Here is a 69,572-nt window from a genome sequence, read left to right as displayed (position 1 = left end):
CTTAATAGATAAGTCTTTTTAGTATCCATAATGGATAAGACTTTTTAGTATGGATAAGTCTTGCTAATATCCATAATGGATAAGTGTTTTTATGGATAAGTATAGCTAGTAGATAAGTTTCCTTATTTCAATATGATAAGGATAAGGATAAGGATTGGCTGATAAGTTTCTTTACCCCTTAAGTTTTTGTTTGCCTATATAAGGCTTGTATGGTTTAGTTGTAAAATATATCAAGTGTGTCTTGTATTGAGTATAAGTTTGTCTTATATCTCTCTTTTCTTGTTTTCACTTAATAAGAAAACGCTCGTGTGTTTGAGCAAATATTGTTTGATCGTATATTGAGTCTTGGATTTGTTTACTGTTTCACTTGTTTAAAACTTAACATTTTTCACCCGAAATTTGTTTTACTTAGTGTAAATTAAGCCATTTTCGGCCGAAAATTTGAGCCCGGCCTCAGCGCTTTTAATTTTTTTTAAGTACATTTTGAGTCCGGCCCCCCGGTGTCTTAGTCCAAGCTTCGCCATTATTGATTGACGAGTCTTTACTTGCATGGACGGCGTCATCGTATTTATGCCTTTAAATACTTAAAATAAAATTTTACATGAAATTTTAAAAAGATATAATATGGGATTTGCTCCAAATTATATCTACAAGACCTACACGTTGTTTGAAAATAAGAACAGAAAAACAGAAGTGGTGGTGTGCTTGTACAGTAACAAGACTCGTACGGAAAACCATGAAAGACAAAACGTCTGTTGATTTAGTACTATGAACCTATTTTAAAATATGAACAAAAGTAATCTTTAACTATGTTGTACCATTCTTAAAATAATCTCATCGTCTCAAAAGTAATCCTTAACATGTGTAGAGACTAACGAATTAGGTATTCTATAGACTAACGTTATAGTTTGGTTAGTTGAAATTCACTACAACAAAATTAAAGAGTACTTAATTATAACCAATAAATTTTGTATATTAAATAATTTTTGGTAATTGTGATAGAGATATTTACAATAAACCAGTAGAGGTAGGGTCCAAAACCCACCTGTTAATCAAGTACATGATTAAACATGCGGAAATGATGAGCGCCGAGTAATAGGTGGGTTTAGGACCCTACCTCTACAAAACCCTAATTAACATATTTTATCAAATGCACCAATACTCTCCCACAATCAGTACATGAGATTCATATGCTTAAACGGGAGCGAAAAATAATAGACGCATAAGTCTGGAATAAAGGTAAGAGAAAATGCATTTTTTTTAAACTCAGGGTCATTGCTTGATATGTAGTTTGCTCCGTGGCGACAAATGGTTGCAACGGATCCAATGTCATAGCTACAGAGGCACGGTAATATAGCTACGCTGACACGACAACTATAAGGTAAAATGATAAAAAAATGAAAAGAAAAACTAACCAATATATGACGACAAAAATGGCAAAGGTGTGAACAGAGAGACAACAAGTTAAAAAAAATATATTATTTTAATTCTAGTTCTTTGAATTGGAATTTGTATATTTGAATATTGAATCGTCATTCGAATTTTGAAATTTAAAGCTAGATTCGACAAATTCAATTCGAATTCGAAACAAATTTGATTAGTTCAGTTTGAATTCTAAATCGGAATTAGCATGAAATTCGCTTTGAGTTTGAAATTATTTTCGAAATCGAATTGATTCTAATCGATTTGAGTTCAGTTAATAGAAAAAAAAAAGGTTGTTTTAATTCTAATTCCAAGCCCATTAATGATTAAAAAAATATTTTAACTTAGATTTTGGTTTTTAATAATTAAAAGCGTTCTATAATATTTTTATAAGCTTACATATAATAAAAATTAAATTCATAATGTGAATTTGATTCGAGTCGAATAAAATATCACAAATTCATAATTGAGTGTTTGAAAACCGAATAGATAAGTCAGAGTGTCAGACTAATAGGATTGGTAAATTGGGTTTTTGTTATGGAGTTTAGTTAGGCTCCAATTTAACAATGGGCCAGGGATCATGACTAAGGGCCCGGCTAGATTTAGAACTGCGCGGTGGATCATGGCAAACCAAGGGTTTTTTTAAAACCGGAACCAGATAGGAACTGGTTCCGGATAATTGAGTCCAGTAGAAACCAGTTTCTAGTATTGTCGGGTATTTTTACTAGGTTTTGACGGGTCTGGCCTGGTTAGTATCTGCTGGGCCGGGTGCGGGTTTTAATTGGGTTGAGGTGGAAGCGGTTTCTCTAAGGAACTAGAACCTGATTTATACCAGCATGTAAGCAAATATTATATGTTATATGGTAAAAGAAGTCTTTGATAAAAAATATAAAGAAATAAAATTTGACATTTGTTCCGACAAAACAATATTTTGGACGCCTTTCAGAAGGGAAATAAACATAAAAACTATGATTCAAACAAATGAAAACTCTTAAACTATCATCAACATCTTTAAGCGCTAAAAACATTCATAAAGATGTCTAGTCAGCTGCAACATCATTTACTGTTAATCCTTTAAAATAGTTTCTCCTCGCATGCAGTGACCACGTCAGTGACGGATGGAAAGAAAAACAAGCGTTGGAGAGAATCTAGCATGAATAGGAATGGATATAAAACTGTTAAATGTTATCATTCTCTTTTAATAATTTTAATATATAAATGTGTTAACTTTTAAGGGTGGTCTAGTGGTAACCGGAAAACAATTGATCAACTTAGAAGTCTAAGGTAAGGTTTGAATCTTGCTTTCACCGGTTTACTATGTTAATCTCTTGATGCCGATTGTCCACAGAAGCCATAATTTACATTATCTTGTTGGTTAGAAGGGTATTGATGTTAATCATGTCGGTTTTTCGAAAACACATTCTAATGATTCAAAAAGGTGTTTTGTTGTTACTTAGATATATTGATTTTTTCTTAGAGCACCGTAATGCACAATGGCGAAGTATACCCGGGGTGGCCCCGCCCCCCCTGTTTTTTGCGCGGTAGTGTAAATTTACCCGTTTTCGGTCGAAATTTTTTATACGTAGTGTAAATTTAGCCGTTTTCGTTCTAAAATTTGAGCCGGCCCCCTCTGTTTTTTTGCGCGATAGTGTAAATTTACCTGTTTTCGGCAGAAATTTTTTATACGTAGTGTAAATTTAGCCGTTTTCATTCTAAAATTCGAGCCCGGCCCACTCTTTTTTGAATTTTTTTAAATACATTTTGAGTCCGCCCCCCCCCCCCCCCCCCGATATCTTAGTCCAAGCTTCGCAACTGGTAATGCAAAAGTACACACCACACATTAGATGTTACTTTGAAGACAATAATGCACAAGTACTATGTTACGTAGTGTAAATTTAGCCGTTTTCGTTCTAAAATTTGAGCCGGCCCCCTCTGTTTTTTTGCGCGGTAGTGTAAATTTACCTGTTTTCGGCAGAAATTTTTTATACGTAGTGTAAATTTAGCCGTTTTCATTCTAAAATTCGAGCCCGGCCCACTCTTTTTTGAATTTTTTTAAATACATTTTGAGTCCGCCCCCCCCCCCCCGATATCTTAGCCCAAGCTTCGCAACTGGTAATGCAAAAGTACACACCACACATGAGATGTTACTTTGAAGACAATAATGCACAAGTACTATGTTGAATTTTCCTAGACCACAATTAATATAATTTTTAAAATCATTTTATATATATCAACAAACATATCAAATTAAAATTACAATAAATTTGAAGCCAACATAGGTCCAGTTAAATCAAGATAGTTTGAACAGAGTGGACAACGAGACTCTCAAAATTTGAAAAGTGTGATAGCCTTACGCATTGAAAGTTGTTGTTCCAAAAAAATAAATAAATAACGAAAATATAAAATCAAAATCAATTGTATAAAAGACTATTAGTTATCTAGAACTTTTATTAAACTCAAATATCTTGAAAATACTATTTAGATCTTGATTTTTCTATTGCGAATAAATTTCCACAGTACTACAATAGCCTCCTTTTATGTACCTATATAATAACATAACATCTCAAAACAAATAAATAAATAATCTAACATGTCTTTTGTTCTAAAATTCACCCTTGTTATAATTTCCGTTTCAATTATTCTTCATTCTCAAATATCCCTAGCTACACCACACCCTCGACCCTTCAACAAAGTCTACGTCTTCGGTGACTCGTATACCGACACTGGCAACCTCAACACCACCACCAGACCATCCATATTTCTTCACGTGGACCGTCTCCCTAACGGCCGAACATTCTTTGGTCGTCCCACTAACAGATACTAGGATGGCCGTCTAGTCATAGACTTCGTAGTTGAATCACTAAACTTACCCTTCATTCCACCCTACCTTAACAAAAACGCCGACACCACTCACGGTGTCAACTTCGCAGTCTCTGGTTGCACCGCCATCCCACTTTCGTTCTTCTCGGAAAACAATATCACATCCGTCATCGTCCCACAATCGCTTACGACACAACTATCGTGGTTCAAAGACTACATCAAGGTACAAAGTAATAACTAATAAAACCTCGTAAGCTACCATGTATTATTAATTAATAACTATAATACAATAAAAACCTAATTAAATTTTGAGCAAAGACTACATCAAGGTACAAAGTAATAACTAACAAAACCTCGTAAGCTATCATGTATTATTAATTAACTATAATACAATAAAAACCTAATTAAATTTTCGGGCAATCATACACACACATCTAATCCATACCTTTTCAAACGGTCGTCCGAATAGAAATCGGACGACCATTTTGACCAAAATTTTTCAAAGTTATCTGTCTATGGTCAAAACTGTTGTCTGGATATTGGATCGAAAACTGACCATTTTGACCAATACTTCTCAAACTTTGCCCCCGTAATGGTTGGAACGGCTGTCCCGATATCTTCAAACGACAATCTGAGTGTTTTGTGGACGATGGTTCGATAGTGTGAAATCAAATGGGTTTGGCGTAGTTAAAGCATGAACCTTAAATTATATTTATTTATGAATATCAAAAATACTAAAACAAACCCTAACTAATCTATTCACTTTATTACAGGCTTCCGGATGTAAAGATGTTGTTTCAACCCCGTCTGAATGCAAGGCCGTGTTCAACCATACGTTAATTTGGATTGGCCAAATATCCGCAAATGATTATAACTACATTTCAGGAACAAACATCACTAGCAAGACGGTTCGAAATCTAGCCATAAGGTACCAACCAAAGTTATAAAACAACTTTTGAATATGGGTGCAAAATACTTCGTTGTACAAGGTTTACTAACGACAGGATGTTTCCCCATTTCGTTCATAAGCAACCCCCCACCAATCGAACTGGACCAGATCGGTTGTGTGGCAACTAAGAACAAAGAAAGCTACAACCATAACACGGCACTACAAGCCACACTACACAGTCTCCGGAAACAATTTCCGGAGACTGTGATTTTGTACAGTGATGACTGGCATGCTTACCGTGAAGTTTATGGAAATGCTGCAAAATATAGTTTCGTTGAGCGGTTTAAAACATGTTGTGGGAGCGGTGGTGATGCTTACAACTTTATTCCGGATGCGAATAGCACGTGTTGTGCCCCAGGGACGACGTCGTGCAAGCATCCGTTGCAGTATATGAATTGGGATGGGTTGCACGTGACAGAAGGGTTGAATAGGGCGGTGTCAAGGTTGTTTCTCGATGGCGCGTTTGTTCAACCTCCATTTCCATATCTTTTGAAGAAAGCCGGTGAATCTGAAGTGTGATGAAAACTATAGTATTAAATCATTGAATTAATTTCCGTAATTTTAAATATACATGTTGTGCTTTGTATGTAAGTTTTTTGTTTTGCCTCGACCAAATAAAAGATAAAAATGTACTAAGGTCCAATTTGTTTTTAAGAGATAAAATGTCTGCCACATCTACATACCCCTGTAGAAGAGTCGGTAGACTAAAGGCCTGCAGTTTATAATAAGAATGACGTTTGTTTTTTTTAACTTATGCAAGCTACTAAAATAAACTGAAATTTGAATACATTGATTTTAATAATCCCTAAACCGAAATCAAAATAATAGAAAAAACCCCCAAGTTGAAATCAAAATATCATTCGAGTTAAGTTTTCCATTAGTCGATTCATATTATCATTCTGATCAAAAGCCCTAAACTATCAATCTGAAATTTGAAAAAAACTTAACGTCGTTAAATTTTTTTTAACGGAGGTCCAATGAAAACAAATAGTGTGAAAGTTGGGACCAGTGACAGCTATTTTTAAAGTTGGGATTATTATCGGCCAACTACACTAAGTTGGGATTATTAAAATCCAATTTTCCAAAAAAAAAACCCTAAACCGAAATCAAAATAATAAAAAAACCACATTGAAATAAAATTTAAAAAACCCATATTGAAATTAAAAAAAAAAACCTTAATTGAAATCAAAATAAAAACAAACCCTAATCCTAGGTAATGAATCCAATTGAATAATAATAATAATAATACCTTGCTGACGAGGATTTCACTGGTGTGAGGAGCCGTATACGTCGGAGGTGTCAAGTAAAGTGACGCCATAATGAATAGCCACGGCCAATGAAGGGGCAACCATAGTGGAGGAGCGAGGGGTGGTGGTTACGGTTGAGTGTTTATAAAGAAGAACAATGATTTATGAGACTAAAAAGAGGTTAGAAGATGTAAAAAGAGATTGGGCCAAATCTGCATTGAGAAGAGCCCGCATGAATATTTTTTAATGAAACGTCACCGAGAAAACAAATATTCTGCAGAAGACAGAAACTCATGTCCATACGTGATCTGCGTAGCACAGACAGAAGAGATCACAAAAAACTTTTTTAGAAAACAAATACCACTTAAATATCATTTATGTGTTGTGTTGTTGATAGAAGGGCGAGGACATTAGATTTGGATTGTGGACTATTCATCCTTAATATTATGTGTACACTACGAATGAACACATGAAGATGTCAACATACACAAAACATGGCATCAACTCGATCCGTAATGACGCATGGATACGTTTACTAGTTTACTTTAAAACTCCTAGAAGTAGATTAAATGTTTATTTGTTATAGGTGAATTTATAGATGATGGGTACAAAAATTGGTTTATTCTCACGTAATGCCTAAATTTCCGGTACGACATTTTACTTATTGCATTATTATGGTCTACTAACCAAGGCCTATTGGGCTAGGGGTTGTGGAGGTAACCCCTAACCAGGCCTAACCCAATAAAAGTTAGGGTTTCATGTTAGTGATCTGGAGTTCCTATATAAGGAACATTCATATTTCATTTGAAGGAGATCTCCTTTTGGACTCTTGGTCTCCAAAATATTTTTGTCTGTAAAAAGGAGAAAAACTCTTAGCAGTCATCTTCACTCCTTCACTTTTTCATGACAGATCTCGAGCTATCGAAGAAGAAGATGAAGGCGTGAGTTCATTCATCTCGAAGATTGGGGAACATCAACATGTATCCTACCCGGATTCATTCCTTGTTTCTTCGTTAACATAAAAAACTAGGTAAATAAAAAAAGTTAAAAATAAAACAAAAATGAAACATAAAGATCACTAGAGTGATTTCTCGACAATAGGGATACATCTTGAAAGTTACCAGTTTTATGTAATTCTTTTTAGGAAAATTGGTTTTTATTGGTCCAAACTACTTTTTTTTTTTTGCCGGCGGTGGTCCCAACTTTCATTTTGGCTGGCAACAGTCCCAACTTTCATTTTGGCTGGCAACAGTCCCAACTTTCACATACGTTGAAACCACCAGTCCGCAACTAACGGATTACAAACTTCGTTAATTAAAATCTGATGTGTCGTCCTAGTTGTCAAAAATAGCTGACTGTGCATCCTACGTATATTAAAACAGCTGACTGTGCATCCTATGTGTATTAAATCTTATGTAATAAATATAATATATATAAATATACACACACATAAAGTATTCTCTCTCTCTCTCTCTTTCTCCTTTCACCACCAAAACTACCATCACCCACCTCCAAACCAATCTCTGGCAACCACCGGAAACCACCGCGTGACCAATATCCGGAAACCACCACGTGACCACAACCATCGCAGCCTATCACCACCACCACATAGATACGGAGCTTCGCAGATCTGGTTTATGTGTGACGGGAACTTCGTAATCGGAACCACATAGATATGTGCAGAAAGGCTTGTTTTTTGTACGTTTTGGTTGCTGGAAATTGGCGATTAGGGTTTGTACGGTTCTGCTGCGACGGTGTTGACTCGAGGTCGTTGGACGGAAAAGCGGCTGCATCGGCGAGTAGGGCGGTGATGGTTGTGGTGTTGTTCGAACAAGGACGGAGCGCGCGATTCCGGCTATTATAGTGTGGCGCGTCGATGGGTCGTTGCTACAGCAAAGACGCCGTCGCCGTAAAAAACGACACCCCCGTCGGATCCTTCGTCGCAAACCCACCTCGCAGCCCTAAGCCTAAGCCACGTACGCCGTATCCGGCCGTCGGAAACGGCAGCTCCACCCCGAACCACTCCTTCACCGACAGCCCATGGCAGAGCGCCTACCTTGCCGGCGTGCCTCCGACGCCGTCGCCGGCGAGGACTCCGAAGCGGATGTTCAAGTGGCCGTTCCCGCTAACGTTGGGGATTTGGGGAGTATGTATAATACACAGCCGGTCCACGTAGGATGCACAGTCAGCTGTTTTTGATGACTAGAACGACACATCAGATTTTAATTAACGGATTTTGTAATCCGTTAGTCGCGGACTAGTGGTTTCAACGTATGTGAAAGTTGGGATCGTTGCCAGCCAAAATGAAAGTTGGGACCACCGCCGGCAAAAAAAAAATAGTTGGGACAAATAAAAACCATTTTTCTTTCTTTTTAATCTTTGTTCTATAGAATAAATTTAGAAAGCGAAAAGTGAATCCTAAATTTACATGAAATCTTATTTGTTAAATTTTACTAAAAAATAAAAAAATAATCATTGCTATATAACTTTGTAATGAATGACTAAGATTAAAACAAAAGGGTGCTAGAGGTATATTATGATGCATATTGTTTTTCGGTGATGAGCTCAACCCCGATAATATCTCACGTTTGAAGATGTAAGGGAGGTCGGATCTTGGTCGGCAGATCCGACAAGTGGGTGATGAAGGCTGTAGTGGCGAAGACGGGTGGCATATGTTCTATTTACATTATATCGTCAACATGTAATCCATCTATAGCAAATAAAGTATAAGAACTTGCCACTCTAGACTAATTCACAAATCAACATATCTAGTCAAAAGTGATTGCAAACAAAATCAAAATCAATACAATCCATGAAGTCCCATTTGCATTGCCAACGTTACTTGATCACCACCAAGCACCCTCTTCATCATCAAAACAAAACCCTTGCTTACCCAACCGACAACTGTAATAAACCATGTCAATTGATAACAAACTTGGACACGCGATTGACGCTTGTATCCCTTCCTTTCCACAAACCGATGGGACTCATCCTCCGCAATATCCTTTGTATTGATGCCAGTGCCTTTGAAATCAAGTGCTTCACGTACTACAGAAACGACAAACGAAGGCTCGAACTCATTGCATTTTAGAAATTCAAGAAGATCTTTATGTGTCAAGTAAGGGTAACGAATAAACTTTGCTTGTCGGGTCATGATGATTTTACGACGATCTTCTGGTTTAGGGTACTGGTACCGCGCCCATTTGAGGACAAACAAGTAAACACAATATTCTGATGTCACTTGAAGATTATCACTAGCTATAATCGTCTCCACATCATCAAGTGACAAATTAAGAATCTCGTCTTCAAACCTGTCATTATTAGGTAGATTTTAGATTATCCATTAATAATAAATAGTTGTTGTGAGGAAGCATAATTACTTGGTTATATCTTTGTATTGGATAGCATACAACTGCTTCGCGATAACAGTTAGTGGCTGAAGTGCTTCGGCCATTATAATATGAGAAGGAAGATCAAGATAATCGAGTACAAATTCAGGAGTCATGATTGGTAGGTTTTTTAATAAACGGCTGCAATGTCTCATGCATGAAGCAACATCATATTTGTCAGCCGCCACGAGCACATCAAGAGCATCTGTAACTGTCAAATTGTTGCTATATATAAACTTTAATAGTTCCATAAGACCAGTTTCCTCTGTTCAAAACACAAATGTAAAATACTATAAATTATCCACAAATGTAAAAAACAAATAATAAGTTACTTGAAACCTGAGGCGTTAATCCACAAAGTTACATCATATTTGTAGGGGTATGGTACTAAACCCGGTTTTACGACCCTAAATTTATTATGTTTGGCTTATTTTATTATATGGACTAATACAATGTTATTGGGCTGAGGGGGTTTTGTGGAGGTAACCCTAACTGGGCTAGGCCCATTAGGGTACCATGATGGTGGCCATGAGGCTCTCTATATAAGGAGGTCTCCACCTCCTTATTAAGGGGTCATGCTCAATAAGAGCCACCACCACTTTTTTGTGTCTGTAAACAAGAGATCTCTGAGATTTCTTAGCAGTCACCTCCACGCCCCCGAAAAACCATTGCAGGTCTCAAGCAATCGAAGAAGAAGATCAAGGCGTGGTTCGTTCATCTCGAAAATCCGTGGAAACATCGTCATGGATCCGGTCAGATTCATTTCATGCTTCGACATTGGTGCCATCCGTGGGACGGCAACGAACTACCCTTCGATCTTCATCTCGGCTGTCAGATCTCTCCCAGGAAAAACCCAGATCTGGAAGTTTACAGAAAAAGGCTTTAAGGCTTGTTCTATTGAAGCTCAAAAAGATCCATAGATCTAAAAGAGGCTTCCAGATCTGTGCAAAAAGAAACTGCCTGATTCGAATGATCAAGTCTCCGGATCTGTGATGGTTTTAAATCCGCTCCGAGCTTCAGATCTATCTAGATCTGATTTACAGATCTAGATCTAGATTACAGACCTGGATTTTAGGTTTAAAATTGCAGATCTAACTCTTAAACTGCAGATCCAAAAATTACCAAACTTCCGCCGCCATGTACGCGCGCCCGCGGATTCTCACTCCATGTGGGTTTCGCGCAAAAGACCTCCACCATGTGGGTTTTGCGCAGAAGACTGCCACCACGCATGCTCGCCAGCGGGTCACCATTCCGCCGACATGCGTGAGCGCCCGTGGAAACCACCGCGAAAACCACCATGTGGGTTTTGCGCAAGAGACCTCCGCCACGCACGCGCGCTCGCGAGTCACCACCCCATCGCCGTGCATGCGCGCATCAGGCCACGCGCCAAACTTAAAGGATGGGAATCCTCATAATATCCCATATGGCTACGCGCCAAACTTAAAGGATGGGAATCCTCATAATATCCCATATGGCTACGCGCCAAACTTAAAGGTCGGGAATCCTCATAATATCCCATATGGCTACGCGCCATACTTAAAGGTCGGGAATCCTCATAATATCCCATATGGCTACGCGCCAAACTTAAAGGTCGGGAATCCTCATAATATCCCATATGGCCACGCGCCAAACTTAAAGGTCGGGAATCCTCATAATATCCCATATGGCCACGCGCCAAACTTAAAGGTCGGGAATCCTCATAATATCCCATATGGCCACGCGCCAAACTTAAAGGTTGGGAATCCTCATAATATCCCATATGGCTACGCGCCATACTTAAAGGTTGGGAATCCTCATAATATCCCATATGGCTACACGCCATACTTAAAGGTTGGGAATCCTCATAATATCCCATATGGCTACACGCCAAACTTAAAGGTAGGGAATCCTCATAAACCCATACGGCTTCGCGCCACATGCTCACACATCACATCAGTGCACGCAACATCTACGCATGGCGCATGACACAAAGTCTACGCGCACGTGCATGCCACATCTGCGCGTGGCGCGGGACATAAAGTCTACGCGCATGCGCATGCGACATCTGCGCGTGGCGCATGACAAAACCAAAGCCTATGCGCACGCGCATCCAACATCTGCGCGCGTCGCATGACGCACGGTCTACGCGCACGCGCATGCAACATCTGCACGTGGCGCATAGCACAAAGCCAGAGCCTATGCGCACGCGCATCCAACATCTGCGCGCGTCGCATGACGCACGGTGTACGCGCACGCGCATGCAACATCTGCACGTGGCGCATAGCACAAAGCCAGAGCCTATGCGCACGCGCGTCGCATGACGCACGGTCTACGCGCACGCGCATGCAACATCTGCACGTGGCGCATAGCACAAAGCCAGAGCCTATGCGCAAGCGACATAACAAATGAGTAGTCTAATCCCAAATCAGGATAAGGACAACCTCATTTAGCAGCAATGAATTAGGGGACTGTCGTGGTATACCACCACCACGTTATCGCAATAGAAGACATCCGAATCTTAGGGCGGGAGCCTAATAATATCCCACATGGCCACTCGCCAGCTTTATTATTATTATAGCTCGTAAGCCGCAACTCGCGCAAGCTTCATTATTATTATAGCTCGTAAGTCGCCTCACGCGCAAGCTTCATTATTATTATAGCTCGTAAGTCGCCTCACGCGCAAGCTTCATTATTATTATAGCTCGTAAGTCGCCTCACGCGCAAGCTTTATTATTCTTATAGCTCGTAAGTCGCCTCACGCGCAAGCTTTATTATTCTTATAGCTCATAAGTCGCCTCGCGCGCAAGCTTCATTATTCTTATAACTCGTAAGTCGCCTCGCGCGCAGTTTTTATTATTTTTATAGATCCGTAAGTCGCCTCGCGCGCAGGCTTTATTTTTCTCATAGATCCGTAAGTCGCCTCGCGCGCAGGCTTTATTATTCTCATAACTCGTAAGCTGCCTCGCGCGCAAGTTATGTTACATTATTATCGAGATGCGCGCTCTACCTTTTATCAGGCCTCGCGCCACTATTGTTATGATGCGTGCTATATCTTATTCATGCCAGGGCACCATCATTATCATAAGACCACAACATGTCACCATCATGAAGAAAACCTCCCAAAACTCAAAGACAATAAAGACAAGGCCGAAGAAAAGGGAAAAAACCGCCTCATGGCCTAACACACCTCATAAAGTCCAGCGCTCCACCTAGACGCTTGCGCGCCCAGGAGCAACGCTGGACTTGGGGGGCTTGTAGGGGTATGTTACTAAACCCGGTTTTACGACCCTAAATTTATTATGTTTGGCTTATTTTATTATATGGACTAATACAATGTTATTGGGCTGAGGGGGTTTTGTGGAGGTAACCCTAACTGGGCTAGGCCCATTAGGGTACCATGATGGTGGCCATGAGGCTCTCTATATAAGGAGGTCTCCACCTCCTTATTAAGGGGTCATGCTCAATAAGAGCCACCACCACTTTTTTGTGTCTGTAAACAAGAGATCTCTGAGATTTCTTAGCAGTCACCTCCACGCCCCCGAAAAACCATTGCAGGTCTCAAGCAATCGAAGAAGAAGATCAAGGCGTGGTTCGTTCATCTCGAAAATCCGTGGAAACATCGTCATGGATCAGGTCAGATTCATTTCATGCTTCGATAATCTCTAATGCAGTGTTTTCCATGAGAAAACTAGCCTAGCAACCTCGCCCTTTGGCTCATAATGTTCCACTTAAACTTTGGACGGATAGCGGCGTTTGTAAATTTATGAGTGGTATGGGTCAACCGTTATTAATAGAGAAGTCATTTTAGCAAAATGATTGGGTAAAGCGGGGAAAAGGCGGTTTGCTTGTGTTCTAGTTGATGTTAAAGTAGCATCAAACCTCCCAATTGAAATAGAAGTGGAATACCCGGAGGGTCTGAATAGAGCGGCCTAGGTGTGCCTGTTGAATATTTCTTTTCAATGGAAGCCTGCCGTTTGCAGCCATTGCAGTGTGTTTAGTCATTCCTTTAAGCTATGCAAAGCCCGTACGTCCTAAAACAGAAGAGGATCTAGAAGCTTTGAAGCCCAAAGTGCACCCAACTCAACCGCAAAGGGCCAAAAAATTAATTCATTAAACTTGTATGACAAAACTTAAATGAACTACAGTTAGCAAATTTTAATGCATATAGAGACTTGTACTATATGTAAAAGGTTAAGCACATTGGATGAATAATTTTAAATGTGAGAGAAATTCGAGATTTTAACACACACACACACACACACACATATATATATATGTGTGTGTGTGTGTGTGTGTGTGGGATGGTTCAAGAGAGAAATGATATTACTGCAAGAAACGCGAGAATTAATATGGGCCACTAGTTTTGTTTCAAGTTTAAATGTTTAAAGCTAAATAAAGAAAGTATTAATTATTCTCTTTCTTCAATTAATATAACTAATAAAGCATAATACTTATCTACTTAATTAATATAACTAATTAAATTATTATAATTGAAAAATATTAAGAACTCATTTATTTTTATAACTTATTTTTTGTGTCTTGAATTTTTATCCTACACAAGTATAATTTATTTATACATTAAAATTTCTTTCTATCCAAAACTAATTTCTTCAAACTCAATATATTAGTATCCAACAAAACATACTTACATTATATGAATAATACCAAAATACTATTTTACATGTGTTTGCATTAAAAATCAACAAAAAACATACAACCTACACAAAAACGTATAATCTACACTTGTTCTAAGAATAAGACAACATATAACCTACACACGAAAACATATAACATACACACGAAAATTTTATCTTACACAAATACAATTTATTCATACATTAATTTCTTTTTATTCAAAACCAATTTCTTCAAACTCAACATATCAATATCCATCAACACGTAGTTACATTGTGATAAATAATACAAAAAACTATCTTACACATGTTTGCATTAAATGTCAATAAAAAATATACAACCTACACAAAAACATATAATTTACACTTGTTCTAAGAATAAAAAAACATATAACCTACATAAGAAAAACATATAACTACGCATGTATAGGATATGTGTATCTTTGTATAGTTTATATAATTGTTGATGTCGAATTCCATATGTAAGTCGTATGATTTTTGTATGTTGTACGTTTTTATCACTCAAAACAAGTGTAGGTTATATAACTTTGTGTAGGTTGTATATTTATTGTTTACATTTAATGGGCACATTTGTATGATATTTTTTTATTATTATTTATGACAATAATTTTTATTGGCATACCAATTGAAAAAAAAATATTATGTTTTGATATTTAGTGTTAAAAAGCATGCTAATAAATTGAGTGGAAATTATTTTTTTAATATAAACAATAGTATTATATGAATAAATTGTATTTATGTTGAATAAAATGAAGAATGTGTAAATAAAAAATAAAAGTAAAGTAGGGTTTTATCTTTTTAATTATTATAGTTAAATTAGTTAAATATATATTAATTAGAGAGAGATTTATTATGCTTATATTAGTTGTATTAATTGAAGAGAGAGTGTGCATTTACATCTTTTTTATTTATTTTTAAATATTTAAAACATAAAATAAAAATTAGTTGCTCATATTCATTTCTCTTATTTCTTACAATAATTTGATTTATTTATTGAACATAAACATATAGATAGATGGATAGATAGATAGATTACGGCTTATTTCATTTAAAAGGGTAAAATGAATAAAATAAGTAATTTTTAGGTCACGTGTATACAAAACATGAGTGACACGTAAGCGTCATGTTGAAAACTCACGTTCATCACTTAAAGTAGCTTGCTTTGTTATATTTTTAAAAAAACTAACACACTATACAAATAATAATAGGGATAATCTTTAAAATGTCTATTTCTAAACTTATGTCAATAAAGTTCCAAAAATGCCTATAGCTCAATAAAGTTCCAAAAATGCCCATGCTTAATAAGTTTGGTCTCTAACTTATTTACTCTATCCATATTTTTTGTTAAAAGACAATTTGAGTGCTTAGTTGTCACTGTTTCATTTGTTTGTCACTCTCACAAAATAAACATCATGTGACTCAGTCTTTTCCCTCTTGATCTTGTACTTCTTTGTCTAGGAAGCAACTCCATCTTCTCTCTTCTCTACTACATTTTGATGAAACAAAGCCTTCACCCATTTCAATATGAAATAATTTAAAGATCAAGGTTTTGTGCCGACTATGTATAAGATCGACAGCGCTAGAGTTGTTAAAAGATGACAGAGAACAGTAAAAGAAGAGAGAGATGGTAAAAGAACAAACTTTGACCCTTACTTTTTTTGTAAGGGTATTTTGGGCAAACCCCCTAATATAATAACGGCCTACCGAACTATAACCGCTTCGTAACCGTTTGTTACCACCAACCGATTTGAAATCTCCACTACGCAAAAATGGCTACTAATCGTCCTCCAAGGTCATACGGCACCTTCGACTCGGATAATGAAGTGCACCGTCGTGATGAAAGTCCAGTTTCATACGGTGCCATTGTCTCGAATTATGAAGTGATTCGTCAGAGACATGAAGGTTCTATGTCCAAAATGAAGAGACTGATGAAGGAAGGTGGAAGTAAAGGTATGAATGAAGTTGCTAGACATGTGGCTAACGACACTGAGCACATCGTGCGTGATTTCGGTCAGTCTTCCAGGGAGGTGATAACCGGTGCAGCGTATGGTATAGGACGCCTTGTGAATAGCATGATACTGTTGGTGTTAGGTTTCATTATCTCGGGGATTTGCAAGTTCTTTAAGCTGCTGCCGATTGTCATCCGGGCGTCGGAAAGGTATACAAGAGAAGCAGAGCAATATGATATGGAGAGAAGATTGGAAGACGATGAGAATGCGATTGCAGGGCTGAAAGAAGTGATTGAGAGTATGGAGACAAAGATGACTAAGAATCATGCTAATGAAGTTGAGCTGGAGAGTAGAATTGTCGAAGCTAAGAAGGATCGCAAAGAAGATGCTAAAACTATTGCAGAGCTTAAAGAAGTGATGGAGATTCTGGAGACTGAGAAGAAAGAGATTCAGTATAATGAGGTTAAGTTGCAGAACAGAATTGTTGAAGTTGCAAAGGCTCGTGAAGAAGATGCCAAACAGATTGCAGAGCTGAGGCAGAAGGTTGAAAATCTCCATGAAGTTCAGATACAGAAGCAAAAGGATCTCGAGAATGTCCTAACGTCAGAGAACTTTTAAAGTAGAGAATCTTCACGTGAAAAGTAGAGAGCAACCAAAGAGCTTTTAAAGATTTCGTTTATATACATTTAAGATTAAGATATGTCCTGCTTTTTTTTCGTGCGCTTTTTTCTTTTTTTAATAATCATACATTCACTTTTAGTTGTGAAACATAATTTACACCGAAAGACAATCTACTATGAAAATATTTTGTCTTTTTTCATTCACGAACGAAGTGTATGAAAACCAAGACCCTTTCGGTATCATCATCTTCAGATTATGCAACTTTTTTCAATAGATAGGGGAACGGAGGTTGAGCAAACGCGCCGTCAAGAAACAATCTTGACACCACCTTATTCAACCCTTCTGTCACATGCAACCCATCCCAACTCATATACCGCGACGGATGTTTGCACGTGGTCGTCCCTGGTGCTCCACACGTGCTCCTCGGATCTAAAATAAAGTTGTATGCTCCACCTTTACTTCCACAGCACGTTTCAAATGGCTTAACAAAACCATAATTTAAGGCATTTCGATAGACCTCATGGTAAGCATGCCAATCATCACCATACACAATTACAGCATCTGGAAACATTTTTCGGAGATTATGTAGTTTGGTTTGTAGTACCATGTTATGGTGGTAGCTTTCTTTGTTCTTTATTGCCACACAACCGATCTGGTCGAGTTTGGTTGGAGGGGGATTGAGTATGAACGAAATTGGGAAACAACCGGTCGCGGGTAAACCTTGTACAACAATGTACTTTGCACCCATCTTCAAAAGTTGTTTTACAACTTCTGTTTCGTACTTTATGGCTAGCTTTCGAATAGTTTTGGTACTAATGTTAGATCCAGTAATGTAATTATAATCATTTGTTGACATCTCACCGATCCAAACTAATGCACGGTCAAACAAGATCTTGCATTCAGACGGGGTTGTAAAGGCGTCTTTACATCCATATCTCTGTATATTAGAGAAAATATATTAGTTAACGTTTATTACGATATTTACATCATAAGACATGGACCATGTATTAGAGAGAATATGCTAGTTCACGCTTATTGTAATATTTTAATCATAAGTAGGAGATATGATTTGATTAGATTTCTTTCATGTATTAGAGAGAATATGCTAGTTCACGTTTATAACTTGCTAGGTTTTATAATATTGTACCTTGATGTAGTCTTTGAACCAAGCAAGTTGTGTTGTAAGTGATTGAGGGACGGTGTCCAATGTGATGTTGTTTTTCACGAAGAACGAAAACGGGATGGCGGTGCAGCCAGCAACAGCAAAGTTGACGCCATGAGTGGTGTCAGCCTTTTTGTTAAGGTAAGGTGGGAAGTAGGGTAAGTTGAGTGATTCGGCTATGAAGTCAATAACTAGACGGCCGTCAGAGTATCGGTTGGTGGGGCGGTGGAAAAACGTGTGGCCGTAAGGGTGACTATCGACATGGGGGAAGATCGATGGTCTAGTGGTGGCGTTGAAGTTGCCAGTGTCGGTATACGAGTCTCCGAAGACGTAGACTTTGTTGAATGGACGAGACTGTGGAATAGCTAGGGAAATAGGGGAGTGAAGAATTATGAAAATGCAAACTGTAACAAGGCTAATATTTATAAAAGAAGACATGTTTAATTTGTTTGTTATTAGATGTTCAACTTTGGTTATACATAAGGAGTTTTTATACATGGTTGGTTGATTTTCATTAATTATCAATGTACTTACCAAGCTTTTGGAACATGCGTTGTTAGGAAAATAATCAGAATTGGACCTATAATGTAATCTAGAACATTTGGGCGTATAACGTCATGATACAATAGCAAAGTACCCTTAATTACATATTATTTAATTAAAGTATTGTGATGATTTGATTATGGACGTTCTCTTTGACATATTAAGGTGTATCAAGATTCCATTTTGACATATTATTTAATTACATTTTGATCTTTTGGATCAATATGTGAGAAACATGCGTGTGTAGCAAGGCTTGCACTCTTGTGAGCTAGAGTGGTGTATTTACAGTGGATCAAGTTACGTTAAAACTTGTTTCATGCAAAATGAACAAACATGAGAAAGTGTTTACTACCGCCTGAGAACGTAGAACTACTTCCTCATGTACAACATGTCATGAATAGTATTAATAATGTTACACATTTTTTTATAATAACTGTTTTTCTATTTAGGTAAGTACACAACATTTTCATTGTACATGTTGGTTGAGTTTTAAGACTGATTAAATAAAAATATTTTATAAGCATTAAAGATATGAAAGCTACATTTACAATCCGACAAATCTGCGGTTGATAGAATAACACATTTTTGCCATGTACATAGTCATGTGGATAGAGTGTGTTTATAACTTCCTTTTAGTATGTTTACATTATTTTAGTGATTATAAAATAATTAATAACAATTTAGGCGTAGAAATAATGTAAATTTTTTTGTTAACGGTCTAGTTAAAAACAATGGACGTTGACTGTTATTTTTGACAAATTGGTGGTTGACCAAATAACTTTGCCCTAAAGTGGAGCAATAATAATGTTACCTTTATCTTCTATTATCTTGATTGCTCGTGTCGGGTTTTTATTGGTTTCTTTACAATTTTCATATGCATATGATTTTCATACACCATCATAGATCTTTACACACCACTTTTCGCTTATACGGGCCGAATAGAACCTGAGTCCGGTTTGTTTGTGTCAGTCTCTATTCGAGCTATTGAAGTCATATACGGCTCGTATAAGGCTATACAGGACGTATAGGGTGCAAAAATCTGATTTTTTGTCCCACTCTGTACACTTGCAGTCATGTGTGGCTTATATGGCCCGCATAGCCCTATATGATTCATATAGACCTTTACAGTCACCATAAGAATGGTTTATGATGATCACATCCCTTTTCATTTCGAAACCCGGTTGTTGTTGGTTAGATATATGGGTATTGCATTGATTCCTCACATTGTATTTTGATGAACAAATTTGGCATACTTAGACCACCCGTAGTGGCAACGTTGCCAGTGCGTTATGTGACGAAAACGCGGGGGGTACACCGCCCCCCTGCGTTATGTGAAGCTTGTTTTTGGCTACGTTGTATACAAAATGCGGGGGTTGGCACATAAATAAAAAAAAATAGTCGTTGGGTGGGTGGGTTTGGAGCCGTTGGGAATTTAAAAAATAAATAAATTATATTAATTATATTTATACTATATAAACAAACCAAACTCATTTTTTTAACACACTCCTTCCACTTCTATACGAATTTATATCTTTTACACTAATATTTCTACCATCATGTTTCTAAACAACAACCAAAATATTCTCGGTTTCGGCCAATATGCCCGTCAAGGCAACCAAAATCCACAAACGAACCAATCTACCGCCTCGACGCCAACCGTACCCGTCCCGCAAATGTTTGACCCACAAATGGCCGCCTAATTTCAATATCTACAAAACTCTATGCCAAACGCGGTGCCCGGTTTCCAAAACCCGACGGCGAACATTTTTGCCGGTTAGGGTTCTCAACCCGCCCCGGAGACCCAACCCGAGGTCGAGTTCGTGCCGGAGACACAACCCGTCCCGGAGACCGTAGGCGGTTCGAGCCAACGCGGACGTTCGAAAAAACACGCAAAGAAGCCGCCGGCGAACATCGGGTTAAAAAAGCGGTGATAGCGTGGAGTATCGACGAGTGCGTACTATGTGCTCGTGCTTGGTGCCAGATATCGGAAGATGCCAAATGCGGTAGGTTTTTAAAATGCATGTATATTTTTTTAAATTTCTTATAACAAACATTAAACTTGTAATGTTTTTATTTTTTTAGCGAACTATCAAAAACGGGGGTATTTTGGCACAAAATTATAGAGAGGTTTCACAACCTTGGCGGGGACTCGCGTCGAGAAAAAGATTCGCTACTGTCGAAATAGGGCGACATAAACAACAAATGCTCGGATTTCCATACGGTTTTCTCTCGGATGAATCGAACTAGGAGTAGCGGTGTCTCGGACACGGAAGTCATGGAAAACGCGTTGGTTGAGTTTCAACATAAGGTCGGCGGGACCTTCAACGACTTTGGCATTTGGAAAGACCTATTGAGGTTTCACCCAAAATGGGGCTTGGTGTTGGATGCCGAAGCCGAAGCCGACGGTGGCCCGAGTAAAAAAAAGTCTAAAACATCGTCTTCGGTTGATCCAGACACGCCCCGTTCCGACGCTCGAAACTTCAACTTAAGCGATAATGACCCCGTGAATACTATCGACATGCCTCAGCCGGGGGGTAGAAGAACGAAAGGCAAAGGAAAGGGGAAAGGGGCCGGTTCGTCGTCAGCAACGGGTTCGAATCCCGAATTGGAAAGCCAATTCCAATTACTGAACTCTCGACTCCAAGATTTACACCAACTTGTAACCCAACGACTTCAAGTAAATTTGGATGTCGTTGACCTACTTCGAAGGAATGAGATGGACAAAGACATCGAGATTTTATCAAACGAGCTATCCGAAGACGACCCGATAGTCCAATCTCTAAAAGCCACTCGACGAGCGAAAATTTTAGAAAAATATAAATGAGTTTTAGTTTTATTAGTATTATTTATGTTTTTTTATTTTTAATTTGATGTATTTTTTTTTAATTTAGTTTAACGTATTTTTTATTTGAAAGTTTAATGTCATTTTTAATTTTATGTTAATTTATTTAAATGATTTAGTATTTAAAAAAACATAATAATGACTGGGCGCCACGTGGCGCATAATCCCTTTTTGGTTATTGGATTTACGTGTTAGACCTATTGTGGTGCACTTAATCATTGCTAATATTTTTTTTATAAAAAGCATTTAAAAACTGAAGTTAACGTATGCTAAATCTATGATTCGGGTAAATGAGCCTCATTCGTAAATCAAACATTTTATATTGAAACACTTTGAAATCTCAATCTGAAAATGGTAAGGGTCAAAACAAGTATGGCCAATATCAAGGTGTTGAAAGTCGCTGGACGGACTCCAGGCGACCGGCTGGGGAGTTGGGTGTACTCAAGTTACTCGGGGAGTACGCGGACGTAGGAAATATAATAAAAATTAATTTTTGGATGCTATGTATATGTCAAATATCATTAGTTTCCTAATCATTATAAAAAATATGTGAATATCAATATAAATAAGAGAAAAACTTTTGTTCTTTAATATTATATAAATGCGAATTATGTTTTGTTTTTAAGTCAAAATCGGCTCAATTTCATCGACTAGATATGATTTTGTCCAACATTGACCACCTTTGATCGATTATTAGTAACTAGACAGAGCTAAAGAAACTCTCCACGGCGACATACCTTGTAGCGAGTACTCAGGGAGTATTCGGCCTTATAAACCTACTTTTACAGAATTGGCGAAAATGACACTGCATAAAAATTTGTTAACGTTAGAATACATCTTTTGAAAATATGTTAATTTAGTTTGGATTAAAATGGTCCTGACCTAAATGAGCCTAGATTGATTTAGAAAAATAAAAAATAATACAAAAATCAATAAACCTGTGACATTCCCTAAATTATTTATTTGCATTTTGTATGCAAGGATAACGCGTTTATAAACATTAAAATTTGTTGATTATTTTATAGACTATAAAATAAGGGTGTGCATGGTTTGGTTTGGGGCGGTTTTAAGCCAAATCCATAACCATAACCGATATGTCGGTTAATGGATGACCATAACCATAACCATAACCAACCGTTATGGCGGTTTTGGCCAATCGGTTTTGTAGGTTATAGTGAGTCGGTTATGGGTCGGTTAACCGTAACAAAACAATGTAACTGAGCTTAAAAGTTTGATGCCAGTTATTACAAAAAGCGACATGACATAATCTAACAAATTGTATAATCCATAATATTAATACCAAATATCCAAAAAAGATGACATTATATAATCCAATAATGAAATTCGACTTAATTTGATAACAAATGTTGAACCAAAGACATCAAACTGATATAACCCAACAACTTATTAGGTGGAAGTTAATTCCAAACATATTACACATATTTTTGGTTACATAAATGGGTCGGTTCGGTTATAGCGGTTATGGAATTATCTTTAACCAAAACCGACCCATATTTGACGGTTTTTAAAAATTCATTAAACCGATCCACCGGTTATGTCGGTTATCGGTTAAAATTAGTTCGGTTATGGTTCAATTTAACACGGTTAAGTTGCCAAACCCTACTCTAAAACACAAACACTCCCATCTGATTCTACAAACAATGGATGAAGCCCAAATAAATGCATCAATGATCAATGTGTAAAGGCCCAACATTATGTAAATAAACCCAAATAAAACTGGCCCACCTTTGCAAAACCCAGCCCAGCCCTATACTAGTTTACCTCTAATTTTGTATTTATAGAAAATTCAAGTCAGCATTTTTAATCGAATATTATTGTCAGATAATTATCGACATAATATCAACTAAGATTAAGGCATAATTCTTAACAAAATATGACAAATTTAATTCAAATATAATGTGTATGACAAAAGTAAAAGGATATGACATTTATCTTACAAATTTAAACTTGTGACACAAGCATATTCTATAACGTATTTAAATCCAATTACCTTAAACTAAACAATAATATCACATAAACTTTCTAAAAGTCGTATCTAACTGCTAACACGCATAATATTATTTTTGTTATAGTTACCATTAACACAACGACATAGTCGTCTTTAAAAAGAATAACAAAAAGGTTTTATGTAGATCGATCGGTTTTACATAAGTCGATTGCATCACTTCTTGTGGTAATTTAAAAAAAAAAAAGAATAACCATAGATAATGATAATCAAAACTTTTAAAATTGTAATACTGTATTAAAATACTCTACTTTTATTATTATTATTATTATTATTATTATTATTATTATTATTATTATTATTATTATTATTATTATTATTATTATTATTATTATTATTATTATTAAACCTTCCCATATGTCCATTTGCTTGTCACATAAGCCTAGCATGTCAACTTTGTTAAGAAATTTAAATAAAAGAAGTTGCTAAACTAATGAATTAAAACAAATTCATATATCCTACATATAGCACAAGATATCAGTAACGTAAGTACTAACAAAAGAATTTAAAGAAATAATTATAAATAAATAATGAAAATATTAATAGTAAATATAAAGAATCTAAGTAAGTAAAGTTATGACCATAAGACATATTTCTATCCTTCTTCTAAAAGTCCTTAACATTAATCATACGTCTCCAAATAATCATGTCATCAAGTACTATATCCTCGGAGAGGTGTAGGTCTATCAAATCATGCATAATCATCTCATCGCAAGTCAATTTGGTCTACCTTTACCCCCATTCCCTTTATAGTCGAAATCTTTTCTACTGATATAACAGGATTCATCTTTTGTCTTCTCTTCACATACCACCTAGATCTCTTCTCTTTTATCCTATTTGATATACTAGTTACCCCTAATCTTTCCCAAAAACGTTGTTTCTTATATGACAAAGTAGATAGCTAAAACTAAAAACAACATTCTATTGGCCATTAATTAACACAATCTACGTGTTGAATGTTCTTTTTAGACTTCTTAAACGACACAATGCTTTAGTATAACTCTACATATTATATATATGGTACGTGTACATATACTGCATAGTGTACATGCAAGCATAACAATATCGTGAAACCTATTTTCTTTTATAAATCTTTCTACACACGCTATAGATTTTAACAAATACAAAGTATGTGAACAATGGCCAAATTCTTCAACGTGAAGTTCCATTGTGAAGGTTCACAAAAGCTGCATGTGGTAACAACATTTACACTAAAATTTATTACTTTTGAAAAGACATCTAGTATAGAAAATTATCATTAAAGAAATTACAATTTAAAAAAAATCATGGTTAGATAAGGTTCTATGAAAATGAGTTATTCTCTCATGACTTCATGTATGTTTGCATGCGTATTATTGTATAGATGTGTGGATGAATGACATGAAATGACGCTATGTATATAAGTATAACTTTATTTTCAAAAATTATTTATAATTATTATACTCTTATAATGTATATTTTAATATTTGACTTGTTGGAGTTATTTGTCTTGTAATGATATTTATTAACAACTTGTTTAATAAACATCATTTGACTTTAATTTTTGTTATAAATTGTTTTGTTAAGTTATGTTTGGTTACTAGATTTTTTCTTGTCCACAAAACGTCTATGTAATAGTAATTAATTAAGTTGATAAAATATAGATTATAATTAATCGTATGACCTAATTTCATTTGATGAAAATGACAAGAAGTTAATAACAAAATAAGTATTAACCCGAGGTAGTTTAATACTCGGCTTACAAATGACATAATTATCTAATAATATTCAGATTACGTGGTATAATTATCTCTTATGGTACTAAAAACATATGCTACAGAGTGAACTTATCCGCCTCTCATCCTAACCACCACCTCATCTCTCGCTTTCTCTTTCTCCCTTTCCCTCCCCTTCCTCTCCTCATAGCCTCGTCTGCTGCACGTTCGAATTGTCATGCCTACTTCACTCTCTTCTCTTGTACTAACTTATGTCCTTCACTTGGCAGTCATCTTTTCCAAACGACTCCTACAATCATCCTGTTGTGGATGCTCGAATATATTTTTATAGCTAATGGGATAGTAGAGCAAAACAATAAGACTCGTCTTTATGCACATGAATAATGACAATTCCTACAAAACAATATTCAGATCAAGTCATCTTTACATTACACTGTGTGTTACATTTGTTTATGTGTTTGAGCAAAGGAGTCAATTTCTAGAGTCCGAATACTATACATGAATTTTTAGTTCATGGGTTTGGTTATCAAATACTATTCATGAACTTTTAGATATTGGGTTTTCTTATATAACCTATTTATTTAATGAATCAAACTAACACAACTCATTTAATAAATGTGTTAACATGACCCATTAACCTGATTTTGTTTAAGGTTTTTAAAAGTACTCCCTTTAGAGAGTTTATTTTAAAAGTGTTCGTTTTATACGTTACTCTAAACTACTAATTATCGATTTTATGTTCTACAATCATTCACGTCAATTTCTCTAATCACTTCCTATTTAGACGAGCTGGCTCGACTTGCCTTTTCACTTTTTAGCTTAACGAGGTGAATTTTTGAGCTCAATCGCGGCTAGTAAAAAGCTAGAATCAACTTGTAAAACGCCAAAATTCTATATAACTACATGTTTCAAAATATATATTAGTATATATATAAGGTCGAAATCACGTACAAATTAGTAATAAACTGTGTGCAAATCATGTGGTGACAAATATACTCTGAATAGAGTAAATATGTTACAACAAAATACAAATATAACAACAATAATAATGATAATTGTGCTACCATTTACAACTAGCGTAATTAATGTTACTCTACTTGTATTTTTTTAGAACAAAGAATTTGACACCGCACGAACTTGTTCTTCACTTCGTACCCTTTGCATGTTAAAAATTATTTATATTTTATTTTAACACTATATATATATAATTTATAACATATACATAACATCATATTTATAGTTTATATATATTAAAGTCTGGTTTTTAATTTAAACGAGTTAAGCGAACAAACCAAGACGCTAGCTTACCTTGGTTTCGGATCGCCTCATTTACAAATATGCCAATTTCAAGTGTACTTTTTAAACAAGGCTAAACATGCCATAAATGTAATGTTTTTAAATAACGTGACATGTAGACGACATCTTAATGTGTGAGTTCGTTGACTGCAACAAGTAATGTTGTGACATGTATAAGACATCTTCATACATATTCACTACTATGTCTTCATAGATACCAACCATCGATTCACCACTTGTTTTATTTATAACTAGAAGTCATGACCCACTATAGTGTAAAATAGTATTTGAATTTATTAAGGTACCGTGATGTATATGGTAAAGCATACGTTACCACTTTTGAAGATCAAATGAAGTGAATGGTGAAAACTAAAAGTCCTCACAAACAGTTTTGAGAATTGTATATATATAAATGGTTTTATTCCTAGCAAAAATAAAGCCAAAGAGTGGTGTTAATGTTATCAGCTTATAACTATAATCACTTTTATCATTAAATGTCTAGTTTGGATATACAAAAGGTGGTATTTTCAATGGTATCGGTACCATTGAAAATACCAAATCAAATTGTACCAATATTGAAAAGACAAACGAATACTTGTACGGATTGTGTTCAGTCGTTACCAGTTCGATACAGTACCAATACTCGATACAAAATTGCTCATCACTAGAATATATAAACTGAATAATAAAAACAAAATTATTTTTTTTTTAAAAGCAAAAAATCGAAAGTACCATAAGAACATCCTAAATACTACTTTAAACTCAACAATTATGCATAACAGATTTTGGAGTCTAGGTTTGATGTCCAAATCAATAAATCATAACTATATTATATGAAAGAAATAAAGAAAAAGCTACATAATTCACATTTAGGTTTGCTAACTTGGTTCGGTTCATGATACCTAAATTCAAATTCAACATGAATATCTGATTATTCTATGCTTGAGCCTAACAGTTTTTTTTTTTTTTTTTTTTTTTTGGAATGACCAACGAATGATCGATTTTATTAAACAACACAAACAAACAGAGTACGCAACACGGTTAAGCTTAGCGGGAAACTAGCCACGGCACAAACCACCAAACCTCTAAAAATACAAAAAACATTAACATGTCAAACCCAACCCGGACAGTCACAAATTAAACCCACATCAATCTACCTAAGACAAATGCGCTCCTCTCGACCTAATTATAAAGACACACATTTTTTATTTTTAACAAATAAAATAATTAATAATTTGAGTAACAGTTCCATTGAATAGAGGAGAATTGTTAAGGAAGCAATATTGCGTGGGACCATATGATTGTGTGGGGACAGTGGGATGCATAGAACCCACTGCCACTGCCACTGCCACTGCCACTGCCAACTGCTCGGACCGGTGCTCCATATACACCAGCCAATTGTGATTCAGGTGGGTGGTGGTGCAACCACACCACCCTTGATGGGCACCACAATCGATTCACAACACTACAACAGCATGCTTTCAACTTAAATTTCTATATTATTATTTCTTAATTAATTCTTAATCATTGGTTTTGGAGAACCTAATTTAATGTTCAATATGTAATACTCGTTCATCATTTATATTTTCTAACATTACACTTATATTTATCTTTGAATACATATATAAAAAATAGAGTTAAGTCCGGTTTCCGTTCCTATGATTTAATCAAAATTAAAACTTTAATCTGAAAGTTTAATTATTGCTTGAAACACACGTTGGTTTGCATTTTTTTTTCTCGTTTCAGTTCATATAGCTAACTCCGTCAGATATTTCGTTTTAACTCAAAGAGTATTTTAGTCATTCCATCATTGATTCTTTCCGTCATCAATACATTCAACACACACAATCTATGCATATACGATTTTATTTCAAAATCAAAATTTATTAATTTACTTTATACCTTATTTAAAAATGTTAGTGTTGTGAACTTATATATATCTTTCTAAGACATCTGACAAATGAGACGAAGAATAAACTTGTCGTAATTTAAAGAACACTTGTTAAATAAACAGACCGTGTATGAATTAACATGTCAAATCCCTAATATTTGGGTTATATTATATTTAAATCTATAGAAGTGTATATTCCTTTAAGAGAATAATAAAAAAAACGATAAATAACTTTAAATTGCGAACTCATTTACTCGTATACTTGTTTTGTAAACAACTTTATTATACGTGACATGTGCGTTATGTTAAAATTCATTAATTTCAACACAAACATGTCAACCGTCTAACTCTTAATCCAGTAAACACAAACCGAACAACATCTAACCTCTCAATCTCGACGTTATTGTCACCTCTACTCAAAAGATTATAATTCATTGATTTTGTTTGGTATTAACTTTAAGAAACAATAGAATGCGTCCAAAGATACCCTTTTGGGCTGGAAATGGAAACAAACAAAAAGGTCAACTATGTTTCTTTAAATTTAAATTCCAAAATTTTTAATTTATCATCAAACTTTTAAAATTGTAGAAACCAAAAAGGTGGTTTACTTTTAAAATAGTATGGGTTGGATCATGCTACATTATAGGTGGGCAAAAAATCCGGTTAATTGAACCGGTCCAAAAATTGAACCGAAAACGAGTTTGAAACTGATTATGTAGAATCCGGTTTGTAATTTTCTCTACCAAAATCAGTTTCAAACGGTTAACCGAAACCGATCAAAACCCAAACTGAAAACAATCATAACCTAGTCAAGAAACCAATTTCAACCCGAAATGAAACTGATCATAAACCGGTTTTGACTTTTGTTGACCAACCCAAACCGGTTTTGAGTTTTAAACCGGTTCATCGAGCGGACCCGAAAATTAAATCGAACCCGAGTTTAAACCGATTATGTAGAAACCGGTTTGTAACTTTCTTCACCAAAACCGATTCCAAACGGTTAACCGAACCGAAACCAATCAAAACCCAAACCGAAACCAATTGTAACCAGTTTCAACCCGAAATGAAACCGATCATAAGCCGGTTTTGACTTTTGTTGACCAACCCAAACCGGTTTTGAGTTTTAAACCGGTTTGACGGTTTGTCCACCTCTACAAGAACCGAAACTGGTCAAACCCAAATCGAAACCGATCAAAACTTGGTCAAGAAACCAGTATCAACCCGAACCGAAACCGATCGTAAACCGTTTTGACTTTTGTTGACCAAACCGGTTTCACCCCAAACCAGGTTTGTGCACCTCTACACTACACTACCAGAGATGGTTTGTAAATAATATATTCGGCTGTTTAAAAATTAAAAAAAATATAAAAAATTGCTAAAAGTAAATTTTTACCAAAACACACAAAACCTAAATACTTCAAAACTGGTCTGAGTGTCACTCCCTCCCAAATTATGAAAAAAAAAAAACTTTTACATTGAGTAGAAAAATAAATCAAGATATTAAAAAAAACAATAAAAATTTGTAGGCTGGAAATAGCTGGAAAACCTACTCATCCAAGAAATGTTTCACGATGTTCATGCTTGGCTCCACAACATGTTTCTCCCATACTTCCGCCACCCTCGTACCACCACCACCACCACCGGAATCTGACGTCATCATCATCGCCGCCCTAAACGCCTCCGTTGCTTCCACCCTCTTCAAATCCCACCCCGCGTCCCTCAACCGTAGGATCTTACTCACCTGCTTCTTCGCCAGCTGACACGTGTTATCCTTAATCCTCCTCACCACTTCCTCGTACATCTCCCGACCACCACTAACAACCTCGGATTCCCCGAATTTTTCAAAATACGTCTCAAACTCCGGGACACCAATCGCCTGACCCAAACCCGACTTGTTGACCCGGGTATTTTCACCCGACCCGAAATACTCCACCAGCTCTTCAAACATACCCGAATCCAACATCTCATCAACCCGTTTATGTAAATACTGATTCAACACGGGTAAACAAACATCCACCCAAATAAAACAACAATCATACCGGAAATCCAAGCTCACCGGACTCTGGTCGGGTCCATTAAACACATCCAAATTCGGGTCATACCGTTTAGTCACAAGCGAATAAATCAAACTATTCGACCCGCCAACAACAAACGGCAACCCACGACGGGATTTAATTTCGTTAACATATTCCGAAGCTAACTTTCGAAAATCCGAGGTGGTAAAAACCGGTTTTGTCGGGTCAATGGCTCCGAGAAGGTGGTGTGGGACCCGCAATTGGTCTTCGGGTGTGATTTTGTTGGTGGTGATATTAAGACCTGAGTAAACTTGCATTTTATCGGAGTTTATTATCTCACCGTTTGTGAAGTATTTAGTAATAAGATCGACTGAGAGTCTTGATTTTCCGGCGCCTGTGGGACCCATTATTATTATTATTTTACGTTTACGGTGACGGCGGATGGTGGTGGTGGTGGAAATGGGTGGTGGGTCGGGTTTAGTTGAAGGTGTTGAAGGTGGTTCCATATGGGTAATAATAATATTATTATTATTATTATTATTATTATTGTTGTTGTTGTTGTTGTTAGTAATAATATTGTTGTAACACGTGGACAAAGAATAAGAAGGTTGGAAGAAGGTGAGGAATGATTTGAAATAATTAATATTATGATGGTGGTGATAATAAGATGATGTTGTTGAAAATGGTAGTCTCATTAGGGTTTGATGAAGGTAATGACGAGACCATTAGCAGCTAGCATACAAAAGACATGAATGAGAGAGAAAGAGAGAGTTTGTTTGTTTTGATTAATATTTTGGGGTTTACAAAATGTTAGTGTTGGTTACAAACACTATTTATAAATATTAATATCAACTCTAACCTTGTTTTGTTTTGTTTCTCTCTCTAGATATATATAATATATATGAATGTATGTATGTATGTGTGGGTGTGGGTGTGGGTGTGGGTGTGGGTGTATCTTAGAGGAGTACTGACTGGGTAAAGAGATTGTCGTTTTCGTGTTGGATACGTGCAAGGTGATGATGAAAATCAAAAGCTGCTATAAGCATATATATATATATATAGTAATATAACTATATATAAATTTGGTCATTTTATATAATTACCGATGTTTTTTGTAATGTGAAATCTGCTGCATGATGGTAGCTAGTGTTGTTGTAAGATGTAACTCAATGTTGTGAATAATGATGTGGAATGTGATGTTGTATTGTTGAGTTGGTTTGGTTGGAGATGATGAACGGAGAGAAGAAATATGAAGGATTATTATCGGAATGAATAATGTTGGGGGTGACTGGGTGAGGAGTTAGTGAGTGGGCTTTGTTTTTATAGTGCCAAATGATAAAAAGCCCAAAACAAACATGGGTAGTTAATTAATTATCCAGTGGAATTTAAATATTATTAGTTATTACAAGTCAATATGTTGTTAAAGGCTGAAATTGGTCTTTTGCTAGCTTATTATTATCATTATTATTATTATTGTTATTGAAATCCTAATTTTTTTTCCACCTATTTAACCCCATGTCTTAAATGAGACTAGAATTATTTGATTGTAAGTCAAATATATTTATCACTAAACCAAGCTAGGATTACGCTGAAATAATGTTAGATTGTATGTAAATGTAAATAGACTGAAATTAGGTTTTGTCTAATAATGGGTAGCAAAATTAGAATTAGGGAGTGATTTTGTAAGTGGAATATATGATTTATAAAACATTTATATATATCTAGTGATTGTTGTATGTTTCTTAAAGGACTCGAATGGTTTAAGGTACGATTAGAGTTGTATAAAATAAGAACAAGTTTGGAACCGGTTTACTACAGCCCAAATCGAACCAGTTTCAGCAAAACTACTTCCCAAACCGATCCAGCTCACCAGTTCTAGGACCGATTTCCCTTTTAGAACTACCAAACCGGTTTTAAACTAGACCGATTCGAAAAAAATGGTTTTAAATAGGTCTAAACCGGCTAACCAGATTCTAAACCAAACTGAATCGGTTCTGACCAGTTTGAACATTCATGTTCTTAAACCGGTTTCTAAACCACACCGGTTTGGGTCAAACTGGTTTCGACCAGGCGTTGACCAAACAGTTTCGTTTGGGAAAAAAACCGGTTTTGTACACCTCTAGGTACGATCATACGAAACACTAAAAGACTAGTCATAATCAACTTTAGTACATTACATACTCTTTCAACTATGTTAGATTGTTAGGACTTCGTTCATGAAATCTAGTTAAACATAAAATAATTTTTGATACAATTTATATTTATCCAATTCCCAAATAAGGACAAACCACCCCGGTGCTTTGACTATATTTTCACTGGATGGTCTGCTTCCTTCACAATTGTTTTATTTTACAAGCTAAAATGGAGTCTTCAACTTAGTTTAACATATCAAGAACGTTCAAAAAAATATATATATATATATTTTATCTAGTGGTGCATATGTGATATGTCACATAATGAACTAAGCATTTTGATTAAGTGGAGCATGTTGAATGTTTTATGAGTCCCACTCTTTCACACTTTCGGTAATTCTAAATGATAAACGAATTTTGTAAGTGATAAATGCGCAATACAAAATATAATTCTTTGATTAACATTCGTTTTTGTATTCGAAAACTCGTTTCAACCGCAACGTTTATTTATCAAAAGGTACAAGGATAAAATGCTTAATTAGTTAATTTATATAGTTTTTAGACAGTCTTTACGGAAAACTCGTCTTTTTGAGAAACTCAACCTCTGGTATGTTGTTCGTTAAACTTCGTGTTAACTAGCATATTTGGTCTAAGGTTGGAAAAAGTGGAGATCCAAAAGTAGAAGTTAACTTCAATCTAAGCTAGAGTTTGACTCTTGATCTCTAAGTTATTTTAGTTGTATTCTTAGCGTGGGAATTAGGGTTGAGCACGCTTCAGTTCGGTTTTTGGGTGAAACCGAAACCGAAACCGAAAATTCGGTTTTTTCATATATACAAACCGTTCGGTTTCGGTTTTTTCGGTTTTTTGGTTTTCGGTATTTCGGTTTCGGTTCGGTTATATTCGGTTTTTTTTTTGTTTTGTTTTTTTTTGTTCTATTAATTGTTTTATGCGACTAGTTTCTACGTACAAAAATACATATTAACATTTACTATTCCTTTCACAAACTCTAATTTTTCTTACAAATCTATTGAACCAACAAACTCCTAATTTGTTTCGGTTGTTGTCGCATATGGCTTAGTATAAATATATTAACAATCATTTAAATTATTTATTTTAATATTTAAAGTTAATCGGTTCGGTTCGGTTTTTTCGGTATTTTTGAAATGGGTAACCGAACCGAAACCGAAATTTCGGTTTTTCAGAAAAACCAAAAAAAAAACCGTCGGTTAATGCTTCGGTTCGGTTTTTTCGGTTAATTCGGTTTCGGTTCGGTATTTTCGGTTTTCTGCTCACCCCTAGTGGGAATCAACTTTGGGTTTCTAAGGAAGTCTTGTATCATTTTAAATTGTTTTTTAGATCCAAAGAAGACTATATCAAATATGTTTACTAAGAGGATTAAGAAGTGTACCTCGTAAACAATGTTAGGTGTTTTTCATATGTCGATGATTTAGGAGAAAATGAAATAAAGTGAATCATAAGTTTAAGGGATGACATCATGTCTCTCTCTACAAAGTTTCATATATTCATTAATCACATCGGTACTGTTATTCTAAAGAGTTGAAATGGTCTCCCCATCTCTCAAGCTCAAATAGTAATACCGAAAAACTGAAACTGAAAAAACATAATCAAGCGGTTTTCAAAAATTCATAAACCTAAGTTCGACTTTTTGGCTTGGTTTGGTCTGGTTTGGTTTTAGGCTTTTGGCCCCCAAACAAATTCAAATCGAACCATGCACACGTCCTTAGCCTTGGTGGCTCCCGTCTTGCTCCAAACCGAAGCCACGCTCTCCACCCTTAGCTTATTCATCCCTATAATTTTATTTTAATTAGAAAACTAACACTTATAATATTCGGGCGTGTGCGTGAATGTTCTATTTAAACTTAAGAAGAGAGATAATCCAAAGATATAATCAACAGATTTAATTAAAGCTCATATCAAGGTTAAAGCAAAGGCCTAAGCTTAAGATTATTATCAATCGAGACACCTTAATATAAAATTAAAAATCCTTCGTAAATTTTAGATTATATAAGGATATTCTACAGCACAAAACTTGATAAAGAAACATTTAAATTTATATTTCATATTATTTATAAACTTCCCCAGTCCTACCAAGAGATATTTGTTATTTATGGGATTTACTAGTTTTGGTGGTCTTGTATGTTATTAATAAAATTGTACCCATCGGAACTCATAATCTTTTGTTGGCAATTGGGCACATTTCTAATACACAATTAAACCTGTTAATTAAATATATATATATATATATATATATGAGGCGATTATTTTATTTTTTAAAATAATTGAAATTAATAGATATGAGATATAAAGTGGTTAAGCGAGTCGTACTCGTGCTTGATACTTGTGATAAGTGTGTTGTCTCTAACTTGTTTAACATGATAAGACCTGTTTTGTCAGCCTTACAGTTTCTTCAGTATTATTAATGTTTATATATATATGCTATTAAAAGTTTATATAACTATATGACTCGTTTACTTTACAGAGTCCGTGATGCTAGTACAAAAATGAGAGATGATGAGCAAGATATAATACAAAAACAAAATTAACTATTTAATTCAAGAGTAGTTTATGATGAATATAGTCAAAATACATTGAACTGTAACTTATATAATCTTATATGCTAACATTGGCGAATCTAGTGTTTTTTTATGAGGAACTAGGGGGACGATCGTGATTTTTGAATATAATACTTAAAATTATGGACGGCGGCTGCCCACATACTTTACATGTAGGTACGCTACTACTTATTGATTGTTCTATATTTTCATCGGCAACGTTTTATAATGCTATATTGCTATAACACAGAATGATACAGAGGTTGTACATTTGAATTTATTAGTCTTTATCGATCCATTCGTTAGAATGAGATGATCAGGAGGCAACGATACAGACATATAGGTTTGGATTAACTGATTCGGATAATTGCTAGGATGATTATCTCTTAAAGTATTGAATTGATGATGCGTCTAGAAGATAATCTTATATTACATATGTTTTACTTATATGATACTCGATCCTACCCGTCATGATCAATCTTGAAACTAGTATTAAAAGTTCTCAAATATAAAATACGATTCCATATCTAAAACAAAATACTAAAGTAATTATAATATAGACATCAAATCTAATCCCATGTAGTAGGATCCTTTGATACTTAGAATAGTGGCCATCCACATATTCCTTTTAGATATTGTGATCAAAGTCTTCATAAGTTTTTTTCCATTTCTTGAAAAGATTTAGAAGGGTATATACTCTTAAATATTAATCAAGTAGATTAACTCATATGATTCTGTCTAAACCATTGTTGATTGATTTATGGTGTTTGGTGAGGTATTATTGTTGTCCATGTGAACTTTGAGTTCATATTTTCGTATGGTCACATGATGAATAGTATATGATTATTTTATAATGTGTTAGGGTATAAAATAATGTGTATTCTAATATTTGTCATTGATGACATAAGTTGGTTGGTCTGGATTATACAAATAACCTTGGAAATTTTTTTTTCCAAATATTCTACTAAAGTGGATAATAAGATAATGAGTTCTTGACTTCTTGTTGGTCACCTAAGTTCGATCTTGGAATGCTACAATGACTAGCAAAAGTGCTCGCGCGTTGCTGTGGTTTCGAGTAACTTATCTCCTTGTATTGGTTTGTAGTGTTTGGCGTGGTGTGTAATGGGTTATCAGTGCGATCACATTTTTGCATTTGCATTTGTTTGTGTGTGTGCGCGCGCATGTGGATGGGGGGGGGGGGGGGTTGCGCACTAAAATATTAATGCATGCATATATATTGGATACACCATGTTTTGTGAAACATTTGTTAATATTCTTGCTTGTCAGTTTGTAAGGCACCAAGTAGAAACTTTTTGTTTATGCAAGTTAGTACCAGTTACTTTATAACATCATCGATTCAATATATATGCATACACCAGTAAGCATGTGCACAACCAACTCACGTATGCCCACCTCTTTACCCACTCTATCATTAACAGACAACTTAATTGACATTAGTTTGAGTATCTCTTTCATCTTTAACTACTCATCAATTAACATACATTCAATCTTTTATGTTAATTAAAATTTCAAAACCTACCATTAACAATGATTTTACCTGCTTAAATTAAGGACATTTATTTACAAATAAAAAGAATAATGATACAAACATTACAAGCCCTCAAAGTGGTAAGGTATAGTCGTCCTCGAAGATATGGCAATTCTTTTCATCTCTTCAACTTTACAACTTTCCTAGGGTTTGTGAGCAAAGTAGAAAAAGCACCATAAACAATACCATATGCAATCTCCATGAAGATATTAGTGGACTCAAAGGGTAGTTCACATAAATTGAGAATAAGGTTTTGGTTCATAAGAAAAATATTAAAAAAACCAGTAACAAACATAAGATAAAAGTGAAACAATCCAAATAGTTAGTAAGATAGCAAGACATTAATATAACCTCAACGAATGGTATTATTTTAAAATAATGTTACGCCTGACATGTCATCTTCAGATACGGTGAGTGTTGTCGTTGGTAGAAACATGTTTTTCCTTGGTGTTCCCCGATAGCTATCTCAGCGTCAATCACGTTACACTTGAACTTGAACGCTTTGCATATTAGCCTTGTTCCCTTAATTTTGATATTGGTCACTTGATAAAGTGTCATTTTAAGTTCTTATTTATATAATATGAATATAAACTAATGAGTTATTATTATAATTTGTATGTGTGTAAGAGTGGTTAATAGTCCACGAAGAGAACTTGGCATGCAACCGTGTTATAACACATTTACTTGGAATTAATGTTCATAACTCCATGCAGATTAGAAAGAATATATATTTGACCATTCCTAATCCAGTCCACCCAAATGGCCCATCCATGTTCACCCATGGACAATCACAATTCGAGTTTTATTCACACACATGCTACATCACCAAAAATTAAAATTTACTGTGTCACCATATTCATGATACTCTTATCATATTTAGTTAGAAAAATAGTCAAATTTTATTATTGATATTTCTAAGACAATTTAGTTAGTGTAAAATAGTTAGTGTAAAGTGATGTAATGATGTCATTTAGAAAATATATTGCTTTTTTTTATATTCGATTTAATCTACACAACATTAACAATAAGGTTTTGATTCATAAAGTAAATATTAAAAATATCAATAACATAAGATATAAGTGAAACAATCTAGGTAGTTAGTAAAATAGCAATAACAGAATAATTTTAAAATAACCTCAGCAAACGGTATTATTTCAAAAGCAACGTTACGCCTGACATGTCGTCTGCAAATACGGTGAGTGTGATACTTTAGTAGAAACACTCTTTTTCCTTGGTGTTCCCGATAGCTATCTTAGTGTAAATCGCGTTACGCTTGAATGCCTTGCAATAGCCTTGTTCCCTTGTCTATGATGTTTTATGGGTAATGTTTCTTAGCAACATGATAGGACATCCGATTTTTAACCATAGTTTAGTTGTGTTTGAAGTGGGCATGTGTTGCTAACAACCAACAATGTTATTTTTGTTAATAAAAACAAACTGTATTGTAGTTTAATCCTATGAGTAATGAAATATGTTATGAGTGTACCGAGGTCTGGTCCTTTTGGACATTTTGATAGTGAATCCTTTCTTGAAGCATAACTCGTGTTAGTGTTGCTTAGTGGTGTATGAGTTTTACTTTTGTCATGGGGCATTCTTGGTGCGGGTTTTCTCATTTCATTAGTATCTTATCAAATATGTGTATCAAAATGGTGTATGTACATATTTAAGATGTAAGGGGAGAATGGGCACTCATGGGTATTACTCATGCATCAGTCAATCATGTATTGTCACCTCATTTCTACTCTTAATTACCCATAAGCCACAAAATTACCGGCAACACCTACCCACAAGTACCCTAAAATTTTATTAATTCATTTTAATTTTTCAATGGCCAACAATGAATCAATTTTGTGTGACAAACATTTTCCATGAAATGAAGTCACGCACCTCACCCTCATTGGGTGAGGTGGTGTTGCCATGTGATTTGAAACCCATTCACTCTATCTATATGGGTGCCCCGTCCTCTCTAATAGCACATTTACTTGCAATTAATGTTCATGACTCCATGAAGATTAGAAATAATATATATTTGATCATTCCTACCCCAATCCTCCCAAACGACCCATCCATGTTCACCCATGGACCATCAAAATTCGAGTTCTATTCACACACATACTGGACAAATCGGTTAGTGTTATAGAATGATTATATCAAGGTGCAATTTCATATATACCCTTACAAATATTAAAAATATCATATATACCCATGCAAAACTAAAAATATCGTATACGCCCTTACATAGTTATTAATATATCAGTTCATTAAAAAATTTAAAAAATGACCATAGTACTCTTGTTTGATTAGAAGTGATAACATGTTTTATAGTGTAGACCATTTGATGCGATAAATCTTCGAATGGTTTGCAATTTTGAAGTAGTGACGAGAGACGATTTGGTTGTCGTTAAAGATGAGAAATGTCAATTAAAATTCAAATAATAACATACGGTATAAACACATTATCTAATAGAAAGGGGTATAATGGTATATTCGTTAAAATGGGCATCAATAAAAGTTAAATTTTTAAAAAAATAACGGTAAAAATGGTCATTTATTAAATTATTATTAACTAACAGGGGTATATATGATACTTTAATTATGTTTATAAGAGCATATATGATATTTTAGTTACTTTGTAAGTATGGTATATTAAGTTTTGCTTGGGCATATATGATATTTGTAATGTTTGTAAGGATATATACGAAATTAAACCTTATATTAACTACCGTTTAAACTTGTTGCGTAAAACTAAGATTTTACCCACCATACCCGGTATTCACATGTAATGCTAAAAATATTTAATAGGGTGGCCCGAATAGTGGTACTTGTGCCTGTTGTATTTGTGAAGTGCGCGAGAGGCAATGTTTCTTTCTAACATTCTGAAAGTGTTGATGGAATTAACAATGTGCATACTTGTTATGAGAAGAGTGGTAGATGGAATGTTGACTGCAAAGAGTGGCTAGGAATAATATGGGATTTAACTTGAAATAAGGCTAGTGATGGTGTTTGTGAAATCGAAAGTGTCATTGAATGGATGCATCAATGGGTATTAATTGGTGAGTTGATGGAAAGTGGGTTTCATTTTGTGAATATACTAATATAAGTTGATGAGTTATTAATTAATATTGGTTTAAATTGATGAGTTATTAGCTTGCATTTATAAATATCAAGTACTTGAAGTAAAATTTTACATAACGTAGTAGTTTTTTTTAGGAACATTACAAGTCTAAATGATCATGTCTTAATTTATTATAACGCTTGTTTGGTGGTTCTTGATTAACTTTTGTGATTATATGTTTTATATCTGGAAAAATTAAAACAATGACACATATACGGTTTAAGACAATTTAGCCATATGGTTTTATTAGACTATTTTTTATAGCACCTCCTAAAAATGATTTGACAACTAATAAAAAGTTAAAAACACACTAAATCTCATCATCAAGACAACAATAGATTCCAATTTTACAAATTTATCCAACCTCGTCTAGAAAACATAAACAGACAATGACATTCTTCAAGCCGTACACTCTCGGTATAATTTAATACAATAAATGTTCTATATTAAATTTAACTTTCTAGAATGCTGTAATACACAAAACATGCATCTAAGTAACCTTTACCGCTCCATCATTTCACAGTCACACCAAACCATCACCTGCACATTATATTAATGCTATTATCAGCATCTACATGTATTTCAGATAACACAACTTTTTTATTTTATCATACCCCGATAAACTCTTGCTCCTGCTACGACTCTTGCTTTTGTTAATTGAGAGGTATATATGAAGTTGCCCCATTCTTGAATAAACACTTTTTAGGTGGCGGTTTTAGGTAAATAAATCGTTCTTGTTATCCAAAACTAATGACTTGACACCTAAATAGTCATATAATTAACCAAAAACATAAAAGATTAATCATACCCAAAAGTGCATTAATCAGAAAAATTTGCTTAATTATGATAAAAAAAATGTAAAGAAAGAACAATACATACTTGAGTTAACACATGAATAATCATATAATTAACCAAAAGCATAAAAAAAACACTAATCATACTCATTTTAAATCGCATTAATCAAAATAATTTGTTTAAATTATGATAAAAAAATGTATAGAAAATAACAATACATGTAGTTTGTTTTTCTTCTTAAATAAAGGGAACATCAAACAACCTTCCGGAATCTAAATAACAACACGAAAAGCACCTCTACCGTGCAATGCATATAACATTGATAGGAATTCTTCAAAAGTACACACATATATAAAAAATGATGCTACATAAGTAATTAATCCTAACATCATGAGACTTTAAGATGATAGTATTGTAGATAATAACTTATAATAATTATCATAATTATAATTACTTGAATGGCAATTGAAATGTTCAAGTTCAATGCATACATAAATAGGTATTAATTTTTAACTTCATAGAGTGAGAGTTTCATTGCATGAATATAAAATGATAGGTTATTTAATTTAATTTAATTTAATTTAATTTAATAAGACTTTAAGGATGGGTGATCTTGATATGGCTAATATCTTTTATATGTTAATAATTAAAAAAGTTAGTAAAGCAAATGATAAAAGAGAACCATGTCTCAATCATAAGTACACCGAGTTAATACATGTAGCATAAGTAGGAACACGGCTGATAATAAGAGTGGTGCTGCGGTGGTCTTCATTTAATGTGAGCAGGTTGCCCGTGATGAGAATTTTCATTAACAAATAGGGGAAACTATATATTTTTCGACCTAGTGGATCATGATAACATACATAGTTTCCGTATCCAAAAGCATATATCTTTTGCTATTTTCAAGGTATTATCACTGACCAACTTTCTTATTTATAAATTATTTTATTTTTCATTTTCATATATTTTATTTTATCAAGCTCCATATGCTACTGTTCCAACAGGAAGTAGCCAAAGAATTGGGTATACCAGTACAACATCAACGTTTCTGGCTTTGGGCAAAACGCCAAAATCATACTTACCGTCCAAATCGTCCATTGACTCTTTTAGAAGAAGCTCAATCTGTATGTACCTTTAATATTTTTAATTGGTTGGTGATCCTTAATATTGTTGAATCTGTTTTTTTTATTTTAATTTATGTTTAGATTGGACATTTGAGAGAGGTATCAAATAAGGATAACAATGCTGAGGTTAAGTTGTTTTTGGAGGTAGAAGGACAAGTATCATTTATTGATATGGATTCATATGTAAATTATACACCTTCACCTCTTTATTATATGGTAATATTAAAAATAATATTTTATTAATTTCACTTATTATTTTATTGATGTAGGATTCACAGCCAGTTTCCTCACTTGCGAAAACTAAGAAGGAGATCCTAGTTTTCTTTAAGCTTTATGACCCTTAAAAAAAGGAGCTTTGGTAACTCTCTCTCTCTCTCTCTCTCTCTCTCTATAGTATACACACACATGTATATATGACACTTATAAGTAAAACTATTTGATTTCTAATTTTTGTTACATTACTCAGTTTAACATAAAACATTATTATCACTTTCATCAACCATATACATCAAGTACAAGTTTGATTTAAAGTAGCATAAACATTAAACATTCTAATTTCTACACAGCATTCCCCGAAATGAGAACCAACAACGATTAGTCCACCCTTCTAAATCCAAAGCCGGGCCTTGCTTTACGTTAGTTGTTGTTGTCGTTTTGAATTGTGTATAGAGAGCATAATAAGTAGAGAAAAGAGAGTTTGTTTTTCATTGGTATGTATGCATGTATACATAAGAACCCACTATATATAGGCTAACAAAGTTAATAGACACATAATATGCACATGAAAGTTAAGAATGTGAATTGTCACCATAATAACAATAATAACATATTTAAACCATAACCTTTTGTTTTCTAAAGGATTGAAAAGTAATGTCACAAAACGTGTAGCTTCATGATGTTGTACCAAAGCTTTAAGAATTGTGTATACGTTGACAAATTACTTTTCTTGCCCTATTATGAAATGTCGAGTTTACCATTGCCATGCAATTATGAAATTACTTCTGTGCCCATCATTCCTCCTTTATATATAATATAGATTATTAAGGATGAGAAAATTACATAAAGAATTCTTGTGATTTGGAAAATTATAAAGATTGACGTTATTTATGAAAATGTTAAACTGATGTGTTAAATTTTTCATAAATAAAAATTAATTTCTTTTATGACTCGATCTACATAGTAGAGATGGATACGGGTAGTCGATTTTAGAAGCAACATTCGAGCGAAGGTGGTTTACATAAATGGTAGTAGCGATCGTGATCATGAGAAGAATATGGGGGTCGGTTTGATGGTGGTGGTGGGCCCAAGTTTTTTTTTATTATAAACTAGTTTTTTAAATCCATGGATTATGGCGGATACACGACTGGAACTTGATAGGTATTGGTTCAGTAGACCACCCAATACTAATTGAAATAAATATTACATACCCAAAATTCCAAACTCTTACCTTGGGTCGCAAACACCGTGTCCGACCAACAAGACTATGCATCAATTCAAAATTAATTAGGAATAATTTCAATTTATATAAAAACCAAAATTGAAAATTATTTGAAAAAATATAATGCATATCCAAGGATTCGAACCAAGGTATCCTGGGTTGTATACATAACATCTAACCATTTAAGAATTAAGATAAACACGAGTTTAGTTTTAATACGAAACGAATTTGGTTAATCATAATAGTGTCACAGTAAAATTAAATATATACCTTTTGGCCCCTAGAGTTTTATATATAGTTTTCCCACCTAAGTTTTAAACAATTACCTATTAATCCCTCAACTTTTGTAATGAAACTTTTTTTCTTTTAAGTTATCCCACAATATTTTTAGTCTTACAACTTTAGCCACCAATTGTTGGCCCCAAAACATTTAGTCGAATACTTTGACCCAAAAAAATCATGTTCCCTAAACGTTACATGCAGATTTACCGACTGATATCACAAATCTCATAAAAGGTTAGAAAATAGAAGAAAATTCCACGAATATACGTTGTTATTATCCATCAAAATAACTATTACCTTTCCCACTTATCCGATAAAGCTTCTTTAAATATTTTCCTATGAAAGTCGTCTCTTTATGATGTAACTCTCTTAACATAAGTATAATATGTTATACACTTGTGTCTATTGATATAAATTTAAATACCAAGTGAAAGCTTTTGTAATTTTAAATAAATCACATGACTCATGAATACAATTTATTAGGATGGACACGATTGAGTCAATATATTATGAAACACATTTAAACAGTTGTCAATGTATGACAAGTGGTTGGCTCATTTAGTAACCAAGTAGTACATATATATATCAAAAAACTAGGCTTGGAGATCCGACACATTTGATTAAGAAACATTATTTTACACCCTATTCTATTTTCAATTTCTATTGGTTTTAACTTTCAAACCCCACAATTTCACTTTATTGATTGCTTGCTACCGTTTAGATTCTTACACCCTTTTTTTTCGGATTCAATGCAACCTTTATGTTATCAGAGACTAAAGCTACCTTTAGATGCATAGCTAGCTAGATCCTTGCAGGGTTTTAAGTGAGCCTATGGCCATTCTCATTAATTTGTGACCAATGAACACAATGTTGTTACAAATTTCATACAAAATCTCACTTTCATATTGGATATTAAGTATAGGATAGGTAATATCTTATAAGTCATAAGAGGGGCCGGACACTAGTATGGGTAAGGTTCATGGGTAGTTTACCACATGACAAACTCACCCCTAACTACATAGGTAGTTTGCCAAATTACAATTTATGGCAAAGGTTTACCGTGTGGTTATATAACTCTTGAAGAAATTAAAATACCCATTAATAATCAATTTATTACATATATTACAAAAAAAATTTTAGGGTACTTATAGGTAGGTGTTTCCAGTAATTTTCTGGTTTATGGGTACTTGAGGGTAGAAATGAAATAACAATGTATGATTGGTCGGTGAATGGGTAATACCGATGAGTGTCCATTCCTCTCTAAGATCATTGTTATGAGAATGTGAAAGGGGACGTCAGACGTGAGACAACCACGTTTAAGCATTTGGCAAGTGGCGACGACACCACAACTCACTTGGTGTGAAAGGGCGTTGCCCCTATTTTCGTGACCACCATAGTGATGTTGCCCCTCCTTTGACACCACCATTTGTTTTCAACTCAATTATACAATGCCATCTCGTTCCACTTCACTCACATCCACATTTCACATCACTATAACACACTCACCTTGGTTTAAATATGAAAAGGCTCTTTTACCAAGTAAGCTTCTATGTATCGCAAAATGCATGTCACTACTCGCATAACAGATAGTGTAAAACACAAACCTAACGCGAAATGAGCTAAATAGCTAATACAAAACGGAAAAGAAACCAAAAAACAAAATAGTACAACTTAAGAGGCCAGATCACTAAATCAAGCTAAAACACCAAAAATGGGGAACAACACCACCATGACTAACTTAAAGATTTAAACTTTACCTTGTGAACCACAAAACCGGTTAGAATTTTGAATTCGAGTCCTATAAATCGACAGATGTGTAATGTTAATATTCATTGAAGTATTTATAATAAATAAAATAGAAGTATTAATATTGATATATTCATATATTTACAAATATCATCTTATTTTTATCATTTCTTTTAATATAACACTAGTTAAGAGACTTTAGAGTAGTATCAAATATTCAAATAAGCTTTGCGTGTTGTTTTTTATGTTAATATCAAAATAATTGTCAAAAATATTTTATATTTTATAAATTCTGTTTTAACCATTATAATAGATAGAAACAACTAATTTACGAACTCTCCCCAACAATAATATTTTATGATGTTAAGCAAAATTAAGATAAAATGAGTATATATTTTTTGTGAGAAACACTATATAATAAGAAAATAAAATTTAATGTAGACGTTTTGATATATTATTCCACACAAGTTTATTTCAAGCTAGACTATGCTTTTAAAAATGTCATTGTCTCATTATGAACTCCAAAAAAAGAGAGAACTGCCGTTTTTCATACTTTTGTTGGGGTTGGAAACTTATGTGGGTAGCTTCCCTAGCATTTTGGAACATATATATCAAACTCTCTTTTCTATTTTGACCAACTATTATATTGTGGAAGTTATAAATGCCATTGTAATTAACAATGAAAAATGTTTTAACTTTTTTAGAAAGTACTTGAATGCCAATATTTTACAAAAAGAAAAAAACAATAACTTTATGTTAAAGTCACAGACTTTAGGTCATAATCGGTTTTTCCATCTAAAGGATCGTTTCTCTTTGAATACAAAAGGAAACAGCAGGAATATATGTTTTCTTAACATGATGAAAATTAGTATGGTACAACTAAAATAAAGTTTTAAAAACAAAAAAAAATAACATTTAGTTATAGAATCTTAATGATCTTGTTTTAAATTATTCTCCAACAAGACAAGAATGTCAGTTGGAAGGTAGGTAATTTAAACAAGTTGTCAACTGATATCATGAAACCTTAACTCAAAATAATTGTGGTTAGTTATTCCAAGATGCAATAAAACAAATATATTCAACTGTGCTAATAGTTTATACATATAACCATCATCAGTTGTGGATAATTTTCATAGGTTTGTTAAAATTACAGTAATATAAGCGATTAGGTTACATATTAAAACATACCTTCTAAGATAATGAATTGTGATCTAATAATAAATTTAGAAGTGCCCGTAAAATTGATAAGAACTATTTATAAATTATTAAAAAAAAAATTTAGATTAATCTTGAGTTACCAGTGTTGTAAAAATTCCGACATAAATCAATTAATCTTCAATTAATCTCTAGTCTCCACCCTACAGATTAATTTTGGGTTAATCGGTCAATTAATTAGTCAATTGGCAAATCGGTCAAAATCAGGATTAATCAGACTTAGTTGGGATTTTTTTTATGCGACATTCGGGCCAAAATCAACGGTTTCAGCGAGATTCATACCAACATGAATGGTTTCCAATGAAATTCCAGCCAATTTCCAACCAAAATGTATATGTGTATATATATAGTTGAAAATGTCATATAAAAATGTGTCACATATACATAAAACTAAAACTTATATATTAAAGTTAAAGTTTAATCCGACTAATCCCAATTATTCACTAGTCTTCATTCCACCGCCCGATTAGCGACACGATTTTACACCATTGCCCACTAAAAACCGGATTCATCCCTAACCACCAAATTCTTTCCTTTTTTTTAATATACATTTTGGGTTTTTGCAAAACTATCTAATAATTTACGAGAGATATAAGATCATTGAGGATCCAATAACCATATTTCATTGTTTTTTTGGATTTTGTTTGTCAATATGGTTAAGTTAGTTGGTTACTTTATATATATAATCACTTAAGGTTCTAAAGATCTTTAGATGTTGATGTTAATCAACACTTTCCAGCTTATTATAATGTCTTTAAAACTGTTTTTTTAGTTAGTAACTTTTCCCACAAGTATTGTGGATTTCAAATTAATTTAATTAAATTATAATAAGTTATTAAACTGAATAATGTGATTCATAAAATAATAAAAGGAAATCTGTTAACACTGAATTTACAAGTTGAGGATTCCCTCAACTACTGAAGGAAGTACCTATTCCTCGTTGGTCATTATAATGCCTTTTTATAAGAAAAATATTAAGTATGTTGTGGCAATTGTTACTAGTTTAATTCATAAACTAATTAATTAATGTAATCATTTTAGTTAAATAATATATTAGACATAGCCTATATGATTCATGTTTTATAAAATTTATAATTAATGTAATCTGTTTTTTAAATAATATATTAGATTGATATAGCCTATTTGATAATATACTTAAATCATCATATAGTTATTTAGTTATGTATGAAGACGATAATAATTATCATAGAACGATTTTTTAATATGGAATCAAAATTTGGATTAAAAAAAACATTATAGTTGTGTACTTGTGTTGATTTTATAAGGTTTTGTAAATGGATCTATAAAATGGGGTTTAAATATGTTTAAATTGTTAAGCTATTTTATTAAATATTACTCCATATAATAGTAACCAACTTTGAAAGTTGTTCCAATCAAGTTATTGATAAAAACTTTTGTTCCAATCAGGTCACTAAACTTTTATTTTTGTTTCAATCATAGATATTTTACCTGTATAGCAGGTAATCAATGTTCTTTTTAATTTTTCAATGTTTTACTTTGCATAATAACTTTTAAAGATTGCGAAAATTAGTAAAAATGTGAAATATAATTTTCAATTTCCGAAAATTTGCAAAAAAAGTTCGAAAAATTGAGGTTCGGGTTAGAACGGGTCAAGGTCGGAACGGGTCAAAACGGGTTTCGGGTCAGTTTTTTTTTTAACCAACGAATCAGCGCGTTTTCAACACGTTACAGCTCGTTTAAGCGATTTTTTCAGTTCGTTTCAGCACCTAACAAGTCGTTTATTTGATTTTTCAGTTCGTTTCAGCACCTAACAGCCCGTTTAAGCGACTTTTTAGTTCGTTTCAGCACGTAACAGCTCGTTTAAGCGATTTTTCAGTTCGTTTCCGCACCTAACAGCTCGTTTAAGCGGTTTTTCAGTTCGTTTAAGCACCTAATTTATTGGTCAAACATTCCATAATGTCTAAATGTACCATAATTAAAAATGCATTATTACTAAAAAGATATCCAATTTTAAAATTTAAAATTTACAATAACTTAAATATTTTTACAATCTGGTCAAACAATCCATAATTAACCTATTTATGTAATTATGATATTAATTATTCTAATTATTATTAAAATTCAAAAATATATTAAATCATCTCATTTACATTATATAAATATTAAGATTGAAAAACTTAACAATTATAATCTCTCTCTTTTTCTCTCTCTCGGTTTCGGATACTATCTCTATCATCGCCAATTATGGTAAGGGGGATTAATTATTTTCCGGTAAGGTTTAATTTGATACTCTAATAGTCGATTCTCATATTATTCATTATTTCATTAGCAATTTTTTTTCTTTTCCCTTTTTGTTTATAATGAATTTAATTATTATATAATTTTTTTTTGTAATCTCTTTAGGTTCCATATCAAAATAAAAAATTCAACGGAGATATTGAACTATTATGGTTTTTCGGTAAGGTATTATCGAAAATACTATAATACCAGATGGGTTATTAGCATCTTGAGTTGAAGCCATAACAAGTTCAAGTCAATATTAGAGTGTATACAAGTTATGGCTCTATGAATCGTTAAACAAGTCATATAAGCCAATTGATGTTTCCAAGTGTTTAGCTATTAGCTATTAAAAAAATCAATTTGTTCCTTTTTATATTAATCATTGACAACAATGAAATGCTACAAATTAAAGTATAAACCTTGTATAAAAGGAAGTATTTAGGGAGTTGTAAATATTAAATTTATGATACTTTTGTTAAATAAATAGTTAGATTGTATAGATTTTTGTTCGTGTTTATTTTAAATTATACTTCAATAAGTTATTTCTATATCTTGTCAAAGTGAAAGGTACTTGAATTATCAAAAAAAAACACGAGGCTCATAATTGGATGTCAATCCTTACATGTTGAAGAGATAAAATAATTTGTGAATTAATTATTGGATATAGGTGAATGGAATGTTGGGGGTGGGGGGCCAAATGACGACAAATGAATGTACAAATTCTCGATTATCTTCTAATTAACAATTCATTATATTCATTATATGATTTAATAGACTTTGTGTATCCTTCGATTTTAGACAAGTTCAATGAACTTACTTTCAAGAACGGGCGATATTGTTGGTTAAAATTATTTGTTTTTATAATTAGACGAATAATATAATATTCAAATATATAATCAAATTTCTTTACGTGACGAATTTCCTATTTTCCACCCGTGTACTACACGGGTTAGTAACCTAGTTTATGTCAAAATCCGTAAGTATTAAATAAATTATCAAATCCATAATTTATAATTAGTACATAGACGTCAGTTAGATAACCTTAAACCAGTATTATTAAAAACTAACCTTATGTAGGTAAAATAAACTATGATCACTATCATCAATTTTATAAAAACACAGATGCAGCCATAAATCGATAGCTATTTGGGATAAAATAGTTGCTGAAGGTTACGTATGACGTATGGGATGTTTTATATAATATGGTGTGTACATGTGATGTGTAAATATTTATATACGGTGTGGGCTGCACTAATATTAAAATAAATAAGAAAAGACACGTCAACATTTAAGAATATCGGTAACATAATTTAATAACTAATTGTATTTTTCATTTTTTTAGTACAATACATCCTTGAATATAAACAATTGCATACTTCTTAAAAAGTTAAAAGTTTATAAGATATACATTAAAAGGGAAAAATTAATGTACAAATAAAATTAATGTGTTAATTATAAAACTCAAGTACCGTAATTATATATATAATACTCTACTTGATTCTTACAATTAGCACGTTAATTTAATTTGTATTTGTTTAAAATCATACACTTAAAAACTACCATAGTTTCATTTACCCATTATCTTCTTCCATTTAAATCACATCTATTTGTTTATTTCACTTTACTTTTGTCATTTTCCTAACGACCACCCGTAGTGGTGCGTTATGCCCCACACTATTGGCCCATAACGCCGGGGAAGATCGCCCACCTCGACGTTTTGGCTTTAAAAACTCTCCCAACGTTAAGGAGAAAACGCTAGTTGAAAGAATTGGTGGGCCAATGAAAGAAACCATCCAATGGGACGAGAGGTGGTGGTGTGTCCCACTTTATGACTACGGTTGGTCTTATGGTAATCTATTTGAGGAAGATCGTATAATCATTAAATATTGGGTTACTTCATAGAATGGTAACAAACTTTGAAAATTGTTCCAATCAGGTCACTGATAAAAACTTTTGTTCCAATTAGGTCACTAAACTTTCATTTTTGTTCCAACCCTAGATATTTTACCTAAGATAGTAGGTAATCTAGGTTTTTTTTAATATAATTTTAAAATTCCGAAAATTTGCAAAAAAAAATTCGAAAAATTGAGGTTCGGGTTAGAACGGGCCAAGGTCGGAACGGGTCAAAACGAGTTTCGGGTCAGTTTTTTTAACCAACGAATCAGCGCGTTTTTAACACGTTACATCTCGTTTAAGCGATTTTTTTAGTTCGTTTAAGTACCTAACATCTCATTTATGCGATTTTTCAGTTCGTTTCAACACCTAACAGCTCGTTTAATGACTTTTTAGTTCGTTTAAGCACTTAACAGCTCATTTAAGCGATTTTTCAGTTCGTTTCAGCACCAAACAGCTCATTTAAGCGGTTTTTCAGTTCGTTTCTGCACTTAACAGCTCATTTAAGCGTTTAAGCGGTTTTTCAGTTCGTTTCAGCACCTAACAGCTCGTTTAAGCGGTTTTTTCAGTTCGTTTAAGCACCTAACAGCTCATTTAAGCGGGTTTTCAGTTCGTTTTAGCACATAACAGCTCGTTTAAGCGATTTTTCAGCTCGTTTCAGCACATAACAGCTCATTTAAGCGATTAGGTGTTGAAACAAACTGTTAGGTGCTGAAACGAACTGAAAAATCGCTTAAACGAGCTGTTATGTGCTGAAACAAACTGAAAAACTGCTTAAACGAGCTGAAACAAACTGAAAGTCGCTTAAATGAGCTGTTAGGTGCTGAAACGAACTGAAAAACCGCTTAAACGAGCTGTTAGGTGCTGAAACGAACTGAAAAACCGCTTAAACGAGCTGTTAGGTGCTTAAACGAACTGAAAAAACCGCTTAAACGAGCTGTTAGGTGCTGAAACGAACTGAAAAACCGCTTAAACGAGCTGTTAGGTGCTGAAACGAACTGAAAAAACCGCTTAAACGAGCTGTTAGGTGCTGAAACGAACTGAAAAACCGCTTAAATGAGCTGTTAGGTGCAGAAACGAACTGAAAAAACCGCTTAAATGAGCTGTTTGGTGCTGAAACGAACTGAAAAAATCGCTTAAATGAGCTGTTAAGTGCTTAAACGAACTAAAAAGTCATTAAACGAGCTGTTAGGTGTTGAAACGAACTGAAAAATCGCATAAATGAGATGTTAGGTACTGAAACGAACTAAAAAAATCGCTTAAACGAGATGTAACGTGTTAAAAACGCGCTGATTCGTTGGTTAAAAAAACTGACCCGAAACTCGTTTTGACCCGTTCCGACCTTGGCCCGTTCTAACCCGAACCTCAATTTTTCGAATTTTTTTTTGCAAATTTTCGGAATTTTAAAATTATATTAAAAAAAAACCTAGATTACCTACTATCTTAGGTAAAATATCTAGGGTTGGAACAAAAATGAAAGTTTAGTGACCTAATTGGAACAAAAGTTTTTATCAGTGACCTGATTGGAACAATTTTCAAAGTTTGTTACCATTCTATGAAGTAACCCAATATTTAATGATTATACGATCTTCCTCAAATAGATTACCATAAGACCAACCGTAGTCATAAAGTGGGACACACCACCACCTCTCGTCCCATTGGATGGTTTCTTTCATTGGCCCACCAATTCTTTCAACTAGCGTTTTCTCCTTAACGTTGGGAGAGTTTTTAAAGCCAAAACGTCGAGGTGGGCGATCTTCCCCGGCGTTATGGGCCAATAGTGTGGGGCATAACGCACCACTACGGGTGGTCGTTAGGAAAATGACAAAAGTAAAGTGAAATAAACAAATAGATGTGATTTAAATGGAAGAAGATAATGGGTAAATGAAACTATGGTAGTTTTTAAGTGTATGATTTTAAACAAATACAAATTAAATTAACGTGCTAATTGTAAGAATCAAATAGAGTATTATATATATAATTACGGTACTTGAGTTTTATAATTAACACATTAATTTTATTTGTACATTAATTTTTCCCTTTTAATGTATATCTTATAAACTTTTAACTTTTTAAGAAGTATGCAATTGTTTATATTCAAGGATGTATTGTACTAAAAAAATGAAAAATACAATTAGTTATTAAATTATGTTACCGATATTCTTAAATGTTGACGTGTCTTTTCTTATTTATTTTAATATTAGTGCAGCCCACACCGTATATAAATATTTACACATCACATGTACACACCATATTATATAAAACATCCCATACGTCATACGTAACCTTCAGCAACTATTTTATCCCAAATAGCTATCGATTTATGGCTGCATCTGTGTTTTTATAAAATTGATGATAGTGATCATAGTTTATTTTACCTACATAAGGTTAGTTTTTAATAATACTGGTTTAAGGTTATCTAACTGACGTCTATGTACTAATTATAAATTATGGATTTGATAATTTATTTAATACTTACGGATTTTGACATAAACTAGGTTACTAACCCGTGTAGTACACGGGTGGAAAATAGGAAATTCGTCACGTAAAGAAATTTGATTATATATTTGAATATTATATTATTCGTCTAATTATAAAAACAAATAATTTTAACCAACAATATCGCCCGTTCTTGAAAGTAAGTTCATTGAACTTGTCTAAAATCGAAGGATACACAAAGTCTATTAAATCATATAATGAAATATAATGAATTGTTAATTAGAAGATAATCGAGAATTTGTACATTCATTTGTCGTCATTTGGACCCCCACCCCCAACATTCCATTCACCTATATCCAATAATTAATTCACAAATTATTTTATCTCTTCAACATGTAAGGATTGACATCCAATTATGAGCCTCGTGTTTTTTTTTTTTGATAATTCAAGTACATTTCACTTTGACAAGATATAGAAAAAACTTATTGAAGTATAATTTAAAATAAACACGAACAAAAATCTATACAATCTAACTATTTATTTAACAAAAGTATCATAAATTTAATATTTACAACTCCCTAAATACTTCCTTTTATACAAGGTTTATACTTTAATTTGTAGCATTTCATTGTTGTCAATGATTAATATAAAAAGGAACAAATTGATTTTTTTAATAGCTAATAGCTAAACACTTGGAAACATCAATTGGCTTATATGACTTGTTTAACGATTCATAGAGCCATAACTTGTATACACTCTAATATTGACTTGAACTTGTTATGGCTTCAACTCAAGATGCTAATAACCCATCTGGTATTATAGTATTTTCGATAATACCTTACCGAAAAACCATAATAGTTCAATATCTCCATTGAATTTTTTATTTTGATATGGAACCTAAAGAGATTACAAAAAAAATTATATAATAATTAAATTCATTATAAACAAAAAGGGAAAAGAAAAAAAATTGCTAATGAAATAATGAATAATATGAGAATCGACTATTAGAGTATCAAATTAAACCTTACCGGAAAATAATTAATCCTCCTTACCAGAATTGGCGATGATAGAGATAGTATCCGAAACCGAGAGAGAGAAAGAGAAAGAGATTATAATTGTTAAGGTTTTCAATCTTAATATTTATATAATGTAAATGAGATGATTTAATATATTTTTGAATTTTAATAATAATTAGAATAATTAATATCATAATTACATAAATAGGTTAATTATGGATTGTTTGACCAGATTGTAAAAATATTTAAGTTATTGTAAATTTTAAATTTTAAAATTGGATATCTTTTTAGTAATAATGCATTTTTAATTATGGTACATTTAGACATTATGGAATGTTTGACCAATAAAATTCAAAAGTTTAAAATTTAAAATTGAAAATCCTTTTAAAAATAATAAGTTTCAATCGTATTAATGTTACATTATAAAATGTTTGACCATTGATTTACAAAATATACATTTGAGTTACACTTTAAAGTTTTAAAGTTTATAAAATATTAAAATGGCATAAAACTTTGAGAACTATGGTTATAAAATGGTGACACAAAATAAACATAACTAAATGTAATTATGATAATAAAACACACACACACACACACACACACACACACACACACAGATATATATATATATACACTTATGAATGATAAAAATAGCACTAATGAAAACAATACAAACCTTATTTCAATATACATCGTTGGATAAATTTACCTTACAATATTCCAAGGCATGCCAAAATGCAATTCGAGTTAGATTTAGATTTAGTGACGATATAAATCATTAAATTCATAACAATATGTAAGGGAAATTTAATATCACAAAACATACTTGTATACATTTAATTAAATGATGACCAAATTTTGATTTTTTTGGTTGAAATGTTGACGAAATTTGAATACCTGTATTAAAAAAAATCAACCTCTTCGGGAAATATGCAGTCATTTCGATGGTATAAATCCCTAAAAATTATACATGGACTTATATTATTGTTTGGGCTAATTATACACATAAATATCTCCGGGCTAATTTTTTAGGAATTTATATACATGTATTGATTATTGTTTGGGCTAATACCATTTCATCTTGAACAATCATTTCGATGGACCAATCTTCTTTGTGCTTTGAATTTTCCTTCAGACGTCAAAGTTTGAGAATACGCACATTGAGGATACAATCACTGTTAAGGGCATCAAATTGTTTCAACATAGTGATGTTTGTTGGCTCCATCTTCGTGGTGGTGGAAAAAAAAACATTAATTTCTGAAAAATAACACTTTTAACCAAAAAATGAAAAAAATTGAATGATATAAACAACAAAAATATATACTTTAGAAATCAAGAAAATCGTTTTAGCTCAATTTGGTGTGATAGTGTAAGAATTCTAGTGTGAAAGTGAAGTATTTATATATAGTTCATAGTAAAGGATTGAATTTTGGAGGACTGAATAAAGAATGAATGTATATACGGAATTAATTAAAAACATAAATTTAGGGAACTTCAATTACATTAAATCATGGACGAAAATTAGGGAATGAGGACTAAGGGATTTTCAAAATTTAAATTACTAAAATGTAATGTTGTTAAATACAAAATAATTCAATTCAAATCTTTAATTCTAGACTATATTTAAACATACGGAATTAACTTTTTAACATGGAAAAATAAGTTACTACTTTTTTTATTTACATGAATATAATTAATCATCAATTCAATCAATTAAATAATTACAGTATATCTTGAATGATTATCAATTACCGTATATCTAATATCTAAAATTATAATCAATTATGATATATTTAAATTGTGAATCATATGGTTGAAATTTATAAAAATAGTCAACATAATATAATTAATAAGCATTTGAATAATTAAGTAACTAATATAAGTTGTGTAAAAATAACTAAGTAATTTTTTTTTTATGTATTAACAATAACACAACTTTTATTATAATAAACAATTTAAAAATTGAGTCACTGATATAACATATGGTAAGTAGTAATAATAATTATAAATTAACATATATTTCAAATTAGAATCAGCCTCATATATTAAAATATTTGATTGACTAATTTTGAATTAGTCAATCGGTCAAAATCCGTATTTATAGTAACCCTTAAGAATGTTTAATCAAAACCTTAATCAAATGATCAAATGATATAATTAAAGAATTCCTTAATCAAATGGAAAATTTATCCCTAATTTACAGAAATTGATATTTCATAAATATCAAATTACACACAATTATAGTATAGTTAAATCCGTAATCTCTATATATTAGGTTGTTTTATATTGAATCCAATGGATGAAATATCAATTAATTATCTCAAATAAGTTAAACTTAGAAGGAAGTCTGATGATTAAACTGACTTGAGGTAATGTTGATGGTGGACCGTGAATTTGAAATATAAATGAATTGAAGAAAGTGATCGGTGGTGTGACATCTGCCCGATCCGACCCGACCCAGGTACCCGTTTCTCTGACCCGATCTCTTTCTTTTTATGATTTAATATTTATTTATACTTATATTTTACTTTTAATAATAATATATATATATTTTCCTTCCCGCCTCTCTCTCTCTTTCTTTCCGCCGTCCCATCCCTCTTCTCTCTTTCCGCCTTCTGTTCCCTCTTGTCGCTGTCCCGCCCTTAAGCCTTGTTTCCTCTTTTTCTTCTAACTCTTTGCTTGTCCTTTGGTTCCTCCCGCTTAAGGATGTCTGCAGCTCCACGCGCCAGACTCCTTACATGGAAGCCTGCGTGAAGACATCTTGTTCCTGCGATGCGTGGAGAGAACTCTTCTCGCAGCGCGCTAAGGATGTATGTTCTTCCCGCAAAGCGCTAAGAATGTATGTTCTTCCCGCGATGCGCTTAGAATTCTTGTTCTTCACGCAGCACGCGAAGGATTTGTGATTCTTCCCGCAGTGCGCTAAGGATTGTTGTGCCAGCCTTCGCGCTCGCGCACTCAGCCTTCCCGCGCTTAACCCTTGTATCTTCTGTTTATTCCAGCCTGTATGCTTTGTGTTGTCTTATCTTCTGTGCTGTTGACCTAACCTATCTAATGTCTGAATAGTTACTTTCGGCGCTGCATGCGTACCAACCCCATTGGTTGGTAGATAAAGTGACTGACATTATCTTTTGAGATCTGCTTTTGCCATGCTTGACCAGTACCTTTATCTGACCTGCCCATGCCTTTTTACTGTTCGCTGACAGCTTTATCTTGCCCCCCTGCAGCTGCCATATCTTTTGATATCTTTTGCTATCTTTTGTTTTGTCTTGTTCTGTTTGTCTTGGAACCTTTTCTGGATTTATGTCTCCTAAGGTTTTCCTATAAATAATAATAATATTTTCATAACACATCACACACAAACACTTAATCTCTCCTGTTCTCTTGCTCCTTGCCCTCTCTGCCGTCTTCCTCTCTGCCTCCGTCTTCCTCCCTGTTCTGCCCTGCTTTTCCGGTAATATATATATATTATATAATAATTTACTTATTAATTATGCTAACTTATTATCAAGACTTAAAACAGATCGTTAAAACAATAATCTTTAATTATAGGTTAACTTGTGCTTGTTTAAAGTTGATTCTTGCTTTATCTTACACCGCATCGTTTATCAAGTGAGTTATCTCGTATCTAATCCCTTTTTATTTTAAATGCTTTGGGATGTTCATGTGTTCATACAAAACTTGAGTCTTAAACTGTTTATGAACTTTAGTCGCGCAGTATCCCATGTGTTGAGGACGTAGACTTGGCTGTTTATTTGTATGTGTGGATCATTAACCGTATTGACGGTCTATTCCGCAGTTTTCATGGTACCATTAGATGAACACGGGAGAACTATCGTTTATGATTTTCTCTTTTGTTACACTTGCACAGTTAGTCTTGTTTGTGAGCTCAATTGTGAGCACTGGCAGTCTTGTCTCTTAGAGTTGGTCCCGATCAGATTACACCCTTGTTGAAAACCAGACATACACATGTTGCGCGCAGATTTATTGTTATCTATGTATTGTATTAAACTTGATTTCTCACCAACACGAAAGTGTTTGACGTTTATTTTAACACATGTTCAGGTTTGCAGTAGCCGTTTTGGGAGCTTAAGGACACGTAGGAAGTTCTTTATTTTGGACCTAGATTAAAATGTATCAAGACAAGTTTTTGCTGTTCAAATATTTTGATTTATAATATATTGATTTAAGTTGGTTTATTTATATCTTATGTATACGTTGCGCTTGCGTGAATGAATATATTTATTAAATATTGACACCAAATAGTGTCACGAGTAATGAAACAATATGTGGCGCCCCGATGTATAATCCGCCTTTGGTCGGGGTGTTACAGATTGGTATCAGAGCTCGTTGACTTTAGGATAGGTGGTTAGACGTAACGGCCTAGAATACCTAAGAGTCCCTTCTCGCGCATGAGAGAAATCTCATGTGTGCGCGCTTATTGTTAATTACTCGTTATTTGTGAATATGCTCGCGCTTGCGCAGTATATGATTTTATGTTTTATTTCGCGATATTTCGATTTTTGTTGAATTTCGATTTTTATTGATTTTACTTACATATTCGTTTGTTGAATTTGAAAATCCGAAAAGTCATGGTGATACATGAATAGTTGATTTTCAATTTCCATTTACGATTATGTTCTGAGGTTGGAGACTTGAAAAGTCATGGTAATACATGAATTGTCAACCTCCAATACTCATTTTCTTGTATATTTTATATTGAAGATTGGAAAGTCATGGTGATACATGAATCGTCAATCTCCAATACTCGTTTACTAGTCATTTTAAATTGAGAACTCGGAAAGTCACGGTGATACGTGAATTGTCGGTTCTTGATTCGAATTTGTTACCCTTATTAAGTCTGCATTTAAAGTCATTTATTTTACTTTAACTTTTGATAGTATCTAACTCCGTGAAACCAAGCTTTTCGAGGTTAAACTTTGTGCTAAAACTAAGATATTAACTAAAATTAAAATTTTTATAGAATGCCTCCGCTATCTCGCCGATTTCAGAGAAGAGAAGCCTCGCGCATGCGTAGACAGCAACGTTCCCAGGAAATGGCCGCCGCAATAGCCCAAGCCTTGAGCCAAAACAATACCAATACCTCCAGTTATAACATTAAATCCTTCAACGCGGGTAACCCTCCAAAGTTCACAGGTCTTGAAGGAGCCACCGTGATGCTCCAGTGGCTTGAGAAAATAGAAAACACTTTCCTCCACACCCAATGCCCCTCAGACAGACGAACCCTGTATGCTTCCAGTGTCCTGGAATCTAGAGCGCTTACATGGTGGAATGGAGTAGCTCATGCGCGTGGCGCAGAGGCTGCTTCTAGCATGACATGGGAGGAATTCAAGGAAATTCTTACGCGAGAATTCTGCCCTCCCAACGAAGTTAAGCGCCTGGAGGAGGAATTCTGGAACTTGAAGCAATACAGCGGTGAAGCGCGCGAGTACGCGACGCGCTTCCACGAACTAAGTTTGCTTGTCCCTCACCTCGTTACCCCTTCACGCCGAGCAATCGAGAAATTCCTTGGGGGTCTTCCCATGGAAATTCAAGATTCTGTATGGGCCAGAAACCCAGTAACCCTCTCTGACGCCATCGAGTTGGCCGCTGTGCTCAGCGACAACCATGTCAGAGCAGGAACCCTGTTCCTGCGGGGAACTGAGAAGACCAAAACCACCAAAACTGTCCCTGAACCCGCAGAAACCAAACCTGAACCCTCAAACCATAACCAGAAACGTAGGCGCAGACAAGCTTACGCGCTTACCAACCCGCCCATAGTCCAGCAACCCGCTTACCAGCCTCTAGCATACGCCCCTCAACCTCTGTCGGCCTACCCAACACCTCCTATAGGCCACAACTATGCCTTAACCAATCCCGCACTCCCTGCCCCGCCTCCTAAGAAACCTTACACAGGGAACCATCCCTTTTGCCCAACCTGTAGATTTCACCACCCAACCCAGACCCCGTGTCGACTTTGTACCCGATGTGGCCGCACTGGTCACCTTGTAGAAAACTGTAGAGTCCCTCTCGCCAACCCAATTGCGCCAACACCACCAGTCTACCCGCAGAACCCACAACCAACCTACCAAAACCCACGACCCAGGTCGTGCTATAACTGCGGTGATCCCAGTCATTTCCGGAACGCGTGCCCGAGACTACAAGTTCAGATTACACAAGCGAATCCGGTGAACCAGATTTCGAACCAAGTGACGCGTGGACGAGCTTTTAACATAACCGCGCACCAAGCGCAAGCGAATAATGACGTAGTTAATGGTACATTTTTGCTTAACGGATTTTATGCTTCTATACTTTTTGATACTGGCGCCGATCGAAGTTTTATCTCTCGCGCCTTCGAGCAGAAGCTTGCGCGACCGCGCAGCGATTTAAAAGAGAATTTTTCAGTTGAATTGGCTAATGGCGAAACTGTTTTAATTAACTCGGTAATTAAAGATTGCACGCTTAACCTTAACGAAAACGATTTTCTGATCGACCTCATCCCCATGCCTCTTGGAAGCTTTGATGTTATTATTGGTATGGACTGGCTTTCGAAGAATCGCGCCGAAGTTATTTGCGCCAAGAAGTTGATTCGCATACCTCGAGAGAATGATGATCTTCACATCTACGGCGAAAAACCCTCCAGTGGTCTTAAGCTTATGTCTTGCGCCGAAGCCCAAAGACTCATGCGGAAGAAGTGTGTTGCATTTCTAGCCCATGTGGTTAAACCTGCTGAAGAAAAGAAGCTTCGCGATATCCCTGTCGTGCGTGATTTCCCTGAAGTTTTTCCTGATGATCTTCCTGGTATCCCTCCCGCTCGTGAAGTCGAGTTCCGTATTGATCTTGTCCCTGGTGCTTCCCCCGTGGCTAAATCTCCTTATCGTCTTGCACCCGCTGAGATGCAAGAATTGGCCAGCCAACTTCAAGAGTTGACTGCTAAAGGATTTATTCGCCCTAGCTCTTCGCCCTGGGGTGCTCCGGTGTTGTTCGTTAAAAAGAAAGATGGATCGTTTCGCATGTGTATAGATTACCGCGAGTTGAACAAACTCACCATTAAAAACCGGTATCCCTTACCGCGTATTGACGACCTCTTTGATCAACTCCAAGGTGCCTCTTGTTTCTCGAAGATTGATCTCCGCTCTGGCTATCATCAGTTGCGTATCCGCGATGAAGATGTTCCGAAGACTGCTTTTCGTACTCGTTATGGCCATTTTGAATTCTTGGTCATGTCCTTCGGTCTAACCAACGCACCCGCCGTTTTCATGGATCTTATGAATCGGGTGTGTAGGCCTTTCTTGGATAAATTCGTGATCGTGTTTATCGATGATGTTCTGGTGTATTCTAAGACCAAGGCCGAACATGAGCAACATCTCCGGTTGGTGTTGCAAAAGCTTAAAGCTGAGCAACTCTATGCTAAGCTTTCCAAGTGTGAATTTTGGTCTGATGAAGTACAGTTTCTTGGTCATGTTGTAAACAAGATGGGTATTCATGTTGACCCATCCAAGATTGAAGCAATCAAGAACTGGATCACGCCATCCTCTCCTTCTGAGATCCGTTCCTTTCTGGGCTTAGCTGGTTATTACCGGCGCTTCATTTCGAACTTCTCGAAGATCGCTTTGCCTTTAACAGCTCTGACGCACAAAGGTAAGCCGTATATTTGGGGCTCGAAGCAAGAAGAAGCCTTTCTGACGCTCAAGCGTTTGTTGTGTGAAGCTCCTGTTCTTGCGCTACCTGAGGGTAATGATGATTTTGTCGTGTATTGCGATGCATCCAACCAAGGTCTCGGTTGTGTTCTTATGCAACGAGGCAAGGTTATCGCTTACGCATCAAGGCAACTCAAGATTCATGAAAAGAATTATACAACTCACGATCTCGAACTTGGTGCAGTTGTTTTTGCCTTGAAGATCTGGAGACACTACCTTTATGGTACTAAGTGTATCCTCTACACCGACCATAAAAGCCTTCAGCATATCTTTGATCAGAAGGAACTTAACATGAGGCAACGCCGATGGAACGAACTCATCAGCGATTACGATTGTGAGATCCGGTATCATCCTGGTAAGGCTAATGTGGTAGCCGATGCGCTCAGCCGTAAACCCTGCCAACTTAACTGTATCTTGCCGCGCACCCAGCTTCACTTCGCGCCGATTCAAAGCAACCTTGAATCGCGTATTCGTGACGCGCAGCGCGCATCCATCAGTAATGGTAACCTTCGCGCCGAGTTAGCGTGTGGCGCGGAAGCGCATTTTGTCCCTAATCTGAGTGGAATTCTCTGCTATCTCAATCGCATCTGGATTCCCTTTGATGAGAATCTTCGCGCTGATATCCTGTGTGAAGCGCATAAATCTCGGTATTCTATTCATCCTGGCGCTGATAAGATGTACAAGGATTTGCGCATTACTTATTGGTGGCCCGGTATGAAGAAGGATATTGCTGTGTTCGTAGCTAAATGCCTGACTTGTTCTAAAGTAAAAGCTGAACACCAACGCCCGTCTGGTTTGCTCGAACAACCAGAAATTCCTACGTGGAAATGGGAATGTGTAGCGATGGACTTTATTACCAAGTTACCTTTGACAGCAAGCAAACATGATAGCATTTGGGTAATAGTGGATCGATTGACTAAGTCTGCTCACTTCCTGCCCATTCGTGAAAACTACCGTGTTGAGCAACTCGCGCAGCTTTATGTCAAGGAAATTGTCTGCCGCCATGGTACTCCTTTGAGCATCATATCCGATCGCGATGGCCGTTTTATATCTCGCTTTTGGAAATCTCTCCAATCTGCGCTAGGAACTCGCTTGGACATGAGTACGGCATATCATCCTCAGACTGACGGTCAGTCTGAGCGAACTATTCAAACTCTTGAGGATATGCTTCGATCTTGTGTTCTTGATTTTGGAGGTAATTGGGATTCACACCTGCCTTTGATCGAGTTTTCTTATAATAACAGCTATCATTCCAGTATCGGTATGGCCCCATTTGAAGCACTTTACGGTCGTAAGTGCCGCTCCCCGATCTGTTGGAGCGAAGTGGGTGAAACTCAAATCACAGGACCCGAACTTGTTCAAGAGACAACCGATAAAATCGCCAAGATCCGTGATCATCTGCTGACTGCCCGAAGCCGACAGAAGAGTTACGCAGATCGTAGGCGAAAGCCTCTCGAATTTCAAGTTGGTGATCTTGTTCTCCTCAAAGTGTCGCCTTGGAAAGGTGTTGTCCGCTTTGGGAAGAAGGGTAAGCTTGCTCCTCGATATGTTGGTCCATTCAAGATTCTCGCGCGTGTGGGAAAAGTTGCCTACAGACTTGACCTGCCGCCCGCGCTCAGTAATGTGCATCCAACGTTCCATGTATCCAATCTCAAGAAGTGTTTAGCTGACGAGAACCTTCACATTCCACTTGATGAAGTCCAAGTTGATGAAACTATGCATTTCATTGAGAAGCCTGTTGAGATTATGGATCGCGAGGTAAAGCAAACCAAGCGCAGTCGTATCCCTATCGTGAAAATTCGTTGGGAGTCCAAGCGCGGAGCCGAGTTTACATGGGAAAGGGAAGATCAAATGAAGATCAGGTACCCGCACCTGTTCTCTGCGCAACCTACTTCGAGATAAATTTCGGGACGAAATTTCTTAAAGTAGGGGAGACTGTGACATCTGCCCGATCCGACCCGACCCAGGTACCCGTTTCTCTGACCCGATCTCTTTCTTTTTATGATTTAATATTTATTTATACTTATATTTTACTTTTAATAATAATATATATATATTTTCCTTCCCGCCTCTCTCTCTCTTTCTTTCCGCCGTCCCATCCCTCTTCTCTCTTTCCGCCTTCTGTTCCCTCTTGTCGCTGTCCCGCCCTTAAGCCTTGTTTCCTCTTTTTCTTCTAACTCTTTGCTTGTCCTTTGGTTCCTCCCGCTTAAGGATGTCTGCAGCTCCACGCGCCAGACTCCTTACATGGAAGCCTGCGTGAAGACATCTTGTTCCTGCGATGCGTGGAGAGAACTCTTCTCGCAGCGCGCTAAGGATGTATGTTCTTCCCGCAAAGCGCTAAGAATGTATGTTCTTCCCGCGATGCGCTTAGAATTCTTGTTCTTCACGCAGCACGCGAAGGATTTGTGATTCTTCCCGCAGTGCGCTAAGGATTGTTGTGCCAGCCTTCGCGCTCGCGCACTCAGCCTTCCCGCGCTTAACCCTTGTATCTTCTGTTTATTCCAGCCTGTATGCTTTGTGTTGTCTTATCTTCTGTGCTGTTGACCTAACCTATCTAATGTCTGAATAGTTACTTTCGGCGCTGCATGCGTACCAACCCCATTGGTTGGTAGATAAAGTGACTGACATTATCTTTTGAGATCTGCTTTTGCCATGCTTGACCAGTACCTTTATCTGACCTGCCCATGCCTTTTTACTGTTCGCTGACAGCTTTATCTTGCCCCCCTGCAGCTGCCATATCTTTTGATATCTTTTGCTATCTTTTGTTTTGTCTTGTTCTGTTTGTCTTGGAACCTTTTCTGGATTTATGTCTCCTAAGGTTTTCCTATAAATAATAATAATATTTTCATAACACATCACACACAAACACTTAATCTCTCCTGTTCTCTTGCTCCTTGCCCTCTCTGCCGTCTTCCTCTCTGCCTCCGTCTTCCTCCCTGTTCTGCCCTGCTTTTCCGGTAATATATATATATTATATAATAATTTACTTATTAATTATGCTAACTTATTATCAAGACTTAAAACAGATCGTTAAAACAATAATCTTTAATTATAGGTTAACTTGTGCTTGTTTAAAGTTGATTCTTGCTTTATCTTACACCGCATCGTTTATCAAGTGAGTTATCTCGTATCTAATCCCTTTTTATTTTAAATGCTTTGGGATGTTCATGTGTTCATACAAAACTTGAGTCTTAAACTGTTTATGAACTTTAGTCGCGCAGTATCCCATGTGTTGAGGACGTAGACTTGGCTGTTTATTTGTATGTGTGGATCATTAACCGTATTGACGGTCTATTCCGCAGTTTTCATGGTACCATTAGATGAACACGGGAGAACTATCGTTTATGATTTTCTCTTTTGTTACACTTGCACAGTTAGTCTTGTTTGTGAGCTCAATTGTGAGCACTGGCAGTCTTGTCTCTTAGAGTTGGTCCCGATCAGATTACACCCTTGTTGAAAACCAGACATACACATGTTGCGCGCAGATTTATTGTTATCTATGTATTGTATTAAACTTGATTTCTCACCAACACGAAAGTGTTTGACGTTTATTTTAACACATGTTCAGGTTTGCAGTAGCCGTTTTGGGAGCTTAAGGACACGTAGGAAGTTCTTTATTTTGGACCTAGATTAAAATGTATCAAGACAAGTTTTTGCTGTTCAAATATTTTGATTTATAATATATTGATTTAAGTTGGTTTATTTATATCTTATGTATACGTTGCGCTTGCGTGAATGAATATATTTATTAAATATTGACACCAAATAGTGTCACGAGTAATGAAACAATATGTGGCGCCCCGATGTATAATCCGCCTTTGGTCGGGGTGTTACAGGTGGAACATGATAGAACCATCAATGAAAATTGAGGCATGAAAGAGGAAAATTGATTTGAGTTTCTAGGTTAATTAAGTTATATTAGTTAGATACATAATAATAAAAATAGCATAAATAATAAAAATCATAATTAATTAATAATTGGTTAATCATTATTAAATTAAAGTTAAAGAGAATCATTAAAGAGAATTGATTGTATCTTATTTTAATTTAATTTTGATTTATTTTATTTAAATGAAAATTAGAGAGGTGGTAGATATATATGGAAAGTTTAGAAAACAACCAATAGAAAGAGGGAAAGTTGAGTTAAAGCCTATTGCTTTAATATATATATAAATAGATGTTTCACTATAATGTGTTTTGTCCTTACACCTCGACCTAAAAAAATGTAGAAAGATAAAGAGAGGGGGGGGGGGGGGTTACTGGATATGGGCCAAAAAAAGATTTGTGCCCAGAAATCGATTTCTTCCAAACCCGATACCCCCTATAACCCAAACCAACCCTTCCTAACAGTTTGTAGACAGGTTTGCATCTTTGTGACTTGAAACCAATCACGACCCACTCTAACCGATCTAAATTAGAGGTGCTCATCGGTTCGGTTAATGATTTATTCAATTTTTTCGATTATGAGATTTTCTTACCCCTAATCAAAATCAAACCTAACCGAATTTGGAAAGGTAATAATCGAACCGCAATCATAATCAACCCGAATTAATTTTTTTCAATTTTGGTTAAAACAAAAACAAACCGTTTCAAACCACGTTAATAGAATTCAACCAAAACAACAATTTTGTCGATATTTACATATTTGTAAATAATAGTTATTTTCACGTATTTATACAAAATATTATTTAGTTATTTTTGTTTTTTACCTATTTATACACATGGCAAAGTCTTTTGCCTCTTAAAGTGGAGGTCCCATGTTAAAACATGAACAATTGCGAAGATTATATTTATTGATATAAAGTGTAATAAAGGTAACATTTGTGAATAAAAAAAACTTAAATAACTCTAGTTATTGTAATTCGTAAAAATACATTTATATAAAATAATGATAAAGTCGCTATGGCTTGCAAGCCTAGTCACACTCTATTTCATAACTTGAGCTTACCAATCTCAAGCAGCTGATGAGCATCTCAACTCGCTTCTTCAAGTATGTAATAATAAAGAGTGGTGTATGGCATATTGACATCATTGATTTTTAAATTGGTTATATATGAGCACGCATGCTCTAGAGTCTAGAGACATGCTTAGAGACTAGTGTTCTCGACAGTAACACCAAATTATTTTAACACATTTATTTGTTTTGTGTAACTTAGAAAAGGTGGTAACTATTGTTATTGGATGTGGGTTAAATGTGTTTGGGTGGTCAACTGCATGCCAATGTATTTTGTTTATATTCAACCTCCACTCTCTTGTGTTTTTCAACTCAACTACAAACTAATCATTTGTGTTTACAACTTGTACTCTTCTCACTTGTACCAACTACTATTTTATTAAAATTTGTCTCCCACATCTATATCCCTTTGGCCTTTAACTAGTTCTTTCAAGTTCCAATTCAAAGCAATGGACGTGGACAATTTGGGAACTTGGGTTGTTTAGGGAATTAGGGGTGATGGATTTTAAAAAGTGTTCCCAAATAGGTATTGAAATCGGCTATAGTCTATTTAAACCGTCTCCATTTGAACAGTTCACTTGTAGGAATAGTTGAACCGACGAACCTCACTCGGTTATCAAATATATTAGTGTGTGTGTGTATGTATGTATGTATGTATGCATGTATGGGTGTGTGTGTGTATGTATGTATCACTGTGTGTGTGTGTGACGCTATACGACGCTAATCGTGCCATACAATTTTTAAATTATTTTATTGTATATAATGACTTCAGATTATTAAACGGCCCGACCAATAAAATAGTAAAGTGTCAAGTTTGATGACTAGTTCAGTTTAGGATAAGAGTTTTCGGTACCAATACCGAATCGGTACCAAGTTTTCAATTTTTGGTATCGGTACGTTACTGGTATAGTTCGATACGGTACCGGCATTTTCCGAATTTTGCACGAAATACCGGTACCGAACTGAATATTTTGGTAGCGATGCCGATACCGATACCGATACCGATACCAAATATTTCAAATTTTCGGGATCGGTACCGGCCGTCCGGTACCATCCCAAGCTCATCCTAGTTCAGTTACAAAATATTTAAATTTAGACTCAAAGTTAGAGTTATGTTCATTTTATCAAGTAAAGAGTTTTATGGGATATTTGGGATTGCTTATTTTAATCAACTTATAACTTATTAACTTTTTAAAAGTAATAAAGTGTTTGGGATTGCTTTTATTTTGTAATGAAAAGTTTCATAAGTTACACTTTTATAACTTATTAACTTATTGAAAAATTATAAGGGTTTTACTTTGATCCAGATTAAACTCTTTTTTTTTAAAGTTAGGGGCTAGGGCAAAAGAGGGTAGCCCATTAACTAGACGAACAACATTTCAGTTGTCGTTCAACCGGTTAAATTCTCGTCGGTAAAATAGTTTAAATACCTATAAAAAGGGTTTTACTTTTATCTAAATTAAACTATTTTTTTCACTCCCAAATATAATAACCGGTGAAACCGTGAAAGTAGTCAAGTACCATGCATTTTAAATTTTAATTTGTAAAACACTAGATTTAAATAAAAATGAAATCTTGAAAATTTAATTATTCTTCGTTTGCAATAACTGATTCAGCCCAATAGCCCATCATCAAATTTCTTTAATATGGCCACTCATATCTCCAACGGGCTTCTTTATATGTAAAAGAAAGGCTTAAAAGTAGCTATCTAGTTTCTCTATGCCATGTTTGGGCCTTAAACGAAAAACTTTTATCACGAGTTCACCGTTCACGGATCATTTATGATTTATGGTCTATTTTTCAATTTTATCATCTATTATAATGCAATACAATATTACTTGTTTATCTACGGATAAATATATTTAGTTATGACTATATTAACAAAAATCAACATTAAGAGCATTTGAGTACTTTTTTGTTATTTTCAAATCACTAACTTTTTCAATGTAAATAACATTTTTTCATACGAGATTGTTGTTTAAAAAAATATACCATAAAAATCGAGTTGATTGGATGGCAATGATACAATTTTTATGTTACTTCATGGTGAATGATTTGATGTGTAAAGATATTCATAAGATATGATTAGATGTTAAGGTACTCATGCATGAATGTAAACTGGTTTTGTGAATCGAATGTGGTAACATGAAAATGGTAAAAGGTTTAAGTGCATGGTTTTATGGGTATCGTTTACAATTGGTTGTTATTGAACAAAGTGTCTCATGCTAGCAAGGAATAAACCATCGGGTTTGATGGTGAAAGGTCATGGGCGAAGCTTCATTGAGGCCTGGGGTGGCCCCGACCCCCTTGTTTTTTTGCGCAGTAGTGTAAATTTACCCGTTTTAGGCCGAAATTTTTTATACGTAGTGTAAGTTTATTTTTTTTTGGCCGAAAATTTGAGTCCGGCCCCCCTCGTTTGTGAAATTTCGTATGCATTTTGAGCCCCCCCCCTGGTGCCTCTATCCAAATTTCGCCACTGAAAGGTGTCATGTCGAGAATATGTAAGGTAGAACACTGCCCTTAACGATTCATTAACTTGCCCCGTAAAGTAGGAAATATTATGTGTGTGTGTTCTTACAAATTGTTATTAGTTTGTTTTACATATACAATAACTAGGTTAGTAACTAGTATATTAAACGAAACGAATTACTAATACAATCAAGTAGTTTATAGTTTACAGATAAGTTATACGGAGTAATTATTTTATATAGATTTAAGTAACAACAAAATTTATGCGAAGACTTGCACTTTTTATTATTTAAATAAAATTTTCTGACTGTCTAATCATTAGTCTAATTCGCTAAAATAATGGAAAAGGCCA

The 69,572-nt window shown here is 34.7% G+C and overlaps 3 pseudogenes; 1 reads left to right on the top strand and 2 right to left on the bottom strand.

Annotated features, from left to right (window-relative positions):
• The first annotated feature begins 4,012 nt into the window (after window positions 1-4,012).
• Window positions 4,013-5,710, top strand: LOC143579540 (GDSL esterase/lipase At3g48460 pseudogene; annotated as a pseudogene).
• Window positions 5,711-17,284: 11,574 nt separating this feature from the next.
• On the bottom strand, window positions 17,285-18,805 carry LOC143579538 (GDSL esterase/lipase At3g48460 pseudogene; annotated as a pseudogene).
• Window positions 18,806-29,995: 11,190 nt separating this feature from the next.
• Window positions 29,996-31,216, bottom strand: LOC143579551 (adenylate isopentenyltransferase pseudogene; annotated as a pseudogene).
• Between the last annotated feature and the right edge of the window lie 38,356 nt (window positions 31,217-69,572).

The sequence above is a fragment of the Bidens hawaiensis genome, unplaced genomic scaffold (genome assembly GCF_021521415.1).
Source record: "Bidens hawaiensis isolate Kalapana, Puna unplaced genomic scaffold, B.hawaiensis_p1.1 tig00029870_1, whole genome shotgun sequence".
In the NCBI taxonomy this organism is placed as follows: Eukaryota; Viridiplantae; Streptophyta; class Magnoliopsida; order Asterales; family Asteraceae; genus Bidens; species Bidens hawaiensis.
The sequence above is the reverse complement of the archived record's forward strand: the minus strand, read 5'-3'. Positions and strand labels throughout refer to the sequence as shown.